This window comes from Microtus pennsylvanicus, chromosome 1 (assembly GCF_037038515.1).
Source record: "Microtus pennsylvanicus isolate mMicPen1 chromosome 1, mMicPen1.hap1, whole genome shotgun sequence".
NCBI classification, from domain to species: Eukaryota; Metazoa; Chordata; class Mammalia; order Rodentia; family Cricetidae; genus Microtus; species Microtus pennsylvanicus.
This window is the reverse complement of record NC_134579.1, coordinates 93,174,528-93,230,636: the sequence shown is the minus strand read 5'-3', so window position 1 is coordinate 93,230,636 and position 56,109 is coordinate 93,174,528. Positions and strand designations below refer to the sequence as shown.

General features: G+C 50.9%; 3 protein-coding genes across 9 annotated transcripts in view; 1 reads left to right on the top strand and 2 right to left on the bottom strand.

Annotated features, from left to right (window-relative positions):
* Window positions 1-4,054: 4,054 nt before the first annotated feature.
* LOC142840267 (speedy protein E4A-like) lies at window positions 4,055-9,485 on the bottom strand. The gene is made up of 7 exons (XM_075956872.1): window positions 9,272-9,485; window positions 8,633-8,851; window positions 7,878-7,936; window positions 7,270-7,355; window positions 5,082-5,250; window positions 4,800-4,902; window positions 4,055-4,293 (listed from the first exon to the last, which is right to left on the bottom strand). Exons 1-6 carry the CDS (start codon window positions 9,483-9,485, stop codon window positions 4,843-4,845), a joined length of 807 nt encoding a protein of 268 aa, XP_075812987.1. The 3' UTR covers window positions 4,055-4,293; window positions 4,800-4,842.
* Window positions 9,486-18,871: 9,386 nt separating this feature from the next.
* Window positions 18,872-36,045, top strand: Znf12 (zinc finger protein 12). 5 transcript variants are annotated; one of them, XM_075973871.1, is made up of 5 exons: window positions 18,872-19,268; window positions 20,083-20,142; window positions 26,345-26,471; window positions 26,715-26,810; window positions 32,417-36,045. In XM_075973871.1, exons 2-5 carry the CDS (start codon window positions 20,128-20,130, stop codon window positions 34,240-34,242), a joined length of 2,064 nt encoding a protein of 687 aa, XP_075829986.1. In that variant the 5' UTR covers window positions 18,872-19,268; window positions 20,083-20,127; the 3' UTR covers window positions 34,243-36,045. The 5 variants fall into 5 exon arrangements, with proteins under 5 accessions (XP_075829986.1, XP_075830013.1, XP_075830024.1 ...); XM_075973880.1 differs by having other exon boundaries at window positions 19,119-19,268; window positions 25,365-26,471; XM_075973898.1 differs by lacking the exon at window positions 26,715-26,810 and having other exon boundaries at window positions 19,065-19,268.
* A 4,696-nt stretch (window positions 36,046-40,741) lies between these two features.
* Window positions 40,742-56,109, bottom strand: part of Znf316 (zinc finger protein 316) — a 17,300-nt gene continuing 1,932 nt past the window's right edge. For all 3 annotated transcript variants that reach the window (XM_075973827.1, XM_075973837.1, XM_075973847.1), the window contains exons 2-7: window positions 53,189-53,355; window positions 52,468-52,832; window positions 52,234-52,316; window positions 51,544-51,670; window positions 51,041-51,154; window positions 40,742-44,639 (exon numbers count right to left, since the gene is read on the bottom strand). In XM_075973827.1, the coding sequence (XP_075829942.1) occupies window positions 42,304-44,639; window positions 51,041-51,154; window positions 51,544-51,670; window positions 52,234-52,316; window positions 52,468-52,804 (2,997 nt within the window). In that variant the 5' untranslated portion in view covers window positions 52,805-52,832; window positions 53,189-53,355 and the 3' untranslated portion in view covers window positions 40,742-42,303. The remainder of the gene's footprint in view (window positions 44,640-51,040; window positions 51,155-51,543; window positions 51,671-52,233; window positions 52,317-52,467; window positions 52,833-53,188; window positions 53,356-56,109) is intronic.

Sequence of the window (56,109 nt, the reverse complement as noted above, 5' to 3'; positions counted from 1 at the left end):
AAACAAAAACCCTCCAACTCTGCTTCACAGAGACTCAGTCTGAAATCGTTTTCTGCACAAAGCCAAGGACCCAGCTTTACCTAACTCAGGTTCCCTGAAGGCAACAGTGTGAAGCCGTGATTTGTCCTTCTACTGATGACAGATACACACTGGAATATATTATCTGGAGAAACTGGAATCCATGTTTCTGGGCCATGGTCACTCATATTTGGGTCTGAGAAGGGATGGTTTAATGGATAGCAGCGCTTGCCACAAAAGCAAGTGGACCCGAGTTCAAATTCCTGACCCCTCATAAATTCAGGCGCGGCCATTGTGTCTGTGACCCCAGCGTGGAGGGACAGAGGTCCCAGGAGCTCACTGACCAGCCGATCTAATCAAAGCAGCTTCAGACTCAGGGAGAAACCCTGCCTCAAAAATTAAAGTAGAAATCTATAGCAGACACCTGACCTTGACCTCTGGGCTCTGCATACACACACACACGTACACACACACACACACACACGTACACACACACACATACACACACACACACAAGTACACACACATACATACACATGCATACACACATACACACATATACACACACTCGCACACACATACACACACACGCACACACACATATATACACACATACACACACACGCGCACACACACACACTCGTGCATGCACACTAATATTTTTTAGTAAGGTATCATAATTAAAGGATTTGGGTGAAGTGAATGGTACCTGAAGCTTATGTTACTGTCTTGGCAATTTTCTTGCAATCTGTAATTATTTTGAAATAAAAAAATAAAAATCTGAACAGAGCATTTAAGTGGACCACAAACTATAGATTTAGTGCTACAGAATTCTGATTTTAGGATACCTAGGAAAACACAATTCTAATCCAAAATCGGAAATGGCAGATTAAAGGTGACCTAGAGCATGGGTTTGGGTTGGATTGCGTGGGAAAAGTCCCAGGAAGATCTGTTCATCACAATCAGAATGCCAGCTACATGGCTTCCCCAGTTTTCTATTGCAGACAAACCACTGTGGCAAAAAAAAGAGCCACTTATGTGAGAAAGGGTATAATTCCAAGTGACAGTCACCGGTAGCAAGGAAGTCCAAGCAGCAGGAACTTCAGATGGCATCAGCCCACATCCAGTCAGCAGCAGAAAGGCGTTTATGCACGCATGCTCAGCTGCTTGCTTCTGCTCAGCTGTATTTTCATATAATGCAGGTAGAGTTTTTCCTCAGGACCACCCGTCCGCTCTGACCCACCAGCCAGCTCCCAAATACTCATACAGAGACTCATTATGAATTATAAATGCTGGATCAATAGCTTAGGCTTATTACTAACCAGCACTTATAACTTTAATTAACCCACATTTCTATTAAATTTCCATCATGTGACTCAGTACCTTACCTCAGTAGGTCGTGTTCATCTCCTGTTTTCTCTGAATCTCCTTGCCACTTCTGAGATGCCTGTGAATCCTCTCCCTCCTCCCCGCGTCCTTGCTCCCTCAAAATCCTGCCTGGCTATAGGCCATCGGCTCTTTATTAGCCAAGGAGGGCATTACATATTCATAGTGTACAAAAAGATTGTTCCATAGCAACGTATAGTTCAGAATGCCTTGCCTAGGGAGCGCTGCAGCTCAAAATGAGCTGGGTCTTCCCACAACAATTAATTTAATTAAGACAATCCCCCACAGACATGCTCACAGGCCAATGTAGACAATCCCTCATAGAGACTCTTCCCATGCGATTCTAGGTTGTACCAGCTTAACATTTAATTACAACGATCATACAAATTTCTCAGACATTATCAAAATAAAATGAATGATTTTTGGTATAGATAATTCTTATTCTTTAATCAAGTTGATTTTTAAATATCTGTGCATGTGATACACATGTATGTGAGTGTGTGCGCAAATTAGTGTGTATAACGTCAGGCACACGCATGTGATGGCAAGCGCGGAGGTCAGAGGGTAACCTCCAGCATCAGGTCAGAGGGTAACCTCCAGCATCAGGTCAGAGGGTAACCTCCAGCATCAGGTCAGAGGGTAACCTCCAGCATCAGGTCAGAGGGTAACCTCCAGCATCAGGTCAGAGGGTAACCTCCAGCATCAGGTCAGAGGGTAACCTCCAGCATCTCTCAAGGCAAGCTTTCTCTGTTACTCAGCACCAATGATTCCAGGCCTGTGAGCTCTGGTCTCACAATATGAGTCTGCCGTCTGAACTGAAGTCCTTATACTTGTCTTTAACCATGCAACCTGCAGTGTTTGAAGGAGAATGACCGCCATAGGCTCATAGGTTTGAATATTTGGTTTCCAGCTGGTCTAGCTGAATTAATAAGCTCGAGCTTCAATACAAAACCCTGTCTTAAAAAAAGATGGAGAGATGGCTCGGGAGTTAAGAGCACTTCCTGATCCTGCAGAGGACTTGGACTTGGTTCCCAGCACCCACACGGCAGCCCACACCATCTGTAACTCCAGCTCCAGGGGATCCAATGTATAATTCTGAGTTCTCTGGACACTGCCCACCCATGGCGCTCAGACTTTTGTGCAGGCAAAACACTCACACACATAAAACAAGGATAAATATACCTTTAAAGAATAATGTGTAGAAAGATTGAGGAAAAGATCTGATGCCAACTTCTGCCCTCTACTTGCACATGTGTGTACCTGCACCCACAGGCGTGTGTACAGTCTACATAATCATAGGCAAACAACACACATGCACATGCGTGTACCTGCACCCACAGGTGTGTGTACAGTCTGCATAAATATAAGCAAACAACACACATGCACATGCGTGTACCTGCACCCACAGGCATTATACAGTCTACATAATCATAAGCAAACAACACACATGCACATGTATGTACCTGCACCCACAGGCGTGTGTACAATCTACACAAACATAAGCAAACAACACATACACAGTTGTGCACACAAGATCTTTCTTCGTTTGCTAGCATGTGTGTTGTTCCACCCTTATAGGGAATTTCAGTCCTTTTCCTTTTTCTTCACTAATTTCAGTGATGTGACACACAGTCACCGCAGACAGATGGTCTACAGGAGAAAGGCATCTGAGAAATCGTAGTAGCCAGGATGGAAGGTGGCTCAGTCGTTAAAGCATTTGCTGTGCAAGCCGCAAGCTTGAAGACCAGAGTTCAGATCCCCACTCCATGTAAATGTCGGGTGGGCACAGCATCTCTCCTGTAATTCTGGCTCTTGGAAAACAGATGGGGGCCAATGTGTGTCATTAGAACAAGCTGGAGAGACTCGGTGTATTGGGAGCTCTGGGTTCAAGAGAGAATGTGCCGTAATGAATAAGGTAGTATGCCATCAAGGAAGACATTAGAAATCAACTGTACCCCCCCATATACGCCCTCACATATACACAGATTTACACACAGGCGAACATGAAGACATCCATGACTTCATAACACTCACACAGAAAGAGAGAGAAAGAGATAGAGAGATCCTGGGGAAGGGCCTTGTGACATGGATGCTCTTTCAAACACACACCCTTTTTAAAGTAATATAAAAACATGTCCAAGCATGTCAAAGTATCAAAGCTAAATGTTGACATTCAACAAAGAGAATAAATATGAAATAAGTGAAAACTTGTATTCACAAAGACCTAGGGTTCTGCTACCCACATAGAAGACAGATACACACCTAAGTGTAACAGGTTTTTAAAGGTTAAAAACTCTCCATTGAGTCAAAATAGTCATGTGTGTATAAACATTATAAGAGCTATGATAAGACATAGGAGCAGCGTGTTCTCAAAACATAAAACTAATATGCTAATTATTTTGTAGTCAGCATAGAATAACACAATAACGTTTATTTATTGATAATACAAAAAACTTGCTATGTGTACTAATAATACAATAAAATTTGTGACGTGTGAAAGTTATTACAATTATATAGATCAAATACTGTTCTTTGAAGATATTTCCCTCCTTGTCTGAGCCCTGAGGATCCTCTTTCAAATGGCCCGAGCCTGTGGAGACCAATTATAAGGAACCACAGGGCTGCTGCCTTGGGGAGATGGGACTGGGGACATCCGGATGACATTTAGACAGTGCCGCTGAGTGGAGTGGGCCCTGGAGGAATCCTGATGTCTGGCTTCCCCACCAGAGCCTCTACACGTGTTCCCTCTCCCAGCAGCACAGTGTGGTGATTCCATTCCATCCTTCTAGAAGAGTCTGGGTTCTTCTAGTTCCTGGGGAAGGCATCCTCTCTCCTTTCTCCCTGAGGTTCTTAATGTTGGCACAGAGTGTCTCCCTCGGGCACAGGGATCTGGGGGAAGAGGGAGCCATGCCAGACTTCATACATGCAGTTCTTCAGACATGAACCAGAGTTTTGTCCACATTAATCCCAACTAGAGGTCAGAACATTTGACAAATGGGAATTTATCTCGAACCTTTCTTTCATTTGTCAGTCTGTTCTGTGATGCTCAGGGTCAGATGCTGAGGCTGACACATGGAGGCTCTATCATGGGGCAGCTCTGGCTTTAACATTAGATTCTTTTCTTAAAAAAGTGTGTGTGTGCACACGTGTGTGTGAGTGCACGCATATGTGTACATGTGTGTGTGCCTGTGTGTGCATGTGCGCGCGCATGTGTGCATTGTGTGTGCGTGCATGTGTGTGCGTGTGCGTGCAGTGATGGAACTGATAAAGTTGTGCAAATGGGTTGTTTCAAAGATGGAGTCGAGTGTGGGATGAGGGTGGGTTAGGCAGGGATTTAGTGGCTTTCCTTATCAGACCACAGACGGGACTCCGCACCTCAGAGAACATCAACATACCTTCCTTAGGCCGATGACCTCAGGCCTCTACAGTTCTAGGTTTCTAGGTGAGGTTGGTGCGATCTCGTGCCCACACCCACAGCTCTGGGTCGTAAGCCTGGATCTGTAGAGAGAATAAGATCCTTGAGCAATGCCAGTCTGCCCCTCCCCCAACATCCTTACATGCCCTGTTTATCCTCAAGGTTTCTCACTCCCCAAAACCCCACCTCCCACATTTAACCGCACTGCTCTCTGTCTGTCCAGCCCATCCCTCTGCGCCCCACGTGCCCCACACCCACCCACCTCTTCACACTCCTCCCGGGACACCCAGATCCTCCAGCCCATGGACCGAATGAACTGGAACCGCAGTTTGTGGAACATGGGGCGCTGGGCATAGCTCTTCCCGTAGAGGAAGTAAAAAATATCTTGTTTAGGGGCCTGGTTGTCCTCCTCCATGTCATTGGCCAGGTACCTGGGGAAGGAATCAGGGTGTTGTTGAAAGGCTCAGAAGGACCCAGAAGAGGACCCGGGAGCCACCTCAGCACAGGATCACATCAGCTGAGCAGATGAGGATACGCCACTGTCAGAACCTGATGCTGTCTCTGCAGCTCTCACCGTGAGCCGATTCCACCACCCTCTCCCTTCCTTCTCTCCTTAATGTCAACTAGCATTTCTGAGGTCTCTCTCTCTCTCAGCATCCCCTCATATTTTGGCATGAAGAGGGCACTGTCCAGAATGTGCTGGATGAATTGCTGGATGCGTGAATGAATGGATGGAAGTGATAGACAGGCGGACATACGCTGATGCTGTGCGTGGCTGGATTTATAACAGAAACACCTCTGGAATAAAACAGAATCGAGGTGTCTGGAGAATGGCTGTGTTTGACCAGATCCTGCTTTCAACACGTGTCCCCTGTGAGGGAACTGGGAAAGAGGAGAGGACGCCAGAGGCTACAACCCACCTCTTACATGTTTTCTAGTATTTGTGTGTGTATGTGTGCATGCACACGTGGGTGCGTGTGCACGTGCATGTGGGTGTGTACACGTGCATGTGGGTGGGTGCATGTGAGTGTGGGTGTGTGCACACGCATGTGGGTGTGTACACGTGCATGTGGGGGGTGCATGTGAGTGTGGGTGTGTGCACACGCATGTGGGTGGGTGTGCACATGCATGTAAATGGCCTCAGAGGCCAGAAGAGGGCATCAGATACCCCTTGAACAGGAGTCCAGTGTACTTTCTTAACTGCTGAGCTGTGTCTACAGTCCCTTAAATATACTTTTCATTTTTAGGTATGGATATGGGTATGTATGAGTATGTACAATGTGTGCAGGTGCCTATAGCGAGCGCTGGACCCCTGCAGTGTTGTGAGTGGCCTGATTTGAATGTTGAGAACAGAAATTCAATCTTATAGCTCTCTGATGAGTCATCTCTCAAAACCCACAATTTCATCTTGATAGAATTTTAGCACACTTTTGCTGGAGGCAAAAGCTGGCAGATCAAACAGCGCAGATAAAAGGCTTCATTCATGATCAGGTTGATTTGAGGTGCCCTGCTATGAAGCTATGGTGCCCTCAAGAACTTGGCTCAAGGGATCATCCTATCTCAGCTTCCTGAAGGATTTCGGCTAGAGGGAGGCTCTGCCTTGTCCTGTTAGATTTCAGAGGATGAAGTAATTTGAAGGAAGGTGATTGTCTCCAGGCACCCCGAGATGATTAGAATAGAGGGTACTGCCTGGGAAGGAGATAGGAAGGAAGGGAGTACCGGGTGGTGGCTGGGTAGAAAGAAGGCTGAGCTCACTTTGGTAATGCCAGCCTGCAGGTATGGGCTGGCTAATTTTAACTATTTATGTGCCACCCCCGAGAACCACCATGGAAAGAAGCCACTGAGGGGGAGTGAAGAAGGGGACACAGATGCACCTGAATGCTTGCGGAAAGAACTGAAACTCTACAAAGAGCTCTACGCTTCCTGGTTTTATTCGATGTGTCCTTGAGTGTGTGAGGGCACGTGTGTGTGTGTGTGTGTGTATGTGTGTGTCCATGTGTGTGTGGAGGGGGGTGCACAATTGAGCACTTAAATTTAGTTCCAACACAACCCTGAGTTCTTCCTAGGAGCTACCTACCTTGTTTCATGGGACAGGGTCCCTCACTGAGACCTCAGTCACACCAGTTAGGTTAGGAGGCTGCTCTGAACCCCAAGTGATCTTCCTTTACCTGACTGCTAGCACCGAAATTGCAAGCACCTGGCCCAGCATTTCCTGTGCGTTCTGAATATCTGAACAAGTCTTTGTGCTTGTATGGCAAGTGCATTACAAACTGAGTCACGCCTCTGGCCCTTGTTAAATTTCAAGCTGGTATTAGTTTGAAAAAAACACACACACACACAAAACAAGTTTAAGGACATTTTGCTAAAAGGACATGCCAGACACCCACTTTTTGTGATCCCCACATGCAGGGGAAGGAACAATGACCAACAGGAGGGGGCAAAATACTCACAGAGCCAGGAAGAAGTGGATTGGCCTATACTGCCAGGAGAAGAGCCCGGCGCGGCTGAAATAAGCTATGACCATAGACAGGAGGTACTGAAGGAGAGAGCAGACAGGAGAGGAGCTGTCACACCCTGGAGAGGAGGACCATAGGCACAGGGGAAGGGGGCTGAGGGGCTGTGAGGCTCAGAGAGGAGCCCCAGGTTTGGGTGCCTGCTGGAGTGGGGAAGGGAGGGTGAAAGGGGCCTTCAGGAAGGCCAGGTCAGAGGCAGGAGGCCCTTGTTGTTCCAGCATGGCTGGCTCTGGGTCAGTTCTGAGGGAGGACTTAGGACAACTGGGACAAGGAGGTCTTTGCCCGGTGGGAACACAGGGTCCCAGAGGGCTGTGGGAGAGAAGAAGCAGTGCCCAGGGTAAGATGGTGACCATGGGGCTCAGACCCCAGTGAGGCAAGGGTCTCCTGTCCACTCTGTAAGACACTGCCAGGCCCTGAAGAGGCACTGGCAGGATAAGGAGGGTCAGGACTATGTGGCTTCTGGTGGCTCTGGGGAGGGACAGAGGACGGTGGTCAGGGAGGCCCCTCCCCAGACAGGACAGGATCTGGAGCCCAGCTTGGCGCACCTTATCAGACACTCTCAGCGTCTTGTCCCAGGCCAGGAATTTTTTCACCACAGGATCCTCTGTGAAGGAAGCACATGTGTCATGGTGTGAAAGGGAAGAACTTGGGAAGAGCCAGGAGAGCTGCCTCCCTGGGGGAGAGCCAGGAGAACCATCTCCCTGGGGGAGAGTCAGGAGAGCTGCCTCCCTGGGGGATGGCTCAGGTCAGAACCCATGAATAGACACAGGAGCAAAGGATGGAGTGGGCACATGTGCCGGAAGTCCCACCTGGACCTCCTGCGAGGAGATGCTGAGAGAGGCTTAGAATACAGTGCCATGCACACATGCTTAGATGTCTTTTATGTATGTGTTGTTCGGGGATCAGTCCGAGGTCTTCTGTATGCTGGACAAGACTCCACCATGGAGCTCTATCCTCAGCCAAGGATCAAGATGTCTCAACAGCTGCTGTTCCCATCTGATGTCTCAGGAGGTTATGAACATGGATGTGCTGAGCTTGTGTGGGCAAAGACACCCCCAGCTCAGCAAAGTTGGAGCTAAATAATAGCTGGGGTGGTGGATTCTGGCTTCTCTCATCCCCGTGGGGACACATGTCAACTCTAGCCTAAGCCCCTGACACCTATGCGTCCCTGAGACTCAAGTGAGCTTGAGCCTCCCAGGCTGACTGCTCTGGACCGGGAGGGCAGCTTTCCCACGGGGAAGGAGGTTGACTAGAAGCTTCCTCCTCCGCCTAAGGAGGGAGCCATGCAGGTGTCACCTACCCAGCAGCCTGGTGAAGACCTTGTGGTGTTCAGGCCTCACCATAGATGCGCGCCTCCTCCTCAGCGTCATCCTGAGCCCACACAGTGTCTCCACGGACCACACCGGCTCAGGCTCAGGGTCCAGCAGCTCTGCCAGGTCATCCTCAGAATCCGATGACAAGTTCCTCTTCCTCTTTGGGCTGGTGGACAGAGGCTGGGAGTTGGCCTCCGCCCTTGGTTCTAAGTGAAGAAACCACACCCCAGCGTGTGTGAATCTCAGCCCTGCCCCTTGATACTCCAAACACCCCAGACCTCTTCAGCTACTGCCTTTCCCCAAACCGTCATGCCGATTCCCTCTGGTCTGATGGCCACCTGCCTCTCATCTTGTCCCCATCCCCTCTCCCCCTTCCTCAAGACTCTTCCTCATCAGAGACAAATTGTCCTCATATAAAGGAAGTCTCTTCTTATGTCCCCTCTTCTCTGTCCTGTCTCTGACTCTTGGTGCCTAACCCCTTCCTTGTATTGTGGGTTTTCAGTCCATGTGACATCTGTGTCTGACTCCCTGTTCTCCTGCCCCCAATCCTGCCTCCTGGGCCTCCCTCCTGCACCCTTCCTCCTTGCCATCACCTTCTCACATCTCTCCTCACCCAGTCCCCTCACCTTCTGGTCCTGAGATTTCCCTATGCGTCAGCACCCCAGGTGAGGGCCTGGTGATGCCAAGCTGAGGACTCTGTCGCTCAGAACACAATGACAGTTGGCCAGTGGTCACGATTCTCCCAACCTGTTTCCTCCCTTCCACAAATCCCAGACTTTGGTCTATCCCGCCCTCCTCCTGAACTTTCACTGAATCCACACATGACGTCCCTTCCCCCATCGAGGGAGAGGTGAGGTGTGGAGGAAAGCTCCAAGAAGATGCTGTTGTCCACCGAGCTGCCCACCACCATGGAGTGCTTCTCCTCCAATCAGGAGGGGCAGGCGCCTGTGATGTCATCAGCCTTCCAATCTGGCAACCAGTTTGAAATAAAACATGTGTAACTGACAGCTTGATGTGTCTACTTGTTCTGAGGATTAGGGCCCCGTCTGCATCCTGCCGTGGACCTACACTCTTTCCATCTCCAAACCATCCTCCGTGTCTGTTCTCTTTGCAATGCACATGCTGGGGGTGCTGCCCTTTCCTATTCCCGGAAACATCTCAGCTTCCCCTTCACTCTGTGCACGCCCATTTGAAACTCAGTCTCTTCCCCATTATACACTCTTTCTGCACTTGGTAAAAAAAGGAAACATTTTAATTTTTAATTAATTAATAATTAAATTCTTTTTGGTTTTGTTTTGTTTTGTTTTTTGAGACAGAGTTTTTCTATAACCTTGGAGCCTGTTCTGGAACTCACTCTGTAGACCAGTCTGGCCTTGAACTCACAGAGATCTGCCTGCTTCTGCCTCCTGAGTGCTGGGATTCAATCAGGCATGCACCACCACTGTCTGGCCTTACATTTGATTTTTGAGTCAGGGTTTCTCTCTGTCAATCCTGGAATCTTGTTCTGTAGATCAGGCTAGCTCCAACTTAGATGTCTGCCTCTTCTGCCTCCTGAGAGAAATTCCTTTTTATAATTCTTCATTCCTCTTCCTTGCTCTGTCGATTTCCTGTTCACGTGACATTCACGTCCCATTGCCTGTCCCCCCTTCTCCAGTCTCTGGCATCCAGGGCCCCTCCTTTCTTTCTCCTACGCCCCTTCTCCTAATGGCCACCTGCTCACAACTCTTCTCACCCTGGTAACCTCACCTGACAGTCCTGGGATATCTCCGTCCACCACTGGTGATGACACCGTGGTGCTAAGCTGGGGACACTGCTCCTCCTGTGTCAAGGATGGGTCACCAGCAGCCATGATCCTCTGAGATGCCTCCTTTTCTTCTACAAACCCTAGACTCTTGTCTCCCCCACCATCCTCCTGGGCTCTGGCTGAATCCACTCCTAACTCTCCCTTCTGTCGTCTCTGGAGAAGTTCAGTGTGGAGGAGAAAAGTGAGTTTAACCACCGAGCTGCCTAGCTCCACAGAGTTAGGCCCTTCCAATCAGGAGGGGCGGAAGCCTGTGAGGTCATCAGCCTTCCAACCTGGCAACCGGTTTGAAGGACAACATGCATAACTGATGGATTGATGTGTCTACCTGTTCCGAGGATGGATATGCAGGTTTGCAAATCCATAGTTGAAGAATGCAATGGGGATTCTACAGAAAGCACAGCCACTATCGATGAACACGGCAAGGTAGAGTCTGTGGGGGACTTGTGATGGAGATCTGACATGCAGGATGGTGTCAGGCCAAAGGTGCTTACCTGACAGCACCTTTGATCCAGTGCTTCTGGCCAGTGAGTGGTACCCATAGATGGAGTGTCCCTATGAAGAGGAAGACCTCAGAGTAATGTTGAACCTGGGCTTCTACCCTTAGCATTTCCACAACCTTGCTGGGCCCACCCCTCTCATCTTCCCATTGTGTCCTCTGGTGACTATGGTCTTTAACCCTTGAAGCAATCTCCTATTGCTATGACCCCTAAAATCTAGTGAGACCTGCGGGGGCAGAGGAGAGCTGCTAACGATGAGTTTCTGCTACCTGGGCTCCCAATGCAGTTTGAGTCACAGGATTCAAGATCAACTCTTTCAGCGAATCAAGTTTGCAAAGAGGGGAAAGTATATGAAGTGACAGTCTCTGGATTCAGACCCCTGAGAGAGAGAGGCCAACCCTGAGGCTCACTCCCAGACTCTGGAGGAAAGGACAATCCTGGGTGGAACGGTAGCATCCCTTAACAGAAGCGTTGACGTTCAGTGTCTTCCCTGCTTATATTTTCGTGCCTGTGATTAAATATCCTGATGAAGAGCAACTAAGTGAAGAAAAGTAAGTTTAGGTTACAGTCAGTCACTGCGGAGAAGTCAAGGCAGTGTCCAACAGCTAGTCACATCACATCTGCAGAGAGACCAATGCGCATACGCTCACTTGTCTACTTGGGCACCACCCACAGTGGGCTGGTTCTTCTCACATCAATTAACTCAGTTAAGGTGATCTCCCACAGACAATCCACTCTCTGGAACTCTCTTTTCAAATTATTCCAGATGGTGTCAAATTGACAGTTGAAGCTAACCAATTATGTATCCAAGAGGGCAGCCTACTGCAGGGCACAGGACAGAGGACTAAAAAGAACGACGGTACCAAGGACACCCAGTCCTGGACCGAGTGCAACCAATGTACAGTGCAGCTAGTAGCCAGGGACCCAGCTGATGCCACCCTGTCTCACAAGCTGTCCAATCACAGTCCCATCCTCTGGCTGATGTGGAAGCACACTCCAGTGACAGGTGGGGGTGTGAGCACGGTCATGACGTTGTCACTTTGGCTCCACTGCTGAGAATTCTAATGTAGGAGCTGCTGAACAGCAGCGAGCGCTGGGCAGGATGTCCCCACTCACACTGCTGCCTTTTCAGAAATTCCTCTGCTTTGCTCTCAACTTCATACATGCTTTTTTGACGAAAGCACAGACTTTCCCCAAGTCTTTCTGCTCTGCTTTTTTTATTCTGTCTTTCTTTCTTTTTCTTTCTTTCTTTTTGGTTTTTTGAGACAGGGTTTCTCTGTGGTTTTGGAGCCTGTCCTGGAACTAGCTCTTGTAGACCAGGCTGGTCTCAAACTCACAGAGATCCGCCTGCCTCTGCCTCCCAAGTGCTGGGATTAAAGGCGTGCGCCACCACCGCCCGGCTATTATTTATTTCTTATGTATACAACATTCTGCCTCGATGTATGCCCGCAAGCCAGAAGAGGGCGCCAGATCATTACACATGGTTGTGAGCCCCTGTGTGGTTGCTGGGAATGGAACTCAACACCTCTGGAAGAGCAGCCAGTGCTGTTAACCACTGAGCCATCTCTCCAGCCCCCTCTGCTCTGCTTTTGATACTAATTCTTACTTTTAAGCCTGACTAAAAGCAGCCCGAAATAACCATGCCGTATCCTGCATGCTACACTGTCTCAAAACTTCCTCTACAGCATTAGTTAGTATATTTTTATCTTGGTCTTTTTGTCTGTTGCTATAATAAAAATGCCTCGAAGAAAGCAACTTAAGGGAGAAAGGACTGACTGTGGCTTTCAGTTCAAGGGTACAGTTCGTCGTGGCAGGGAAGTCCAGCAGCAGGAGGTTGAAGTAAGTGGCTGGTCACACTGCATCCACAGTCAGGAGGCAGAGAGTGGCGGATACACAAGGCTGTTCAGCTCCTTTTCTCCATCTGTTACAGCCCAGTGTGCCCTGTCTAGGGAATGTACCTGCCCACTATGAAGATGGGTTTCCTGACATCAATTAATGTAAGATAATTCTAGACTCAGTCAAGGTGACAACTATAACACTGTAGCTGCGAAGTCTCAGAGCAGCTGGGCATGGTAGCTCATGTCTATCATCCAAGCACTCAAATGGCAGAGCAGAAGGATCCTCTGCAAGCTGGAGGCCAGCCTGGTCTGTATAGTGAGTTCCAAAATCAAAGACACAGAGCGAGGACCTCTGAGAGATGCAAAAACCAAACCAAACCAAACAAACAAGAGAAACAAAGGCACAGGCAAAGGATTTACCTGACAGAATATTCCTTGGCAGAATGTAATACAAATGGCCTCTCACACAATTTCCAACTCTCGCGTGAAACCTCTGGGTACAGTCTATGCTGTCTGAGTTTCTACTGGGATTCTTTCTTACCTCTTGAGCTCATGCCGGGATCTCTCACCAAGTCAGGTTTACAACATCCTAAAACTTATCTACTGTGCAACTAAACACATCTGCAAATTCTTCATTCAAGTCAGCTCTGAAGGTTTAGAAACCATAAGGTCAGTTTTATTACAACCGTGCTTCCATTTTCCTGGCACGCGTTCTCTCTATGAATTGCTTTTGTTCTTAAAACAGGCACCTGAAAGATGGACATTTTATTTGACTTCATCATTTCAGGGGTCCCTTGGCTCTGTGGTTCTGGGATCACTGTGAGGCAGAACATCGTAGTGGTAGGATTGTTCCTGCTTGCACGGTAGACAGGAAATGTAAACAGGGAGACAGAAAGGGACCAGATAGCCCCAATAAATCCTCCCTGCCACCACTGAAGCTGCTTCCTCCATTTAAGCCCTATACCTTACGTTTCCAGGACCTCCCCAAACAATGCCATTAGTTAGGAACCTAGGCTTTAACACTGCAGGGACAAAACATTTGACAAAAGCAGCTTCAGGCTGGAAATGGGGATTTGAGCTCACGGTTGGAGAGGCTACAGTCCATCATGACAGGTGTGGTGGCAGGAGCCTGAGAAGGCTGCTCAAGTCCGGAAGTGGGGGGGGGAGAAAGAAGGGGAGGGAGGGAAGGTGAGAAAGAAGGAGAGAGAGAGAAAGAGAGAGGGGGGAAGAGAGAAGGAGGTAGGGAGAAAGAGGGAGGGGGAGAGAGAGAGAAGGAGGGAGGAGGGAGAGAAGGAGGGAGAGAGAAGAAAGAAGAAGGAAGGGACAGAGAGAGGGAGGGAGAAAGAGAGAGAGGAGAGGAAGGAAGGGAGGAGGGAGAGAGAGAGGCTGTTGCTTAGTTTGTGTTCTCCTTTTCTTTTCTTTTTTTTTAAAAATATTTATGTATTTATTATGTATACAATGTTCTGTCTGTGTGTCTGCCTGCAGGCCAGAAGAGGGCACCAGATCTCATTTCAGATGGTTGTGAGCCACCATGTGGTTGCTGGGAATTGAACTCAGGACCTTTGGAAGAGCAGGCCATCTCTCCAGCCCCATCTCCTTTTCTTTTTTATTCAGTCTAAGACCCCATGCCCATGAGATGGTGCTGTCCATTTCAGGTGTGTCTTGCTCAGAAAACCTCTCAGGAAACTCCATCAGACAGGCACACCTATGAGGGACTATCTAGGTTGGAATGGCCTCCGGGCAAGCCTGTGCAAAGTTATCCCGACTAGGTTTGCGAGGTAGGGAGTCCCGCTCCGCAGACACCCTTTCCCTGGGCTAAGATCACAGACTGTACGAAAGGAGAAAGCACAGTTGAACATAGTGATTCCTCAGCCCTCTCTGCTTCCTGACTGTAGATGCGATAGGACGGGCTGCTTCAAGCTCCTGTCTGTTTGGCTTCTCTGCCATGATGGACCATTTTGAACTGTGAGCCAAAAGAAGCCCTTTCTCTCTTAAGTAGCTTTTGTTGGGTATTTTATCAAAGCGACATGAAAAGAAACTAAGGCAGTATTTTAGGTGTCTCTAGATCCAATCAAGTTGACAATTCAGATCCACCGTGAGGAGCGTTCTCCACTTGTTAATGATAAAAAGGGCACTTAATATTTTAGCTGGTTTTTCGTGGTGTACGCTCTTAATTCTGGCACTTCCGAGGCAGAGACAGGCAGATTTCTGAGTTTTGAGGCTAGCCTGGTCTACAGAGCAAGTTACAGGATAGCCAGGGCTACACAGAGAAACCCTGTTCCCAAAACAACACAGCACACACACACACACACACACACACACACACACACACACACACACAAGATTCACCTTTATTCCACCTGAGTGGGTAGTGGTGGCTGCCAGGTGCTGAACTGGAAGGGTTGAGAGCGAACATTACCTGTAGCCTAGAGCCATGAGTCTCTAGGTGGACAGGAAGTCTAAATAAATACAATACGATTTCTTTAGTGGCCTTGTAGCACACAGAGGCACCAACTGAGCGAATCTGCTGGAGTATATGAGATTTGTGCTTTCCCTGTCTTTAAGACCATGTGGCTCTCAGATGTGTTTGTTTATATTGATGTCCACAGTAGTTTTATTTTTTACCTTGTTTCACGACTGCTGTTTTTTATGTGAGTATGTCATGGCACACTTGGGAGATCAGAAGGCAACTTTTGGGAGTTAGTTCTATCCTTCCACTGTGTGTTCTGGGACTGACGTCAAGTTTTCAGGCTTACATGGCATCTAGCTGACCCTCCCGGGGAATTTTTTGAAGATAAAATTTTATGTGGCTCCTGTGTGTGTGTTGGTGTGTGTGTGTGTGTGTGTGTGTGTGTGTGTACCTTTAAGGACACACAGGCATTCAGATACCCTGAGCTGAGGTCCAGCGAGGCAATCTGACAGACAGTAGAGCTGGGAGCCCCACGCAGGTCTTCAAGGAGAGCAGTGCACGCTCTTAACTGCTGAGCCACCTCTCCACCCTGCTCCGGGTCAACTGTTGTGAAAATTCCTTAGGAAGTTGGATCTGCTTGTGTAGACTGTCAGACTGTCATGGCAGACGCTTGGGACTGCAGGCTCAAGGCCTGCCTGGACTCCAGAGTGGGCACAAGCCAGCTCAGGTAACTTACTGAGTGAGTCACCTCAAAACAGAAAGAAAACAAAAAAGGGCTAGATGTAGCGTAGTGGTCAAGGGCTTGCCTAGCATGTGCAAAGAACTAGTTCAACCCCACTAACACACACACACACACACACACACACACACACACACGCACATCTTTCTACCTTCCTTGGCGTATCAGATAGCGCTTATTTACATAGTCTTGTGAGTACATCTTCAAATGATTTACCTATTAAAATTCCATTTGTGTGCCTGTGAAGTCCGTGTGTGGATGCAGGCGAGTGACGACCACAGCGTGCAAAAGCCACAGTGTGCTGCTGTGGCTCAAAAAACATCTTTGTGGAGTTGGTTCTCTCCGTTCCCATCTACATAGGTTCTGTGGCTCAGAGCAAGGTTGTCGGGCTCGCTAGGCAAGCATTTTTACCAGCTGACCCATCTCTCCAGACCCTCTTCCTGTTTTTATCATTTCTGTGGGGAAATTAATAACTTGAGGAACAGGGAGCTGGAGAAATGGCTTAGTCTACAAGCGAAGTGATTGCTGCACAAGCCTGAAGCCCCGAGTCTGGATCTCCGGTCCCTGTGTGAGAGCTGGGTGCAGTATGTACCCAGTGCAGAGAGGCAGAGACTGGCAGATTCAGAGAGTTCACTGGCCAACTTCCGTCGGCAAACTGGTGAGCTCCAAGTTCAATATGAAGACCTTGGAGCACGCACATACTCATAAAAACACATACCTAAACACACAGGCACAAATACAGACACACACGGACACAGACACACAGCTTCGAAATACAGTTGGAGTCAATAGAATGCCCAGCTCTTCAAGAGTATTTAGCAGAGTATGGAACACTATTAAATAGTATTGAATAATTGTCAGTGTTAACAATAGCCCATATTAATGTTTATTTTTCCTTCAAACAAGCTCAGTATTTGCTCCCCTAATTGATAGCTGCTAGTCTCTGCCTGGGTGTGTCAAGCAGAAGACTATTAGCCACTCAGTTTGGTGGACCGCCCTGGGGGGGGGCAGCCAGAACAGCTGCTCAGAAGCTCAGCTCCTTTGAGCGTGCCCCAGCCCCCTTGAGGAAGCTGCACAGATTCACGATGGTTGCTGTTGAAAGGAGTCTCCACTTCCCTGGGCACCACTGTCCCAGACAGCTTCTGTCTTCTCCCCTCTCTCCCTCCCTTTTTCTGCCTGTTCTTCCCTCCTGCTCTCCCTCCAGGATTTCACTGTGCTGCCCAAGCTGGCCTCAAACTCATACTCCTTTTGTTCATCCTCTCCAGTGCACCGCCATCCTACCCAGCTTTCTAAAGGAATCCTTTTGTGATCACAAGCCTCGGCGAACTGAGGTGGCCTCTGAAACTCGTGGCGCCACAGCAGGCTCCATAAAGGGCTTCTCTCCAGGGCTCTTTGCTTACTTGTGATCCTTCTCATCAGCTCAGTGGGCTGAACTGAGAATATGATCATGAGACAATTGGAGAACGGCCTTAAGAGAAAGAGCACGGACTCCAAGGGAGGACGGGAGTAGAAACAGCAAAATGAGCATCATGAGGGGAGCTGAGGCTGAACAGGACAGAAGGCAATGGAGAGCCACAGACAGACAGTGAGCTCTCAGGAGCTGGCAGTGGAACAGGGAGCTGTCAAGCGTTAAGGCTAAGGGGACACCTTGAACTCAATAACCGTAACATAACACCTAAGTCCATTGAGGATCAGTAGCACCAGCAGGCACAGCTGCTACCTGTTGCTGCTATTGGAGGCCATATATGACAACAGCTGCCACGTGCCAGGACCAGGACCACCGGGACATTAAGTCTCTAGTTTATAAAGCTGGACACAGTAGACCTCAAGGTCAGAACTTGTAGCTGAAAGCCTGTAGGCCTGCTGGTCCAGCCAGTAGACCGTGGGCACCCAAGAGTGTGGGATGCCGGCACTGGGTGAGCTTCTCCTTGCTACTGAGCAGAGTAGAAGGACCTCAGCCTGATGGCTGGTGACCCTTGTTCTGTCTGTACACATCGAAATCTTTTCTTAATACAAAAATATATAGGCTTGAAATATCCTCATTGCAAGGAAGAAATTCCTTTTCGGAAAGACCCGAGTCCCCTCTATGCAATGCTCCTATCTCCCTGTCACCTGGGGAGTGTAGTCCAGGCCCCTGTTCAGAGATGTAACTACCTGCTTGTCACAGGGATGTGGGAGCTTTAGCTTCGTGAGATAAGGCCAGCTTAGATGGGCACTTCAGTGACCAGGTGATGTCAGAACGGACCTGGGTGGAGAGGCAGCCAGTCTTGTGGAGCCGAGGAGAGAGAGTCACCCTTCCTCCTGAGACCACAGGCACCCTGCAGCGGGTTAGATTCGTGGTGCTTCTGCCTCCTGCCTACTCTTCGCGGGGCAGTGCTCCACCTGCGATCGACACCGCAGGTTGACTGGGGCGCTTCGTTCATGGTGAAACTTCTTTTCTGCAACTGTGTAGAGAATTTTTGCATTGGCAGCTTTTGTTCAGTCTCCATCAGCTTTGGAAATAGGACAAGAACCCTGTTGCGTTAGGGAGCGCGGGTGGAACTGGGGAAATCATTGACCATATGGTATGTTTGAACATTGTTATTTATTGTCGGCTGACTTCAAACATCTAGGCATCTGTAATAGGACTTTCTGTGTGTCCGCACTGGTTGCTTTTAGAACTTTTATGCATTCGTTGTGTGATCCAGAAAAATCACTATTTTTGTCTTCTCTCTCTTCTTTGGAAAGAACTGCTGGTCATTTCTTGTAGTTGGTGCTTTATGGAAACTTCTAGCACTTCGGTTAACAGAGCAGGACACACAGTTATCTGTCAGAATCCGCCTTTTATATAAAAGCCCTTGGCCAGGAGAGGGCGTGGTGCCTCGAAGACATAACCCCTCGGGCCATTTCTGGAGATTCAAAGGGAGTGGGGACCAACAGGACAGTGACCGCGGGGCCCGAATTACTGTTGCTCCCAGCTTGGTGAGATGAGGAAGAGACTTGTGCGACGATCCCTAGAAACAGGGGCGCCTAGACTTCTGGGAGTCTACACTCTACGCAGGGGGGGGAGAGGAAGACCACGGGGACCCCCACTTCGGGAACGCGGCTGCGCGTGCGCACCTCGGCCTGTGTGCGAGCTTGCGCGTGCGCACGACCGCTGCTCCGCCCTGGCTTCCTACGGTCTGTGTTTCTGCCCTCGCTCCCGCAGCTTTGCCTTGCGCGAGTTGGAGTGTAGCACGCGGGTCCGAGGCCGGAGCGTCTGGGTCCGCAGCGGGCGGGCACGGCTGTGCAGGCCGGGGAGGCCGAGGGCCGGGCTGACAGAGGTGTCAAGACCCGGGCCCGCTGCGGCCTCCTAGGTGAGGCCTGAGGATTCAGATCGGGGCCTTGGGGGCGGGGGGGGGGGGGAGAGGCTGGATCTTACTTGCGGGGGGTGGGGGGCTGAGCTATGAGCGCCTGCGCGAAGCCCCTGCTCCCTCCTTCCACAGTGTTAGGGATCCGGGATGGTCGCAGTGGTCAGGCTGAAGGCAGGGCGCAGCGTTGTCAGAGGACGAGGCGTGCGGGCATAGCAGGGGGTAGCGGCCTGAGCTGCAGAGGCGCTGTCCACACTCCTGCCTCACTCAACTCCCCTTCCTCTCACCGCTTCAGATTCTCACGGTGTCACTAGGCACCCATCGGTACCCGTGCACTGTCTGCTTGGCTCCCCCGAGTCTGTCCCTGCAACATCATAGGGTTTAGTTCTGAGAAAGTTTGTGGGGAGACTGTCTGCCATGGTGGTGACTTAACCGAGGTCACACTGAGGTGTTTTCAGTAGGAGTGCTCAGTCCCAGGCTGACATTCCTTCTGCAGTATTAAAGATGCAGTCACAAGATAACCTAATTTTATACAAATATTGTCACCACCAGGTTAACTGTGTTGTTTTCAGAGCAGCCTGTGAGTATTCTTTTGTATCCCAATTAAACAATGTAAATTATTTAAACAGCATTTCGTGTTAGTTCACCTTGACAGTCCCGTCCATCCATTCCCCATGCATAGTTAAAGCTCTCCAGTTCCTTCTGAAAGCCCACGAGACCATCACCCATAAGGTTTCCTTCTTGGAATATTCTAGTAGGTTTCTCTATAGATTTCCCCCTTGTCATACCACTAATAATGGCTTTGTTTCTCCTTCCCCAGACCCAATCCGAGTACTTCTCCAGACTTTTCCTTCGGCAGTGGAAGATGACGACATCCTTGGTGAGTTTTTTTCTCTTCACCTCTCTATGGTCTCATTTGGTCTATGCACTCGGAGAGGCGAAGAACAGTTCAGGCTTTAAAAGGGAAAATAGATAAAAGAGTCAGACAAAACCATACTGAGCAGTAGTAAGCGGTTTTTGTTGTGCTCATAGCTCCAGGTAGCACGGCCCTTGAAGAGTCCTTATGATGGTATGGTTGTCACCTTGACCAGATTCAGAGACATGGGAGATGGGCCTCTGGGAGTGCCTCTGTGTGTGTGGGGGGGGGTGCCTCTGTGTGTGTGTGTGGGGGGTGCCTGTGGGGGGGGTGCCTGTGGCGGGGGTGCCTGTGTGTGTGTGGGGGTGCCTGTGTGTGTGGGGGGTGCCCGTGTGTGTGTGGGGGTGCCCGTGTGTGTGGGGGGTGTCCGTGTGTGTGTAGGGGTGCCCGTGTGGGGGGGGGTGCCTGTGTGTGTGTGGGTGCCTGTGTGTGTGGGGGGGGTGCCTGTGTGTGTGGGGGGGTGCCCATGTGTGTGTGTGGGGGTGCCCGTGTGTGTGGGGGGGTGTCCGTGTGTGTGGGGGGGTGTCCGTGTGTGGGGGGGGGTGTCCGTGTGTGTGGGGGGGTGCCCGTGTGTGTGGGGGGGTGTCCGTGTGTGTGGGGGGGTGCCCGTGTGTGGGGGGGTGCCTGTGTGTGTGTGGGTGCCTGTGTGTGTGTGTGTGGGTGCCTGTGTGTGTGGGGGGGTGTCTTGGTTATATTCATTGATGTGGAGAAACCCGTTTGATTGTGGGCAACACCATCCCCTGGGCATCCTGGGCATGTAAGATGGAGTGAATGACTTGCGCACTAGCAGGCATGCCTTCCTTCTGTTTCCCGGTCATGGATTCGATGTGGCTAGCTGCTTTCCGCTCCTGCTGGCTGGGTTGTTCTCTGTGATGGATTGTACCCTTGAACTGATCTACAGCCCAGCTCTCCAATGGTATTCTGTGGTGGTTCCCCTGCAGACTTGATAGCAGGCAGGGAAAAAAATGGTTCACAAAGAGACAAGAATGAACCTCAGCTCAGCCCGATTTTATTGTAACCGGTGCTGGACCAGGACTTATAGTGTCTGGCCCAGATCATTTAACTTTAGCCATACTTAAACACAGCACAATTTTGGAAAAAAGTATTCAGATAACAATGAACTCAGCCCCAAGTGCACAACAACTCAAGACATGTTTACATTGAGATTCTTTACAAAGTACATCTGGATTCTTTCACAAGCAGGGCTACAGTTGGCCCAGAGATAGTAACCTTGACTTAGAGTCCAGGGAGTTTGACCAATGTAAACATAGTGCCAGTGGGTGTCAGGATTGACCTGGCCCTAAGATGACCTAGAAGTCTCTTAGGCTGTTGTAAACCACAAGTAACGTCACTCGTAAGAGTGGGGTTTGTGGTCTAAAAACAATGTTCAAGATATAGGGGAAAATGTCTTAAATAAGCAAAAACAAATTCTGGGAGTTAAGGGCACAGCCTGTCTATTAAGACAGCAAAGGATCAGCAGGTAGTAAAACGATATCCTAGCATTCCAGGAAGAGCAGCTGCGCACCTCAGCTGTTGAACTTTCCTGGCTTCTCCAGTGCTTACCTGTGTGCACTGTGTGCAGGTCTTTCTGCTCTGTACAGTATCCTAACATACACACACACACACACACACACACTGTTGACACATCCTGTCTCTAGTCTTCTGTCAGTTTCTGTCTTGCTGCCCTCGTCCTGGAGTTAGGATTTCTTCTGCCTTCATGTGGCACTTCCTAACCCTGCTCTGACCTCGCTCTTCTGGTGTTAGCCAGTGGCTGTGTTGGACCACCTCTGTGGACCGTGTGTCTACAACACCCAACAGACTGTTGCATCCACGTCAGCCCACCATTTTGCCTTCTGTTCTGTCCTTTCCTTGTCCCGTTGTCCAGTTCAAAGGCTGCGGTCCATTCAAAACTGTCCCGTTTTCTGTCACCTCAGTCAGTTTTCTTTTACGGTCTGAGTAGTTTTTCTTTGTTTTATTTCCATTTCTTTGTTTTTGCGGCATCGGTTGGTTTGAAAAGGGGTCTTGATGTGTAGATCAGGCTGCCCCTGAGCTCTTGATCCTCCCTCTTCCACCAAGAGTTAAAGGCGTATACTACCATCCCTGGGCCTGGTGATGACTTTTAGTGTCCCAAGAAGTTAAGGGACAGACCCCTTGGACTTTTTCAGCCCTCACGTAGCCCTCCTTCCCTTTGGCGGGAGTTATGTATTTATTGGAGTCATTTATTCTCTCGCCGATGCCAGTGTGCTCGCCTAGACACTGGCATTCTCCAAAGAACGGAATATTCCTTCCCAGGAGCTCACCTAGTTCCCTCCGTGGGGGAGTCTCAGATGGAAACACACAGGATGGGAATATCCACGGATGTGAGAATAGAATAGCCGTTCTCAGAGCTCTGCTGCTCTGAGACAGATTCTGTCTGCTCACACTTACGGAGCCTTACGTCTCTGCTCTTGTGTTATCTTACTGTTTGGGTTGATGGTATTTTTGTTGTTGTTTGGGTTTTTTTTTAAATTACTTTGTGGGTGTGTACATGCCACGTTGGGTGTGTGGAGGTCAAAGGACAACCTTCAGGAGTCAGGTCACAGGGATTGAACTCAAGTTGCTAGATTTGGTGGCGAGCACCTTCACCTGCTGAGCCATCTTGCTGGCCCTTGTGTTTTTATTCGTAAGATGCTCTGTTGTTTCCTTTCATTTCCCAGAGCATTGGTTTCACATCTTTCTTCCTCTGTTAAAAACCGGCTTACAGGTCACTGGCTTGAAGCATGTTTATAATAATATATATTCGATAACCAGCAATAGGTTAGATACCAATGGAATCTACTTCACTGTGCTAAGTGTTTCTCATAGGGTCCATGATACCCACTGATGTTCACGGGTGGCGGTGATGCTGTGGCAGGAAGCAGTTGCACTGCTGGTGTGTTCGGGTGATGCTGTGGCGGGAAGCAGTTGCACTCACTGCTGGTGTGTTCGGGTGGTGCTGATGTGTTCGGGTGATGCTGGTGTGTTCCGGTGATGCTGATGTGTTCGGGTGATGCTGGTGTGTTCGGGTGATGCTGATGTGTTCGGGTGATGCTGGTGTGTTCGGGTGATGCTGTGGCGGGAAGCAGTTGCACTCACTGCTGGTGTGTTCGGGTGGTGCTGATGTGTTCGGGTGATGCTGGTGTGTTCCAGTGATGCTGATGTGTTCGGGTGATGCTGGTGTGTTCGGGTGATGCTGGTGTGTTCGGGTGATGCTGGTGTGTTCGGGTGATGCTGGTGTGTTCGGGTGATGCTGTGGCGGGAAGCAGTTGCACTCACTGCTGGTGTGTTCGGGTGGTGCTGATGTGTTCGGGTGATGCTGGTGTGTTCCGGTGATGCTGATGTGTTCGGGTGATGCTGGTGTGTTCGGGTGATGCTGGTGTGTTCGGGTGATGCTGATGTGTTCGGGTGATGCTGGTGTGTTCGGGTGATGCTGGTGTGTTCGGGTGATGCTGGTGTGTTCGGGTGATGCTGGTGTGTTCGGGTGATGCTGGTGTGTTTGGGTGATGCTATGGCGGGAAGCAGCTGCACTGCTGTTGTGTTTGGTTGATGTTGTGTGGCAGGAAGCAGTTACACTGCTGGTGTGTTCAGGTGATGCTGTGGCGGGAAGCAGTTGCACTGCTGGTGTGTTCGGGTGATGCAGTGGCAGGAAGCAGTTGCACTGCTGGTGTGTTCAGGTGATGCTGTGGCGGGAAGCAGTTGCACTGCTGGTGTGTTCGGGTGATGCTGTGGCAGGAAGCAGTTGCACGGCTGGTGTGTTCAGGTGATGCTGTGGCGGGAAGCAGTTGCACTGCTGGTGTGTTTGGGTGATGTTGTGTGGCAGGAAGCAGTTACACTGCTGGTGTGTTCGGGTGATGCTGTGACGGGAAGCAGTTGCACTGCTGGTGTGTTTGGGTGATGTTGTGTGGCAGGAAGCAGTTGCACGGCTGGTGTGTTCGGGTGGTGCTGTGGCGGGAAGCAGCTGCACTGCTGGTGTGTTCGGGTGATGCTGTGGCGGGAAGCAGCTGCACTGCTGGTGTGTTCGGGTGATGCTGTGGCGGGAAGCAGTTGCACGGCTGGTGTGTTCGGGTGATGCTGTGGCGGGAAGCAGTTACACTGCTGGTGTGTTCGGGTGATGCTGTGGCGGGAAGCAGTTACACTGCTGGTGTGTTCGGGTGATGCTGTGGCGGGAAGCAGTTACACTGCTGGTGTGTTCGGGTGATGCTGTGGCGGGAAGCAGCTGCACTGCTGGTGTGTTCAGGTGATGCTGTGGCGGGAAGCAGTTGCACTGCTGGTGTGTTCAGGTGATGCTGTGGCGGGAAGCAGTTGCACTGGTGGTGTGTTCGGGTGATGCTTTGGCGGGAAGCAGTTGCACGGCTGGTGTGTTCGGGTGATGCTGTGGCAGGAAGCAGTTGCACTGGTGGTGTGTTCGGGTGATGCTGTGGCGGGAAGCAGTTGCACTGCTGGTGTGTTCGGGTGATGCAGTGGCAGGAAGCAGTTGCACTGGTGGTGTGTTCGGGTGATGCTGTGGCAGGAAGCAGTTGCACTGCTGGTGTGTTCGGGTGATGCTGTGGCGGGAAGCAGTTGCACTGCTGGTGTGTTCGGGTGATGCTGTGGCGGGAAGCAGTTGCACTGGTGGTGTGTTCGGGTGATGCTGTGGCGGGAAGCAGTTGCACTGCTGGTGTGTTTGGGTGATGTTGTGTGGCAGGAAGCAGTTACACTGCTAGTGTGTTCGGGTGATGCTGTGGCGGGAAGCAGTTGCATGGCTGGTGTGTTCGGGTGGTGCTGGTGTGTTCAGACAGTGCTGTGGTGGGAAACAGTCGCATGGCTGTGTGTTCATGAATGAAACAGTTTAAACACTAAATGGAAGTTTGAGGAGCTGAGGACATAGCTGTGTGGTTAAACACTTGTCCCAGATTGTGGACTGGAGTTCAGATTTCCAGAAACCCATAAAAATGCCAGGAGGATGTGCCTGCCTGTAATGGCAGCCTTGAAAGAAAGCGACAAGTGGCTCCCAGGAAGACTACCATGTTCCTAAGTTCTGGGCTTGATTGAGAGGCTGTGCAATGGACAGTGCTGTGGTGAAGAATCTGGGGCATCCGTGTCTAGAGTGCAGGAGAGAGACCTGAACTGGTGCTGATTGGGAAGGGTTTGCACATGGAGGGCAGTTTAACTGCTGTGAATCCATGCAGGTCCTCCATCAAAGCGGTCAGTGATCTGGAAACCCGAGGGAGAGAAGCGCCAACAGAGGACACAAGGAAGAGTCAGGGAAGTAAGGGGGGGGGATACCAGTATCATTCATGTACTGGAGACCAGATGGAGAGTGTCCCAAAGAGTAGGGTGCACCTAGGATTGTGTGGGTGCCCCTTGGGTCTGAGCTCTTCAGTGGTGGGAACTGTTTCTGACAGTTTTTGTGTCCCCAACAGCTAGCATTATTCCTGGCTTGTGGTTCAAGCCCAGTGCTTTCTTAATGTGTATAAATGAGTCCCAAGGCAGTTGCGTATTTTCTGTTTTCTATGTGTGTATTACGTGTATTTGTGTCTTGCACAGTTTTGCTTGTGTGAGTGCATGTGGAGACCCAGGGTGGTGCTGGGAGCCATCGTTCGCCCTTCCCTGTACTCACTGAAGGAAGATCTTAGTCAAACCCAAGGCTCTCCAATATGGCTAGTCTTGCTGGCCAGCTTCCTCTGGAGAGCCCCTATCTTGTCTCCCAAGATTAGAACTACTGTCATGCCTGCCTGGCATTTACCTGGGTTTCTGGAACCCTAATCTGGTACTCACTCACACTGCAAGTGCTTTAACCGCTGAGCCGTTTCTCTCGCCTGATAGGCAGGCTTTCCTTTCACAGTCTGTGATATAAAGTAAAATGCAGGGGCTGGAGAGATGGCTCAGTGGTTAAGAGCATTGCCTGCTCTTCCAAAGGTCCTGAGTTCAATTCCCGGCAACCACATGAGCCAGATGGTGGCTCACAACCATCTGTAATGAAGTCTGGTGCCCTCTTCTGGCCTGCAGACATACATGCAGACAGAATATTGTACACATAATAAATAAATATTTAAAAAAAATAAAGTAAAATGTGCAGTGTTCATGGTTGACAGCAGCAGCGAGCTTGGGAAGAGCTTGTCTTCAGATGCCTGTTTCTTGTGATCGCATTCTGAGCATGTTGTTGCAGGGCCCACTGTCCTTCAGGGACGTGGCTGTGGCCTTCACCCAGGAGGAGTGGCAGCGGCTGGGCTCTGAGGAGAAGATGACATACAGGGACGTGATGCTGGAGACCTACAGCAACCTCGTCTCCGTGGGTGAGCACCGCTTCCTTCTCAGCTGCTCAAATGTGGGATTGCCTTTAAGGTCATGAAAGAGTTGGTGGCTTTAATTCTGAGCTCTGTGGGATGATTGTGAGCGGTTCGCTCTGATTGGCCCTTCTGTAACGATAAGGCACGAGGGCTTGTGCTCTCCCGCCTATACAGCGGCAGTTCCCTGCACGGTGGAAATGGTGAAGCCAGGCCGGCAGGCTCAAGTTGTGTTTCATTTCTCATTAACAGGGTGTCACATTATCAAACCGGATGTTATCATCAAGTTGGAACAAGGAGAAGAGCCATGGATAGTAGAAGGAGCATTCTCACCTCAGAGCTATCCAGGTGTGTTAGTGGAGGCAGAGAGGCAGAGAGGAGGTGGTAACTGGAGTGTTTCTCCCAGGAACATTCTGATCATCCCACGCTTTAGAAATTACTGAAGGTAGTTAGTCGCTCCTAAAGGTTTCTTCCCCATGAACATATGGGGAATCTCCCCCTGGCTACCACTCTCCAGAATCAAAGGTTCCTAGATGCCTGTGAAGGGCGCTCGCCTTTAATCCAGCACTCGGGAGGCAGAGGCAGGCTGAGTTCAAGGCCAGCCAGGGCTACACAGAAGAGTCACCTATTATCATAGTTTCCTTAGGTGTTCATAAGTGTATTGTCAGTAATCAGCCTTCAGCTCTTAGGCTGTTACCCTCTGCTTTTCTCTTCATTCTCTCCTACCATGAGCTAGTAGCTGTATTGGTCACTTCCCTGTGGCTGTGATAAAACCTCACAAAAGGGGCTCACAGCTCCAGGTACGCAGCCCGTCACAGCCTGGCAGTCACAGCAACATGGAGGAGGCAGCGGCTCATGCTGTGCCCGCACTGCGTCCGCAGTCAGGAAGCAGGGGGTGATGCTTGCTGGTGCACAGCTCCCTTTCTCATTTTTATTCAGGCCAGAATCCTGGCCCAGGGACTGGTACTCTAGGTGATGGGTGTTTCTTTCTCACCAAGGAATCTGTCAGGATGACACACAGGGTGCCTAGAAGTGGACTTCTGGGTGATTGACGGTATTAGCCATCATGGGCTCTTTTGTTTTAAGCCTTCATTTTTATCTTATGTGTATGTTTTGCCTGTGTATGTATCTGTGTGCCATGTGCATGCAGTGCCTGTGGAGGACAGAAGAGGGGTTGGATGCCCTCATCTGGAGTTACATGGCTGTGAATAGCTGTCTGGGTACTAGGAATCTAACGCAGGTCCTCTGGAAGAGCAACCAGTGTTCTTAACTGATAATCCATCTCTCCAGCCCCTTTAATTCTATTTTCTGTCATCATTGGGAGTGTGAGTGTACAGGTTCAACAGTGATGGAGGAAGGTCATTGGTTAAAGAAACTGCCTTGGCCTTCATAGGACAGAAAATTAGGTAGGTGGAGTAAACAGAACAGAATGCTGGGAGGAAGAGGAAGTGAGCTCAGACTCGATAGCTCTGCTCTCTGAGGCAGAAGCGATGAAGCAAGCTGCTAGGTCAGACATGCTGAATCTTTCCCGGTAAGACTGATGCTACACAGATTATTAGAGATGGGTTGATCGGGATATGAGAATTAGCCTGTAAGGGCTAGAGTTAATGGGCCAAGCAGTGTTTAAAAGAATACAGTTTGTGTGTTGTTATTTCGGGGCATAAGCTAGCCAGGTGACCAGGAGCTGGGGCGGCAGGAACGCAGCCCGCAGCTCCTACAACACAACATGCATCTGAGGTCACTGGAGAACTTTTGTGGAGTGGTTCTTTCCTTCTGTGTTCACGTGAGAGTCAGGTTTAACTTAGGTTGCTAGTTTTGTTTAGCAAGCTTCTTTACCCAATGAACCATTTCACCTCCCACTTGTAGCTGGTGTGTTTTACTCTTTGCTCTTAGGGGCCTGCCACCCAGTCCCAAATAAATATACAGAGACATAGTCTTCCTTAGGAATGCCCGGCTCAGCTTGTCTTGTTGCTAGCCAGTTTTTCTTAACTTAAGCTATCCTGTTTGCCTCTGGCCTTTTACCTTCCTTCCCTCCCTCTCTCCCTCCCTCCCTCCCTCCCTCCCTCCCTCCCTCCCTCCTTCCTTCCTTCCTTCCTTCCTTCCTTCCTTCCTTCCTTCCTTTTTGGTTTTTCAAGACAGAGTGTTACTGTAGTTTTGGATCCTGCCCTGGAACTAGCTCTTGTAGACCAGGCTGGTCTCGAACTCACAGAGATCCTCCTGCCTCTGCCTCCCAAGTGCTGGGATTAAAGGCGTGCGCCACCACCACCCGGCCCTTTCTCTGTTCTATATTCCTTTCCTTTCCTTTCCTTTCCTTTCCTTTCCTTTCCTTTCCTTTTCTTTTCTTTTCTTTTCTTTTCTTATTTCGTGGCTGACTGGCCCCCGTCGTCCTCTGTCCTCCTTTTCTCACTCCTCCCTCTTCTCCTTCTGTTTGTTCTTTGCCTGGCAGCCCTGCCTGTTTCTCTCTTCTGCCTAGCTGTTGACTACTCAGCTCTTTATTAGACCAATTGGATGTTTGGAGGCAAAGTAACACAGCTTCACAGAGTTAAAAAAAATGCAACATATCTTTGCATCATTAAACAAATATTCCACAGCATAAGTAAATGTAACACATCTAAAATAATAATCCACAACACCCACCTCTTTATTTTCTTTGAGGTTGGTTTATAAAATCCCTGTCTTAAACCATTTGACCCTGGCCTGTCCCTGCCTCTGTGGCCAGGTCTTGTTCTCTGGAAATCCAGCCTGATGATGTTTAGCTCCTGCAGACCTGGTCTCTTTCTTGCTTCCAAAACACTTGTTTTTCTCTTAGCTTTATACTTGCTCTCTTCCCCAGCCCTTGAATGATGTCCTATTGTATTGTGTACATAAACAACATGTGATTAATTTCTCTTTCCACCTTCTGAAGTATCTAGGAAGGGTATTTTTGCACCTGTGCCCTGGCTTCATGATTCTTCAGAGGGCTTCTCCACTGTCAAGTCTGAGGTTTTCTTCTCCTGCTTGTTTCTCTGCAGACTCATACCGGTGTTGCAGCTGCATGGCACCTGCCGTCCCTTCTCTGCTTACAGCGTGTGTTTCTCTCATTCTTGCTGTTTGTGAAATTGATCATGAACTCTTCCAGCTTATGGCTGCCGAGCACTTTTCCTATCTCCTTAATTGATTTATTGCTCACTTCTCGTTTCTTACCATGGCCCTCATAGAGTCTCTGAGAATATCTACTCATTGGGTGGTGCAGGTCTCCAGAGTGGCTGCATGTTGTTCCCTTAGGAAATGTCTTGTTTACCTTTTATGCCGTTTTAATGTAAGCATGAAATGTGTCTGGACTGCTGTTACTCCTGATTGGCTTGGGAAGACTCTTCACCGTAGGTACCCAGTTGACCCTCTACAAAGTGAACCTGTCTCCAGAGGCATAGCACTAACGGCTCTGAACGGCCTGCAAGAGTTTCCTGAAACCCTCACTAACCGCATTTGCTCCATGATCCTAGCATCTTCTCATCGTGGGGTTTTCATCTCTGCGCTTTACGTTTCGCTAGGATGGGCTGTTTCCTCCCCTGGACATGTTTTCCTTCCCAGCTCTTATCATTACTCCAGTTCCACCCTTCTCTCTGCAGTAAAAGTAGGCAGGACGTCCAGCAGGAAAGCTTAGGGATGGAGACTTGTAGGTGCCTGTGTGCCAAGAATTTGCTGGCTATCCCAGGAATCCTAGCATAAGGCCGTGGGCACTGTGATCTGTCTCAGCCAACTTGATAGGACGTGATGATGTATATAGTATTGATCTCCAGAACAAATCCTAACTTCATTGTTCCACATGACTCTTTCTTAGTTAATAGCCTGCTTTTCCTGGGACAGAATGTTTTCAGTTATGACCTATCCTGCCTGGCTTTGAGTCATTTTTGAGTCCAGGTGGTGATGTGTTGGTTTTTGGCACTGGTGGATTCTGGGAGGCGGTAAGAAGAATAAGATTAATAATTTGAGATTTGGTATGCATGACATCGAGTGAAGTAGGTCTATCCCATAATTTCTAAGATAAGTGGAAACAAAAATTCCCATTGGAAGAGCTGAGGGCCCTGACTCTTACATTTGCACACAAAGTGGAACTCACATTCAGAATTAGACCGCGGCAGGTTGTGTGCAAACGGCTGTGTCAGCGCTTTTCAGTTGCTGTCATTAAATGCCATTGCAGATGGGGTTTTTCCTAGGGACCACAGGCTTCCAAATAACCACATACAGACTATTATTAATTATAAATACTTGACTGAGAACTTGGGTTTGTTACTAACTAGCTCTTAGAACTTAAATTAACCCATAATTCTTATCTGCAGTCTAACACATGGTGGTACTTTTTTTCAGCGTGGCATGTTCATTTCCTGCTTCCTCTGGGTCTGACTGGCAACTCTATCCTTCTTTATCCCCAAGCTTTCTTTTTGTTCACAACTCTCAACTAATCTCTGCCTGCCTAGCTATTGGCCATTTAGCCTTTTATTTAACCATTCAGAAGTCACCTTGGCAAAGACACATCTTCACAATGGACGAAAAGATTATTCCACAGCACAACATGACCAAGGGAACAGAGAAGAGGGCGTTTATGTGGGGCTGATGGTTCCAGAAGGATAATAGTCCATCGCTGTCACAGCAGGGTGTGGCAACAAGAGGCGGGAGCAGCGGCTGAGAGCTCACGTCTCAGTCTACAGACAGGAAGCAGAGAGAGAAAACTCCAAGTACCAGGAGTCTTTTGAAACCCAAAAGCTTCTCTTACTGATACTTCCTTCCAAACAGTCACCAACTAGGGACCAAGTATTTAAATGCTCAAGACTTACAGGGAACGTCTCGTTCAAACCAACACAGAGCTGGCAGATTGAAAGCGGGAAAAATAAATGCTCAGGAAACCTTCAGTATGTATTCTGTGCCTCTTGCTGTCATGAGCATTTCGAGTCCTGTAATCCCACAACAACCGGGTAGGTAAAGCCCATCACTTCCTGCTGATAGGTGGAGATGGTGGCTGTAGAAGCTGTTAAGTAGCTCTCCCTGGGTGACCGTATCAGTTCATACAGCACAGTTAGGAACTGTCCAGCTAGGAACAGTAGTACATTTCATGGTCAAAGTGAGTTCAGTCTTAAACCACAGCCTTGATAGAATCCTTTTTTTAAAAAATTCAAGCCTTTTAGGGGATAACATCTTTTTTTTTTTTTCGAGACAGGGTTTCTCTGTAACTCTTTTTGGTTCCTGTCCTGGAACTAGCTCTTCTAGACCAGGCTGGCCTCGAACTCACAGAGATCCTCTGCCTCCCGAGTGCTGGGATTAAAGGCGTGCACCACCACCGCCCGGCGGGATGACATCTTTTTCTGTGCCTTTTGGTACTCCTTGTCTCACATAGATGTTCCAGAACTCGCCTTCCAAGTGAAGCTTAGAGGGAGAGCCTGGGTCTCAGGTTCTAGACACCAGCAATTTAGGTGTAAAATTTATGTGACACTGTTGTGTGGAATGCAGACGAGATAATATGGAAGGATACAAGGTGGAGAACGAGGCACAGGTGTGTCAGCGTGGTCAGCAACGCCTCAGATTCTAGCCTCTCCCAGTGTGAGTGATGTGGAGAAAGTGCTTTTCGGCCACCACACCGTCCTGTTTCCGTGTGTCTTGTGCAGTGGCGCTCCTAACTGTCCTGTGTGCTCTCCTTTGCTCCAAGTCCTTTCATCCAGCACCCCCGCCCTTTCCACCAGTCAGTGCTCTGGATCCGTGGACAAAATGTTAGAAAGTGACCCAGGTCAAAGGTGCTCAGTGTCGTCAGTTTCCTTTCCTTCCCGCCAGTGGAGATCTGTCTGTTACTCCAAACGATTCAGCAGTGTGGGTACTAACAGGATTGTGAAGCTAAACTCACAATGAGGGGCTGTGTATCAGTTGTCAGACCATGTCTTATGTAGGAAGATGTACAAACTTGCGTGCAATTTGTCTTTCTTCAGATGAAATCTGGCAGGCGAATGACCTGATGGAGAAAGCCCCGGAAGATGGAAAGAAGCTCTCGAGGGCAGCTGTGCTCAGCTACGGAAGCGTGGTCGGAAAGACAGGCGATGCTGCCGGTGAAGCTGCTGCTGTAGAAACAACACTTGTTCCTTCAGGGAAAGTCATCCCTAAATGCAGCTCCTGTGCGGAGAGCTTGACGTGTATCTCCGCCTTCATCAGCAGTGATGGGAGCTACGCAAAGATGAAGCCCAATGTCTGTGCTGGATGTGGGAAATCGCTGCTCCACACTAAGCCCGAGAAAACACATCCAGGAGATGATTCTTACGGATTTAGTCAGAATGAAGACGATTACACTCTAAGTGAAAAAAATTTTTACCAAAAACTTCGTACTTTGGAGAAGCCCTTTGAATATGTTGAGTGCCAGAAATCCTTCCCAAAGAACACTGTTTTCGTTGATCCTGTGGAAGAGAAGCCCTATGACTGGAGTGAGTCTGAAATGGCTTTCCTCCAGATGTCAGAGCTCAGTGTCCACCAGGGTTCTCACATGGAAATGAAGCCCTACGAGTGCCGGGAATGCGGGAAGTCCTTCTGTAAAAAGTCCAAATTCATCATCCACCAGAGAACTCACACGGGAGAGAAACCATTTAAGTGTAACCAGTGTGGGAAGTCCTTCTGCCAGAAGGGAACCCTCACCGTGCATCAGAGGACACACACAGGGGAGAAGCCCTACGAATGTAACGAGTGCGGGAAAAACTTCTACCAGAAGTTACACCTCATCCAGCACCAGAGAACTCACTCAGGAGAGAAGCCCTATGAATGCAGCTACTGTGGGAAGTCCTTCTGCCAGAAGACGCACCTCACGCAGCACCAGAGGACACACTCAGGCGAGAGGCCCTACATCTGTCCCGACTGTGGAAAGACTTTCTCTCAGAAGTCAGCCCTTAACGACCACCAGAAGATCCACAGCGGGGTGAAGCTGTACAAGTGCAGCGAGTGTGGGAAGTGCTTCTGCCGCAAGTCCACACTCACCACCCACATGAGGACGCACACCGGGGAGAAGCCCTACGAGTGCAACGAGTGCGGGAAGTTCTTCTCCAGGCTGTCCTACCTGACCGTGCACTACAGGACCCACTCGGGGGAGAAGCCCTACGAGTGTGCCGAGTGTGGGAAGACCTTCTACCTGAACTCCGCCCTCATGCGACACCAGAGGGTGCACACCGGCGAGAAGCCTTACGAGTGCAACGAGTGCGGGAAGCTGTTCTCACAGCTGTCCTACCTCACTGTGCACCACCGAACTCACTCGGGAGTGAAGCCTTACGAGTGCAGCGAGTGCGGGAAGACCTTCTACCAGAACTCGGCCCTGTGCCGGCACCGGAGAATCCACAGAGGGGAGAAGCCCTACGAGTGCTACATATGTGGGAAGTTCTTCTCGCAGATGTCCTACCTCACCATCCACCACCGCATCCACTCAGGGGAGAAGCCCTACGAGTGCAGCGAGTGCGGGAAGACCTTCTGCCAGAACTCCGCCCTGAACAGGCACCAGCGGACACACACAGGGGAAAAAGCCTACGAGTGTTACGAGTGTGGGAAGTGCTTCTCGCAAATGTCGTACCTCACCATCCATCACCGTATCCACTCGGGGGAGAAGCCCTTTGAATGCAGCGAGTGCGGGAAAGCCTTCTCTAGGATGTCCTACCTCACCGTGCACTACAGAACACACTCGGGAGAGAAGCCCTACGAGTGCGCCGAGTGTGGGAAGAAGTTCTACCACAAGTCAGCGTTCAATAGCCATCAGAGGGTTCACCGAAGAGGGAGTGCCATGTAGCTGTGTGGGAGGCTCCCCTACAGCGGGCTCAGATGACCACCTCAGTGAGCAAGTGGAGTCCTGTGTACATTTGTTCCTCAGCACCCATAGCTTTCATATCCAAGGGTTCAACTGACCAGAACTACTTAGGGAAAAGGTTTTATCTGTACTGAATATATACAGACTTTTTTCTTGTACAATATGACAACTTTGATATTGCATTTGTATGATATTAAACATTATAGATCATCTAGAGATGAGTTAAAATACATAGGAAGATTATGTAGGCTGTACACAAATACAGCATTTTACATAGGGACTTAATAAACTGCAGACTTTGGTGTCCAGGTGGTCCTAGAACCACACTTACACATACCAAAGGATACTTTGAGAGCCCACACAAGTGAGCAGGACATGGCCATGTGAAGTAGATCCATCCGGAAATTCACAGGGCAGAAACCACAGTTGTGACAAGAGCACATAGCAGCCTATCCAGGAGTAAGAATCAAACTGCTGTCAGGGAGTTGACTCACTTAACTGTGAGACGTACACTCCTTTGGAAACTCTGGCACTAAGGATGTTTTGTAAGACTTAAGATAATCTGCTGGAAATAAGTACACTCTGTAACTACAGGATATAAATGCCAGTTGAGTTAGCAAAGTTTGCTGCATTAAACTGGCAAATAATTCCCTAGGAACACAGGACTTGGGGTTTCTTGTTCTTATTTTAGTAACCATCACAGAAATCATGTTTGTTCTGTTTTAATCAAGCTTGGAAGAGTGTGTCCTTAGTTTGTAACGTATGGTAAGGTAGCCTATTCTAACCAAGTTCGCCATCATGTTACTTTTGAATATGCATTTCACTGGAGTAGGATCTGAAAGTTATGAACTATGCTTTTTCCTTGTTGCTTGTGTTTTAAAATGCATTTGATCATTGTTACAGGATTATATCTGTAATAAGCCAATTTTTTGTTGTTTTTAACTATAGCAAAGATGACAGAAATGTATCTATAAAATAGGAAGCTCTGAGTAGATCATTTTAAATTAAGCCAGAGTCTTCAAGGGTAAGAAGTAGCTTCAGCACTCACTACTCTGTACAACCACGACCTAAGAATGTTCTCCTTCCTCTCTGCGTTTGCTCACTTCCTTCTTATGTAGATGTGAGGTCCTAGAGCACAGGGCTGTGCAGCTGTCTGTGCTAGTGTGGGGGACGTTCTCCACTCTGCCATCGCTAGGAGGTGAGAACACACAAATCAGGGTGTGCCAGACATCATCCCTGCCGTCTGTCACTCCCTCCTGGCTCTTTGCCCTCCTGGGAATATGGGCTATAACTCCTGGTAAGTGTCTTTGGTAGAGATAATCCTTGTCTGTAGCCTAGGACCCAAGTCTAAAGAGTTAGTGGGGTTGTCAGAGATTGTCTCCTGAAAGGATTTCCTCAAAGAAGCCGAACCTTAGTGAGCATCGCCTTGTCTGGATGTGGTGACTCCCAGCAGTGGCCACAGTCTAACAGTCATAGCCATACAGAAGTAGAATAAACGGGGACCTGATGTCTCAGAGGCACTAAACCAGCTTGACTGGAGCCGCTCCATGTCTGGACTGTGTCTTTTTCTAAGAGATTATTTGTTTCTAAGCCAGTTGACTTAGGAACATTCTACTAGTAACAAGACAGTCTACCTGGTGTAGCATTACACTTTGTAGGAGTTATGCAATTCGGAAGTGGACTCTAGCTAAATCATTTATTTTGATGTGTTAATAGAGAGATTTATTATCTGTAAATTTGTATGTAAATAATCTGAACATTGAAAATGAATTTGAAACAAACGTATATGCTTCCTTGAGCTGCCCTGTCATTGGCCTGTAAGATTGTTTTCCTATGTGTTTGTGTGTGCGCAAGTGGACAACTGGCCTGGAGTTCACCTAGTAAACTAGGCTGGCCCAGAATGTCTCAGGAGCCACCTGTCTCCAGCTCCTCATTGCTGAGGTTACAGGTGCCCATGGTCCCATTGTACATGGATTCTGGAGATAGAACTTGAGTCATACGTGTGCACAGCAGGCATGTAACCAACAACCACAGCCATATCTGACTTTTATATGTGTGCACAGCAGGCATGTAACCAACAGCCAGCCACAGCCATAGCTGACTTTAATACGTGTGCACAGCAGGCATGTAACCAACAGCCAGCCACAGCCATAGCTGACTTTAATACGTGTGCACAGCAGGCATGTAACCAACAGCCAGCCACAGCCATAGCTGACTTTAATACGTGTGCACAGCAGGCATGTAACCAACAGCCAATCACAGCCATGGCTGACTAATACGTGTGCACAGCAGGCACGTAACCAACAGCCAGCCACAGCCATAGCTGACTTTAATACGTGTGCACAGCAGGCATGTAACCAACAGCCAGCCACAGCCATAGCTGACTTTAATACGTGTGCACAGCAGGCCCGTAACCAACAGCCAGGCACAACCATATCTTACTTTAATACATGTGCGCAGCAGGCATGCAACCAACAGCCACAGCCATAGCTGATTTTTTTTCACATGGGTTCTGGGAATAACTCAGCCTCATGATGATGAGGCAGGCATGTTGCCAACTGAGGCCTTGTTTTGAGAGACAAGTGTTGCACTGTAGCCCTGGCAGGCCTTGAACTCGTGGTAATCCTGCCTTACTATCCCAAGTGTGGAAGTCCAGATGTGAGCCACCAGAACCAGCTTGACTTGTGGAATTAATTTTTGGAGACAGTCATCAGGTCTGCTCCCGTTTTCTAATACATTAGCATTTGTTTGGGGTAGTTTAACCTGCACATGGACCATTGCTTACATCTGGCAATGTGTGATGTGAGGTAAGGATCTAGTTTTGTTCACTTACAGAGAATTATCCTGGTAGCCCATCTCTCCCCACTCCCCATGTCCTTGTATAATACTGAGTATACCTCGTAACAAAAATTTAAAGTCTGGTGGGTGGTTTAGTTCGGTATTGGGACAAAAAGTTGGTAGTATATTTGTTGAAATGGTAGCTACAGCAAGCATGGTGCTGTATGCCTGTAATCCCAGCACTTGGAAGATTGGAGGCAGGACAATTAAGAGGCCCAGGCCAGCCTGGAATAAACAGCCACATCCACACACGAATTTCCCACAATTAGTTCATAACTTGATGACACAATGTACATTTGTGTGTGTCTGGTGGTGTGTGCCCAAGGTGGATGCTCGGTGTTTCTCCATCATTTTCTGAGTCAGGTCTCACTGGACCTAAATTGGCTGGCCAGTGAGTTTCAGGGATCCACCTGTCTACTCCCAACCCCCATAACTTGGGTTACAGGCATATATCATTGTGCACGGATTTCAAAGATCAGAACCCAGGTCTTCCTGCTTGTACAAGAGGCACGTCACTGACTGAGCCATCTCCTCAACCCACAATACTCATGTAAAGAAACAGTGAAGATGTGCTACCACCAGGACCATTGTGTGTGCATGGTATGTACCCTTCTTCATTCCTGTCATCTCTTCACCTAGCTGCAGTCCAGCTCTAGCCAGGAAGTCACATGACTGTCCTCCCCAAATGATGGCAAGCTTTATAGAGTGCTTCTGCTTTAAATGTACAAGGAAATTTACCACACGGATAGCTATGGCTCACAACCATCTGTAACTCTGGTTTCAGGGGATCTGACCCCTCTTCAGACCTCAAAGGGTGGTAAAACAAATTGGACGGGAGAGAGATCTCAGTGGCTAAGGCACTTGCTCTGCAAGTAGAACAGAGTGCAGGTCCTCAAAACCCATTTAAATGCAAGAGCACGTGGTGGCCCACCTGGAATTCCAGCCTCAGCAGGCAGAGACAAGATCCACAGAGCAGGCTGGCTAGCCAGAACAGTGGGAGAGAGCCTGCCTGAGTGATGTCAAAGAGACCATTCCAGACATCGATTCTGGCTTACCTGTGTGCACCACCCCAAATGTGTTACTACAAACTTAAAAACACACACGCTCACGTGAAAATGGAAAAAGCAAAATCCATCCATTGGATTTTTAAAATCCATTTATGTTACGTGTGTGCACACCTGAGTGTATGTGTGCACACTATGTGGGCAGAAGCCCGTGTGAGTCTGAAGATTTTGGGGTCTCCTGGGACTAGAGTTACACATGATTGTTAGCCACCACCTGACTGCTGGGAATTGAACCTGGGTTCTCTGCAATAGCAGTGTTAGCAGGTGAGCATATCTCCAGCGGCGCTTCCCTCCTCCCCCCATTGGATTAAAGTTTATGATACTTTGTGGAAATGATAGGCTTGCACAGCCAACGGGCTTGTTGCTGCCACCTGAAGCTGGAGATGGCCTAGATGCAAGGGTTACAGAGCAGCTGAAGCAGTTTAGGAAAGAGTAACAGACGGGCACTGGAGAGCACCTGAATTGGAGTCTAGCAAAGCCTTTCCCTTCTATACAACCTTTTAGAGAAACAGTCAAGGTTCTGGAGAAACAGCTCAGTTGATGAAGTGTTTGCCATGCAAACATGAATCTTTTTGTTCCCCAAGCTGGGGAGACAGGAGGACATCTGGGGTTCACTAGCCTGCCAGCAAATTGGAGAGCTTTAGTGAAAGACCCTGTCTCAAAAAAAATAGGTGGAAAGTAACTGGAGCTACCTACCATCAGCCTCAAGCCTGCACGCACATGCCTGCACACATTTTCATATACATACAAAATTTCTAAATTTTTATGTTTGAATAATGTACACAGGAGCCCTCAGAGGTCAGAAGAGGGGTCAGATCTTCTAAAACCAGAGTTACACCTGACCGTGAGTCATACGGGTGCTGGGAACCGAATCTGGTTCCTCTGGAAGAGTGACCAGTGCTCTTAACTACCGAGCTGTCTATCTAGCCACACAAATTAAAAACAAAAGAAAAAACCAAGAGACACATGTTCTAATTGTAACAGATGAAATGAAAAACGTGTGGGATGGGGAAAGTAGAAAGGAATGTGGATGAAGCAAATTCAGCATAAGTTGTCTGTCGCTTTTGTGTGTGTGGGGGGGGGGGGTGCTCAGTGTGCCACATACGTTCCCTGTGTCTGCAGAGCCAGGAGCTGCAGACAGTTGTAAGCTGCCATGTGGGTGCTGGAATGGGACCCAGGTCCTTTGGAAGAGCAGCCAGTGCTCTTAACTGCTGAGCCATCTCTTTGACCTCCTGTTGTTTAGACTACAACGCACTCTGGAACTTAGAACCTGAGATCTTCCTCCACTGCCTCCTAGGTGTTAGGATACAGGCATTATGTGTCACCATGCACAACTGTACTCGGTACGCTTTGAGGTGGGGAAAAAAGCAAGCTGCTGAACGGTATCTAAAGTATGTTTTTGTCCTGAACTGTTTCCATATAGACATGTGCGTATGAACAGGAGCCCAGGTATTGGATGGGATGAGTCTTGTTAGGGACATGAAGATAAACTTGATAGTTTCATACTGTTGGAGGTTTCACAATTCATATAGAACTTAAAATCTGGAGAGAAATAATGAACAAGGAAGATAAAACTTTGATATAACTAAAAATCTAAAACCACTTTATTACATAAACAGAAAATTAAGAGGGGGGAGGAAAGAGAGCGAGAGCAGAGTCTAAATAGGTAAAATAGAGATAAAGTAAAAAAAAAAGGCTGAGAAAACAGGGACGTGAGAAAGATAAAAACAGGTAGGCAGAGGAGAGAATGCCCAGCCATGATGATCCTCCAGCTGTCATCTTTGGTTGGTCACATTTCACAGGTAATAAAGACTTTGAGGCAGTTGTTGGATTGGGGATTCCTTCCCCCACAACAAAAGAACTCCAGCTGCACATCAATGGTAAGCTTTATCAAAGAATTGCTTGGCCTTTCTCAGTAGGCTAAGATCTGAGTGGTCATCCATCCTTACGTCTTCTCCATCCTTACATCTACCTCCTAAAATCCGGGGTATTTTTTGTTCGTTTGTTTGAGGTAGTCTCCCCAAATGCTGACATGACAGGCATGCTCTGCCATGCCTGGTTTGTGGGGTTCTGGGGATGAAAAGCTGAATGCTGGGCAAGCACTGTACCCACTGGGCTGCATCCCCTGCCCAACTGCTTGTTTTAATGGAGATACTGGTTTCCTTTATTCTGAAGCCTCAAATCACATCTGCATATTCTCAAACCCATTGGGAAAAGATCCTATCACAGAGACCGAATAAGAAAAAGCCAGGTTAAAGGGAGTTGTCTGGGAACTCCTGGGGATGGCCATGCCTTTGTGGCTTTGGAGTAGATAAACCCCACAGCACTGGAACCCCTGAGGAAAGGCCAAAGCATGGGGCTGCACTCTGAGAAAGATCAGGCCCTCTCTTTAAAGTTGGGTTAGCCGAATGAATCCCCGTCATGTCCCATGTGTGGCAGTGTGAGGTATCCCAGGAAGGAGGTGTTGACACAGGCCTAATCCATGATGTGCCAGGTGCTTCTAGAAGGGGAAAACAAGTCAAAAAAGAGATGGACACGATGGAACCAAGGTGGGGCAAAAGCAGAGTCCAGTCCCAAAGCTTGTTTCTTCATCTTTATTAAAGCTAGGTCCTCCTGCCCACAGCAGAGGGGCAGAGTGGAAACCGCTGGGGAATAAGAGGAATGGTTTTGGTGCCCCGCCAGCGCACCCTGCCCTGGCTTTTTCTGAAGTTCATGTCCCAGAAGACATGGGAAGAGCATAAAGAATGGGACAGAGAGACCACTGCTGAGCAATCAGGACCCATGCCTTCCCACTTCACCTCACCTGGCCAGGCTACCTTCTGACCCTCACCACCCCAGCTCCTCCCACCCATGGACTACCCACCCAGCACCTAGCAGCCTGCACATTAGCTCTTGGGCCCCAAGGGCGTGTCTACACTACAACAAAGGATCTAGGTCTAAAAGGGAACACAGTTGGGTGGAAATCTCTCTTCTTTAGCCCCCAGTCACACTGGCCCAGAATTCATGGAGGGTGGGAGGGGCTTGTGTGTGCTACATCTTAGATGCCAGCAGTCCAGGCTGGAGAGTTAGCTATCCACTGTGCAAGAGCCTTGCATAGTAAGTTGTGAGCTCAGGTCCACATGATACCTTAGGTGGACAACCACTGTGCAAACCACCAATCACTCTGTAAGCCATGGAGCCACCCACGGCAGGAACGCTACCTGCTTCTAGTGTACGGTGATTACAGCAGAGTTAAGAGTCTTGCAGAGGATAAAGGGCCCTTATTATAAGCTGAGGGTAAGTTTCCAGAACCCACCCCAGTGCTGTGAAAGGCTGAGCACAGGGCTCCGCAGCTACCTGCTCCGGCGGAGGGCGCTGCTAGGGAACTCGTCTGGAGACCAGGTCTGTACGAGCCCACACCAGGCACTCCAAAGATGCCCATGTGTGCCGCTTGTAGCCACTCTATAGAGCACCAACAAGCTTGGAGGGGATTCCACTACCAAAACGCACCTTGTAGCCAGTGCTCGATGGGGTTGGAGTAAGGATTCTCAAATAAGGCTTCCAACTCCTTGGGGACCTAGCCAACGTCCGCAACCTGATTACGCATTTGGTATCTTGCTTTTTCAACACCTCCCCAGTTTTCAGGCCATACAAAAGATGGAAACAAATATCCAGTCGATAGAACAAAAGCTTCCCCTGTTCACATCTCCATCCCCCCAAAACCTAGTGAGGCTCCTGCCTGCCATGAACCATGTTCTTAAAACTTACTGAACACACCCGAGTGACCGGAAGACGGTCCCTGAAACTCCTAGGGAGACTGAGAAGAAGCCAAACCCTCCAAGAAACCCGGATGCAGCTGGATGACCTCTCTCACCCTCTCCCAATGATAGGGCTTCCTCATCACTCCTCAGAAAGCCTAGTGACAAACTCCTAAGCCACTGGCCCTACGGGCCACCTGAATCTGAATCCGTGATGAACGAATTGGCTTTGCCCACTAACTCTGCAGCACAGATCCAGGGATGGGGCGCTCTTGACCAGGGTGGCAGCCTGTGCGCACCCAAGCGAGATCTGAAGCTCGGGGCGTTAGGGCCCAAGAGCACCCAAGATTGGGAATCCTCAGCCCGCCTCGAGAACAGGAGGGCTCCGCGAGCTTCAACCAGCCTCACAAGACGCTCTCCTCAAAGGCACCCGAGGGCCCAGCGAACGCGGCAGGATCGGAGCCGAAGCTAGTTCCGCCGGCGAACTCGAGCAGCGTTCCTGACCCGGTGCCAGAGCCCGGTGGCGGCGGGGGCGTCGTCGTCTTGGCAGGTGCCTGGGCCTTGGCGGCTGTGTTCTGCATCTGTGCGCCCGCCTGCCCGCGGTGCGTCTTCATGTGCGTGAGCAGATGCGAGCTCTGTGAGAAGCGCCGGCCGCAGTTGGCACACGCGTACGGCCGCTCCCCCGTGTGCGTGCGCTGATGCGTCACTAGCACCGATCGCTGGGAGAAACGCTTGCCACACTCGGGGCAGGGAAAGGGCCGCTCGCCCGTGTGGCCGCGTCGGTGCTTGGCGAGGTTGGAGCGCTGCGCGAAGCCGCGGCCGCAGTCGGCGCACCGGAACGGCTTCTCGCCCGTGTGCGTGCGTCGGTGCCGCTTGAAGTCCGAGCTGTGGCCGAAGCCCTTGCCGCAGTCAGGGCAGCGGTGCGGCTTCTCCTCGGCGTGCGCCCACTGGTGCCGGGTCAGCGCCGCGCTCTGCCCGAAGCGTCGGCCGCACTCGCCGCACGCGTAGGGCCGCTCGCCCGTGTGCGCGCGCCCGTGCGCGGTGAGATGCGCGCGCCGGCTGAAGCCCGCCCCGCACACGCCGCACACGAACGGCTTCTCGCCCGTGTGCCCGCGCACGTGCGCCGCCAGGTGCGAGCCGCGTGCGAAGCGAGCGCCGCACTCCGGGCACGGGAATGGCCGCTCGCCCGTGTGCGTGCGCCGGTGGCGCGCCAGGTGCGAGCCGTACACGAAGCTTTTGCCGCAGTCGGCGCAGCGGTGCGGCCGCTCGCCCGCATGGTAGCGCTGGTGCTTGGCTAGCGCCGCGCGCCGCCCGAACGTCTTGCCGCAGTCGGAGCAGATCCACGGGCTCTCCTCCTCTGCCATCGCGGCGGGCGCGGGCTCCGCCAGCAGCGACCCCACGGTGGGCGCGAACGCTCGCAAGCCACCATCCGTCCCGACTCCGGGGCCCGCGCTACGGAACGGGTCACAAGCCAGCCCCGCGCCCTCCAGGGACAGCGGGGGGCCCAGGGAGCCGGAGAGATGATGCCCGTCGACCTGCAGCCGTTTGGAGAACTCGGGGAACCCCAGTATGGGGAAGCTGTCGGGATGCAGCCAAGACTTGGGGTGCATGGGAAAATGGAAGCCGAGCGGGTGCGAGGAAGGCCCTTCGCCCCCACTCAGGCCGTTGCCCATCTCACGGAACGGCCTGTCTGGCTCAGGGCCCTTCTCGCTGTCGGGGACCGTCGCCTCTGCCGCCGCAGCTACCACCTCCTCGTCCTCTCTGGCTTCAGCCTCTGTGTCTCCGTCTGCCACATCAGTCCCAGGCTCTTTGGTCTCCTCGGGCCTGGCCTCCAGTTCTTCCGGCTCCGCTGTGGCTACAGCTGCTATTGCCATCTCCATCTCGTGGGGAGCCATCCCCGCACCTTCGCCACTGCTGGGTTCCGTGCAGCCGCCGCGCCGGTGCCGCTGGAAGTCAGCGCGCAGGCGGAAGGCCTGGCCGCAGTCCGGGCAGCAGTGAGGACGATCGGCGGTGTGCACAGCCTGGTGGCGAGCTAGCGCTGAGCTCTGGCTGAAGCTACGGCCGCACTGTAAGCACGGGTAGGGCCTCTCGCCCGTGTGCGTACGTTGGTGGGTTACCAAGTAGGAGCGCCGCCCGAAGCCCGCGCCGCAGAAGGCGCAGCGGTAGGGCCGCTCGCCCGTGTGGATGCGCCGGTGCGTGACCAGGTGCGACTTGTAGACGAAGCGCTTGCCACAGTCCGGGCACGGGAAGGGCTTCTCGCCGGTATGAGTGCGCTGGTGGATGGCCAGGTGCGAACGGTACACAAAGCCCTTGCCACACTCCTCGCAGCCGAAGGGCTTAACCGCCGCATGGTAACGCTGGTGCTTGGCCAGGCGCGAACGGTGGAGGAACACTTTACCGCACACGTCGCAAGTGGTCTCCGGACATCCGATGGGGACAGCTGCTGCGGGAAATGTCCAGGGCGCCAGAAAATTCTCCCCAGGCTCCCGGCCAGACAGGAAATGTTTAGCTTCAACCTCCTCAGCCAGGATACCGAGGCTGCCTGGGCTGGGTCCCCAACCATCTGGAGTCTGAACGGAATCTGAATCGTCGGGACCCCAAGTCCCAGGCACGTCCCCCACACCATAGGCAGCAGACCACAGCCCTGGTGGCTCGTTCTCCTCCTCTGCCATTTCAGCAAGGAAGTCCTCATCGTCTTCCTCCTCATGGTCCTCTATGTCATCGTTCCAGAACCAGGCTCCTGAAGGTGAAGAGACAAGAGGGTGAGGGCACAGGAGCTTGGCAAGAAAACTGGAACAAACAAAACAGAGCTGCTTCAGTCAAGTCAGAGGTGGTGCATGCGATAGCCAGTACTGGCCAACTCCAAGGCAGGAAAGCCGCTGGCCTCCCCTCCCCCAGTGAGGAGGCCTAACATGCACACCTGGCCAGGAGAGCCAGGGTCTCTCTAGGGCTTGTCACTCTGTGGAGGACGGGAGCCTGCAAAGTGGGTGGTTTATCAGCAGATAAACTTGTGCAGAGTGAAACCTGGGCACTGCAGTCCCCAGACACCCAGCATGGCACATCCAGCCATGTCCTCTGCCAGGAGGACCCGCCTCTGTGGAACTTACTCCTCAGTAAGTCCCCTCTCCTTGCCTTTACCAGTGGCCAGGGGTTCTCTTCCACTCTAGACAGCAGAATCAGGAACTGCTAGCTGGGGAAGAGCCTCTGGGCTCTCACTCTTAATGAGGCCCTGGGAGCTGTGTATTTGGGGTCTTGAGTTCCTCCCCCTGCTGTGGGGTCACCCCAGGCAGGCTTCACTTTCTGAGCTCTGCATTTGAGAAACCCCAGGCCACCTGAGATTGTGTGTACTGTGAGCACCCCTGGAACTTTCTGCCACGGGCCCCTCCACTGAGATACACCCCTGGCTCATTCTTCTGCCCTCCTGGGCTGGTGTGGGCTCTAGAATCAAGTCTGTAGGGCTGCCCTGTTCAGGAAGTGAGCCCGTAGACAGAGCCACCACGATACACCCAGGAGACCAGGGACAGCGCCTGCACCACAGTGTCCAGGTGTTAGAGCACCTGTTCATCATTCCCACCTCAGCTCCCATCCACTTGATTCTGAGGACAAAGTTCTGGACCACAAAAGCCAGGGACTGGGCCAGGAAGTCTCAAAAACCAGGGCTGGCTTCACATGTCAAGTCTCGCCCTCCATCAGCCCTAGTTCTGCATACTAGTATCATTCACCGGGGAAGACAGCATAGTGCCACATCCATGAAGCAGAGAAAATGGTGAGGGCCTAACTACAGATGTGAATACACAGGCTGTTCATATGAAAGAACAAGAAAATGGGCACTTTATTTTTGCTTAGTCTGTAACACTAAATCGCCCACTATTCTAGTAATATATAATTTAGACGTTTTAGATGGAAAGTTTCTTAAGCTGAGTTTACCTCTAGCTGCCAACGTGGCCACCAGAGGGACAAGAAGTGACAGAGGCCCCGTTGCTTGCTGGCTGGCTGCCCTTCTTTGTTCAGCCAGAACTTTCCAAACCTGGGGTGGCAGGAGCAGCCCCGGGGCAGAGAGAAGCTGGCTGACAAAGACATCCCCAGGGCTCTGGTGAGAGGCTTGTGTAGTTTTTAACTACAGCCCAAGGAAATCAGGGGGAAGCTGATGGTAGGGGACGGATACGACCCCCTGGATCTCTGGGCCAGCCCGTGGCTCTCCAGGAGCTTCAGAGTCTGGGAACAGCAGGGACAGCTGCTGTCGTGAGGAGTCCACTAGGTGAAAAAGGCCTGGGGATCTCACTACTGCCTCTGGAGCTGGCATGGCCGCTGCTCAGTGATGTGAGGGAGGCCACCGGTGATGCAGGGTGAAGCCCCACCCCTAGCCCTGGAGAAGTCAGCTGGCTCCATCCCATGTGAGACCTCAGGAAGCTGCTGAGCTTCTGGGGGAGAACCCTAAAGGAGACCAGCTTTAGTTCCTCATTCCTGGATTCAAGGTGTTTGCTCAAAGTTTACAGGTATAGCCATGCAGTGTGCCATCTCGAGGAACAGCCTTTACCCAAAGCCGAAGTCTGTCAGCCTCAGGTGAGGATCCAGAGGCCTGCTGTGAGACTTGACACTCAAACCCAGAGGGTGTGGTATGTTCTACACAGCTAGAAGGAAGTGGGGAGGGCAGCAGTCAAACAGGTGGCCCTGAGGGTCACACCCAGACCACTGGGGAGTAAAGTAGGGATGGGGGCTCCTTGTACCTAATGTTTGCCCAGAGATCCGACCACGAGTGAGGGTGATTAGGCCTCCAGGAAGAGGCAGGGCTCAGAGTCTACTGTCTAGACAAGTCACACAGCATTGCCACAAGGACATCTTTACAGCCCACGTCCTGAGCTAGAGACACCCAGACTCTGGTGAAGGTTTCGGGAAAGATGAGAGGGCCAGGGCAGGAAGCTGAAACCCTCGGGATTGCGGGCTGTCACAGCTTCCCCCATTTCTGCAAACATCACTCTCTCTCATGGTGGCTGTCAGTGTGAGTCTTACAGATTTGTCCCTTTGAAGGATAACGCTGGGGATTTATAAGCTCAAAACTAGCTCGTTCCACTGCGATCCACCCCAGGGGATCTCCCATGGCTTAAGTCCCCTATCTGCTGGATCCCCCCAGAACTGCACAGGCCAAGCTAGGCCCTTGACCCAGCTCTTTTACTCCAGGGACCCTGCACAGGACCATCCCCTCCAAGGCTAAGGCTGGGGAGTGGGGATGGAGGGGGAAGCTGGCTGTCTTAGAGGCAGCCTGTCAGCAGTTACAGAAAACCAGGGATCCTGACAAGGCATGGCAGGCACAGGGGTCCCCAATCAAGGTGCCATTTTCTTTCCATTGACAACCAGGTCTGAGGTCCCCGAGTAATACCTGTACCTGTCTTCATGCTCCCCCCAAATCTCCACCTAGACCCAGAAACTGAAGATGAGCTCAGGCAGAGTCCCCAAGGGAGGAGGCATACCAAAAGGATGCCCAAGTCTATGGATATGGGCAGCCTCACTGAGGGTTGCCAGGAAGGTGTCTGAACTGCAGCCTGGGAAGGGAGCCAGCTTCTACACTGGCGTCTGCCCTCTGTGCCAAGTGCTAGCCACGCTGACAGGTCTAGAAGCAGGCGGCCTTTCTCCTAGGATGGGCTCTGGGCTGCCCCTTGTTGCTGGTGAGTGGCCTCTAAGAGACCAAAGCTTTGGCCTTGATGTCCTCATGAGTAATGTACGGATTCAGCACCAAGGCCCAAGTATTAAGAGGACCCAAGGTCTGCCGTTGTCACAGGGATTTGGGAGGAGTAAGCATTCCCTCACCCCATCAGAGCCTCCAGGACTTGGATACCTGTCAGCCCCTTTGTCCCAGATGCTAAGAAGCCAGCCTCTCTGCCAGACATTCCCTTACTTCTTCCCTTCTACCTGCACTAAGCCCAGTGACCTAAAAATGATAGGGCTTAGAGCCTTGTGCCTGCCTGGCTAGGACCAGAGGACTCTACCATCCAGGTCTCCTCCAGGGCATAGCTAAGTGAAACTCCAAGAGACCCTCTACGGTTCCTAGTTGTTCACAGCTGTGCGTCAGACTCTGCCTGCTGGGGGTGTCCATGCCCTGCTCCTGGCTTAGAGCCCTTTCCCCTTGCCACTCTCCCTTGCCTGTGCTCATCTATGCTACTAGATAACTGGTACTTGCTGTGTCTGCCCAGATGGATCCCAGCTGTCCGCAGGTTGGCAGTGTGCACTTTGAGATCAGTCTTCCTTAGGAAGGATCACATCTGGGGCTCCAGACCCCCTGGCTGTGCTCACTTGCTGGTTATTGGAGTCTGACTGCCTCTTAAACTACATCACCATCTGTTAAACATCAATGTGTAAGCTGGTTCAGTCCTCAGTGGTGTGTTTCTTCCTATCCTTTCCTTTCAGAAACAGGGCTGGGTAGACACTTGCCACATAAGTACAGTCATCTGAGTTCACTTCCCAGCACCCACGTGAAAAGCCTGGTGCAGTAGTGCATGCTTGGGTGGACTCCTGGGGCTCGCTGGCCAGCCAGCCTAACCATCAAGTCCCAGATACCAGTGCGAAACCAAAGCCTCAACAAGGGGACCGCTCCTGTGTTGACCTCCGGCCTCCACGCACGCCTGCATACACATACCAAGAAAGGAAAAGGGGTAGAGGCCTCAGCAGAGGGAGTGGGGATGGCCCCACAGGACCGGGTACTGCTCTGGGCAGCATAGCCTCTGGAGGCTGCTGAAAGGACAATTGCTAGGGGAGGATCTGTCCCAGAGCCAAGGGCCAGGCAATCACAGACACTGGGAGCCAGAGCAGTTGCCCTCAGGGCATGCCTTCTCCAGCTGGATTCTCTGCTTGGGTGCAGACTGGAGGCAGGAAACAGGGTTAAGCCAGGGGCAGGGGTCTCTCTAGGACCATATGGGATGGAAGCTGGGTCAGGAGGGTGAGCTGGTTCGGACACTGCTGAAGTGAAGATTAGAAGGTGGTGGCCAGGGTTGCTAGGATACAAAGTGCAAGAGGGTAAGTGGGACTCAGCATCACACAGAAGATGGCAACACCTGAGTGAAGAATGTGCCTGGGAGTCCACACATCGTGTCCAGCTGAGCTCACAAGGGGCAGAGGAGGGCAAATTAGAGCCTTGTCTAACAAGGCTGATTTAGAAGTCCAGATGGCCAGTCTTGGTACAGTTAGAATCTGTCCTGCCAGACTCAGCCGCTCTCAGGGCCCAGGTGGCACTGCTGGACAGAGACGAATGAAAGGCCAGGCAGGGTGAGAAGGGAGGCAGACACTCAACCGCTGGCTGTCCTCAGAAGACCTGAGAGCTGCCTGTGCCAGTGCCTCTCCCAGATCCCACCATCTGCATCCCCTGTGGGCAGTCATGTGACACATCAAAGACATGACCTGGGGATAGCTCAGTGAGTAACGTGTTTGCAAGTATGACAACCTGAGTTCAAATCCCTAGAGCCAGTGGAAAGCCAGACACTGTAGCACGAGTCTAACCCAGGCATCCCATGAGGGACAGGAGACCCCCCCTCCCCGCAAAGCTCCCAGGTCACAAGTGGGACCTATGTAGTGTTGGGAAATAAAGGCACCCTCTCTCGGACAAGGCAGATGCTGAGGACTGACCTTTGACCTCACACATAAAGGGTTTTGTTATGCTTGAGACAGGGTCTCCCTATGTAGCCCTGCCTAGCATCAAACTCACATTCACCTGCCTTTGCTTCCAGAGCACTGGGCTTAAGATAAAACGTTTTAAAAGATGTTCATGGGTCCTGTACTGACTGTCTGCAGATGGGGCCAGGCTGAGAGACATCTCAGGCCTACAGCCTCAACACCATGGCTTGTCACAGAAGGCACAGAGCCACTGGCCCAGTTAACCAGTCCTCTCAAGGAGCATTCAAGCCCCATCCAGGTGCACAGCCACATGTCACCTGTCATCTGGTGTCACCTGCACTAAAAAGGACCCTTTGAGAGAATGGCACACGACGGCGCATCTTGAACCTACACTCGAGGGTGGCTACTGTTGGCCTGTGCCCTGCTCTCTCTAGGCGGTTTCTCTGAATGTGTCTATGAATGGATCACACCTCCCACTTGGTCCTCAAGCAATTCTACCTACTTCTGGGCCTCGTGGGAAAGGCTAAAGAGTCCTCGCTGCCCCTCACTGAGCTACTGAGGGCGCACAGGCATGTTACCAGAGTAAGGTTTTCCTCTTCTCATTTTAATATACATCTATGATAAATGCAAATTAGTTCAATGTCCCACCCTGGGCTAACAACACCCCAGCCTCAAGAGGGACACCCCCAGGCAAGGGCCTCCATCACTCACAGACCCCACGGCACATTCAGGAATCCAGCATGCTCAGGCCGGAATCTGTGGATTTCGTTCACACTCTGTTCTCCATATGAATAAAGTGGGGCTCAGAGTTGAATGGGCAGAGCCTGAGCCAGTGTGAGGCACCCGGAGAAGTCCACATGTCAATGCCTTCTATCCACATCACCTCAGAACTCTCCCGGAAGCTTGAAACTGCTCACCCAGATCAGAATCTGAACATCTGAGTTAAATCCCCAACTTACACATACAGAAACCAAACCAAAGTGGCCGCACACTCACTGGAAGGGCAGAGATGGGCAGATCCCCGTAGCTCACTGGCCAGCAAGCTCACTTGATCCGGGAGCTTCAGACAGCAGTGACACCCTGTCTCTAAAAACAAGCTGGACGGCTATGGAGGAAGTGGAGGGACTGAGGGGCACCATATGAAGAAATGGCCAAATGGGTGGGGCAGTCAGAAAATTGGTGAGTCTCCACGTGGAAAGCCACACCAACAGTCTGGCAGGTGTCCGTGCCAGCTTGCCAACTCCCCTCACTTATAGAAAAACAAAACTGAAAGACTTCACAGGTTCCAAGGTGAGAACAACAACAAAACCACCTAAGATTCTTTCTCTAAGGACAAACTGGCCCTTAGACCTCAGTGAAGCTGAGGACTCGAGGTGATAGCAGGGGCCATCACACAGTGGCCTCCTGTCTCCTCACAGCCACCCACACCCATGAGCACCGGCAGCATCAGGGAGGCAGAGGGCTTGCCTTGGTAAAGGCTCAAGTCTGACACAGCCTGAGCAATCCTGCCAGCAGAATCCCCTCAAGACTCTCACTTACCTGTGTAGACACCAGTGACAATGTCTCCCTCCTCGGGATGGGGGCTGTCTGGGACCCAAGGTTCATCTCCTTGTTCGAGGTGGAAGATCAGATCCGGCTTGGGAATTGGGTATCCTACCCAGGAGAGGGAAAGATGGTCGCTGTCCCAATGGAGTCCAGGCTATCCCTGTCCACACCCAAATCTTTTGCTCTTTTACCCTCCGAGGACCAGCCCTTCCCACAACCTCTGCTCTGAGAGATCCTACGATCCATCCCTGGAAGCCCTGCTTTCCACACCCACACTAGTAGGATACCCACACTTTCTCCTCCCACCTAAAGGCTTCTGGGGCTGTGCAGCTAAGAGGCCAGAGTGGACCACCAGCTTCATAGCATGTCTCCACCTGGTTTGGACCTCCGAACCCAGAGGCCAGAATGGGCTGACTGCTCCAAAACCAAGAAGTGCGCTCTTCGACAGCTGGGCCCCCACAGATCTCACCGCAGACTGCCTCAGGGTCCTTCCTTACCCAAGGAGACCAGGATCCCATAGTTCTCCTGCATTACTTCCCGGTAGAGGTCTCTCTGGTCCACATCCAGCCTCTCCCACTCCTCCAAAGTGAAGTACATAGCCACATCTTCAAAAGTCACCAGCCCCTGAAGCACATAGAGCCCCAGAGAGGATGAGGGAACACTCTCCCTCCAACACCCCCATGAGATAAGAAAACATAGTGGGGACATGGCCCAGCACCCCATTATTGATGGGACAACAGTCTCTCAGGCCTCTCACCCTGTGACAGGGACCCATTTCCTACCCATCAAACTCAGAGGGCAGGCCCCTCTTACCATGGCCCCTCCTATGTCACACAGACTAGCCCTGGCAAATACCTTGGCTATATCGACAGGTTAGTGATGGACGGGTGGTACCAACTAAACTGAGTGTGGGTACTGATGTCTGACATCAGTAGCAGGAAAACAGACCCCAGGAGGGGACAGTCACTCTAGAAGACTCCAACCTGACTTGGGAGTGGGCTGGGGACAGCCACGCCTAGTACAGTTGAGTGGGGGAGGTAGCCAGAGTACTCAGAACAACATAATGGCTTGGGAAAGGCCAGGGACCTGGGAGAACACAACTGTATAAACCCGGGTCCTGGAAACGAAAGCCTTGTCCTCACTCAAGAGCCACAAGATCATGGCCGACCAGTGTATATGCAGTTCACCTGAGTCAGGAAATGCTCATCATCCTCCTCTTCCTCTGGATCTTCATCCTGAATAGCAGGTGAGACCTGGGAGGCCTGCAGGGCTGAGAGGAAGATTGTTTAGGGCCGGTGGCGCCTCGCAGGCAACCAGGGTGGTACTCCCGGCTACTCCCATACTTTAGGCCCAGGTCCAGTCCCACCCTCATGACGCCAGCCTCTTCCTTCCCCCAGCAGCGGTGGGATCCTTGTTCCTACCTTTCCCTTGACGGACTGGCGACTTGACATCACCACCGTTGCTTAGCTGCTGCTGGGTCCCCAAGCTCAGCCTCTGCTCCTTTGCCAGCCCCTCCTCCACACTGTCGGCACCAGCAGCGTCCTCTGAGTTAGCTTCCACCTCCACCTCCTGGAGCTGTGTGGCCACTTCCTCCTCTTCCACTACTACCTCTTCTGCTTTTTCCTCCCCCTGTGCCTCCTCTCTCCCCTTCTCCTCCTCATCCCCATCCTCGTCAGGGTCAGCATCGCATTTTGACCCATCTTCTGCAGGCTCCAGCTGGGTCGCTCGGGAGTCTGGAGTAGTGTGAAGGGCGGCCATCAGCCCTAGGAGAGAGCCTCTGTGTGGCCTGAAACACAGAGACACTTTGCAGGGGAGGCGGCCAGGGCTGAGGGAGGACCATGGTCTGTCTGTTATCTCAGGCTGTGCCACTGGCACGTGATTTATCCAGAAAGCCCACCCAAAGGGCTCCTCCCCACAATCCTCTGCAACATGGCTTCTGTTCCCTCACAAGCAGCCATGTCTCTTGTGTGAGCTGCAACCTGTTCTTGGGTAAGTCACCCATTACCGCAACCCATCTATCCTCAAGGAGGAGAAGCATGGAGCGCAGTCAGCAGAGCCCCAGGGATCCATGTGTACGGACGGGAGAGCGTAACTTACAAGGGGCAGCCTGTCCCACATAGAAAGCAAGAACGAGCAGCTTACCCAGCCCTCAGCACACATGAGCCAGGTCAGGCCGAGGCGCTGTCAGACCACAGGCACCTGTGCAGCTGCGGGAGGCAGGTGGGGTGCAGGATGGAAGAGTGTCTTGCTTCGTCTTGTCAGGGGAAAGGAGAGAGTGCCCAGCAGTCAGCAAACTCTCAGGCCCCTTCCTGGGAGTCAAACGAGAGACAGGGCCATGAGCAGGGGTCATTCTGCTGCCTATCTTTACCTGACTCCAGGGTGTTGTGAAAATCTCAGCCAGTTGGGGAGGTAGAGTCCCGCTCATCACTAGGTCAGCACAGGTGACGTACAAGGTGACACTCCTTCAAGTTCAAGGAGAAGAGAATAAGAATGGCTGAAATGTCATCACCTTGGAGACTCACAGGGTCCTACTACCCCAGTGATGTCACTGACTCAGTCCAGCTTCACCTGGCCTGACGCCTAGAGCCATGGGCCTAAGGGGACAGCCCCAAGGGTCCTACAGCCACTAATCCAGTCCATGTCTACAGAGAACCAGTCCAGTGAATCTCAAACGCTGGGCAGTTATGTTTCTCTTAATTATATTTTATTTATTTGTGGAGTGGGGGTGCATGTCATGTCAAACGTGTGGAGGGTGGAGGACAGCTTGCAGGAGTCAGTTTCTCTCCTTCCTCCCCACTGGGTCTCAGGGATCAGACTAGATCATCGGGCTTGGCAGCGAGTACTGTTAGCTGTTGAGTAGCAGTAGGTCCACTGTGGTTTTCAAGAATTCATTCCTATGATCTTTCACCATCATGACACTCCATACCTGCCCTGTTAGTATCTCAGACCTGAATGGGACCATCTTCAAAAGTAGGGCAGGCCACCCCAGAATGCTGAGTTCCAAAAAGATCCAGAAATGCCAGGCCACACCAGACACTGGAGCCACCTCAGTGGACAGCACTGCCTCGGGATGCTGGTAAAGATGCCCAGGGCACACCTGAGCGGCTGGCTCCGACCAGGCTCACCTATACCCCATCCCCTTTCTGTTCAGACATTTGCTTCCAAACCTATGCTCTGGAGGTTGCAAGATGGCTCAGCAGTTAGAAGCACTGGCTGCTCTTCCAGAGGGCATAAGTTCAATTCCCAGAATCCACATGGTAGCTCACAATCATCTGTAACTCCAATTCCAGGGGATCCTATGCCCTTTCTGCCCTCTGTAGGCACCAGACATACAAGTAGTACACAATGCATACAAGGAGGCAAAACACTTATACACATAAAAAAATTTAATTAAAATCTATACTTTGGGAGGTAACACCTGCTTTGCACGAAAACCTGAGTGCGCTCCCGTGAATGTCAAAGGTGGGCCTGATGGTACACGCCTATAATGCCAGCACTATGAAGACAGAGACACTCGCTGGCCAGCCAGTGCGGCCAACACAGCAACTGAGGACACCTAGCATTGACTTCTGGCCTCCACATGCATTCATGCACACCTGCACACACATAAACAGGGACACACTCCATACACTAAGAAAGCAAACAGAAATGAGCAGTCGAAAAGTCAAAACAAAATAAAAAGAATCCCGTACATTAGCAGCTAGAACTCTCTGAGCATCCCTGCCCGTGCCAATCGCCCCAGTCCAAGGGCTGGGACTCATGACATCCAGAAGTCCCCTCTGCTGTGACTGTCTGTTCCCCCAGCACTGCATCAAAGACTGAAGACACAAAACTAGACCTAAGAGGACCACCAGAGCCCTCCAGGGCTCTTTCGGGTTGGAAGATGCCTGAAGGGTAAGAACACACACGCCTTGAGCCGTCCTGGCCAGCACCCAGGGGCACTGAGAACACTCAGGGAGAGAATTCCCAACCACCACCCACCTCAGACCTAGAGAAGGCCTTTGCTTACTCAAGCCTAAGGCTGTAAATCAAGCTGAACCCAGACACCCTCAGAACTAACTCCCAACTGGTCACCACCTTGGGCAGCAACAGCAGACTTCCGCAAGCCAGACTATTGTCTGTAAGGACCCAGGAAAAGAAAGCTGGGGCTGTGGAGGAAATTCAGTTAGTCAGAGTGCTTGGCCACACAAGCGTGAGGACCTGAGTTCAATCCTCCAGCAGCTGGAGGGGAAAAGAGGGGGGAAATGCCAAGCACAGCGCTGTCTATCTGTAAACCCACGCCTGGCAGTGCTGGCCAGGCAATGGGAATTGGGAAGCCCCAGGTTCAGGGAGACATTGCCTCAAATATGGTGGACAGCGCCTAAAGCAGAGACCTGAGGCCGACCTCTGTCACCTGCACTCACACTGTGTATATGCATGTGCGTGCACAGACGCTCACATAAAACTGTACGGACACTATTCACAAAGAGGAGGAGGAGGAGGCAGCCCATCGTGGCTATCTCTCTTCCCAGGCAGCATCCACGTTCTCTTTACTAAAGATGATATAGAGTCCCCATTTTCTTCCCCCTGGGTCCCCATGCCAGACCCACAGCAGTCACGCCAGACCTTACTGAAGACAGGGCCCGAAGATCATAGTCAATGACCCACATATCGGTTTGTTTTGTTTTTTAAATCAGAGGCAGGGCTCAGCTGTCACACTCCACAGCAGGTCAACCACAGACTGAGGGAAGGATACATCAAACTAAAATCCACCCCAGAAGCAGTGGTGAGTCTCTGCCTCCAAAGAGGACAGTGGGTAATATCAAATTCGTGCACTAGCCCACTGACGGTTACTGTTATGCACTTGACAGGATCTGGAATCACAGATGAGAAGCCTCTGGGGTATCTGTGGGGGAGTTTCTAGGTCAGGTTGATCACAGTGGGAAGATCCTCTCTGAATGATACCATCCCCTGAGCTGGGGTCGTGGACTGAATAAAAGAAGCAAGGGAGCTGAGTACCAGCATTTTTCCCGTATGCTTCCTGACTGTGGATACAATGTGACCAGCTACCTCAAGCAATGGTT

Excerpts from the sequence above, each read along its gene's own strand:
- LOC142840267 (XM_075956872.1), bottom strand. The coding sequence starts at position 9,485 with ATGGGGGAAGGGACGTCATGTGTGGATTCAGTGAAAGTTCAGGAGGAG. Across the intron at positions 8,852-9,271 it reads GGAAATCTCAGGACCAGAAG|AACCAAGGGCGGAGGCCAAC; the intron begins GTGAGGGGACTG and ends TTCTTCACTTAG. Across the intron at positions 4,903-5,081 it reads CCCGGGAGGAGTGTGAAGAG|ATCCAGGCTTACGACCCAGA; the intron begins GTGGGTGGGTGT and ends TTCTCTCTACAG.
- Znf12 (XM_075973880.1), top strand. The coding sequence starts at position 26,303 with ATGCCTGTTTCTTGTGATCGCATTCTGAGCATGTTGTTGCAGGGCCCA. Across the intron at positions 26,472-26,714 it reads CAGCAACCTCGTCTCCGTGG|GGTGTCACATTATCAAACCG; the intron begins GTGAGCACCGCT and ends TCTCATTAACAG. Across the intron at positions 26,811-32,416 it reads CTCACCTCAGAGCTATCCAG|ATGAAATCTGGCAGGCGAAT; the intron begins GTGTGTTAGTGG and ends GTCTTTCTTCAG.